The 70,723-nt window shown below is 52.4% G+C and overlaps 1 protein-coding gene across 1 annotated transcript; it reads right to left on the reverse strand.

The window, feature by feature from the left end:
• Positions 1–11,534: 11,534 nt before the first annotated feature.
• Positions 11,535–39,736, reverse strand: SMTNL2 (smoothelin like 2). Its single transcript, XM_043991297.1, has 8 exons — positions 39,275–39,736; positions 19,906–19,993; positions 18,465–18,686; positions 17,425–17,500; positions 16,401–16,568; positions 15,847–15,964; positions 15,176–15,327; positions 11,535–12,131 (listed from the first exon to the last, which is right to left on the reverse strand). Exons 1-8 carry the CDS (start codon positions 39,665–39,667, stop codon positions 12,005–12,007), a joined length of 1,344 nt encoding a protein of 447 aa, XP_043847232.1. The 5' UTR covers positions 39,668–39,736; the 3' UTR covers positions 11,535–12,004.
• Positions 39,737–70,723: the final 30,987 nt, after the last annotated feature.

Genomic DNA, 70,723 nt, shown 5'->3' on the forward strand with positions numbered 1-70,723 from the left:
AACAGGTAGAGGCTAACATTTCACACCATATGCTATGGTAAAGTTAAAATAGGTGCATGGTTTAGACGTAAAAAGCAATACCACAAGCAAATTAGGAGAGCATGGCTAAGGGAAGAATTTATGATCAAAGAAGAAACAGAGAGCACTACAAGGTTTTATAATAGATCATTGCTATGACATTAAATGAAAAAGGTTTTGCACAAACAAAATCAATGCAGCCGAGATTAGAAGGAAAGCAGAAAAACAGCCAGTGTCTCTGATAAAGGCCTCATTCCTCAAATATGTAGAGAGGTGAGTCGATCCCACAGGCCAGGCTGCTGTTTCACATGTTGTCTCTGCCAATTAGAGGGTGAACTTGAGCCCAGGGACTCCCTCTATCTCCCTGTCTGTAATGCAATCACTTAGTCAACAAACATTTATTAAGTGCTTGCACTGTGCTGATCACTAAAGATATAAAGAGGGAGAACAGTGAGCCCCTGCCCCCAAGGAGTTCACAGTCTAATGGGGAAGACAACCAGTCAGTAGCAAGAGAGCAAAAGGATGGAGATCTTAGAGGGGATGCACTAGCAACTCAGAAGGCAGATTTGACTTTAGTTCAATGCCTGGTGTGTAGTCCATCCCTCCACCTGAGCCTAGCTTGATAGACTGAAGAAAGTACTGCCCAAGGCCTTCTGAGTGGCACTTGCCTCAGTTTGTCTCTGTATGGGCATCCTGAAGTGAACCCATTTCACACTTGTTCCTCATCAGCTGGACTGTCCCTCTTTGAATTTGGTGACTGCCCCCTCTCCGAGATTGAGTGCAGGTTCTTTTTTTTTTTTTCGGTGGGGCAAGGAGGGTTAAGTGACTTCCCCAGGGTCACACAGCTAGTAAGTGTCTGAGACCAGATTTGAACTCAGGTCCTCCTGAATCCAGGGCCAGTGCTTTATCCATTGTTCCACCTAGCTGCCCTGAGTACAATTTCTTACTGAGAGATTCTGCCTCAGCCATTAGCACCAGCAGGAGCTAATCTGCCCCGCCCCCCCCCACACTACAGACTGCTAATACAGGCCACCAGAGTGTCTGAGGCTCCAGCCCTCTACCCTCTCCTGCCCCCAGGCAGTCCCTTAGAGTAGCCTAAGTGCTTGGGAAATCATGGTAGAGCTGATGAGCCCTAGGGAGGAACTTCCTGATGAGGACTTCCTTCATGCCCAGCTCCCAGAGCCTGATCAGTGAGCCTGTCTACCCCAGAAACCGATGTCTGCAGAATGGGAGCCTGGGATCTGGCCTCAGGGAGTGCCACCTGTTTAGCAACAGAGACCAGGAATAATCCTGGCGGAAAGACCGAGGCCAAAGAAGTCAATGCCTAGAAGGAAGGCTGGTGACCACGGCCAAGTTAGCATTGATGCATTTTGGTCTAAAACCAAGTGTTTTCTCAGAGCAAGCATTGGGCAAGAGAGACGTGTATTCATTCCCATGCAGCTGATCAGCCACGACTGGTCTCTGCAGGTTAGAATGTTGGAAAAAACACACACTGTCATGTCTGTGAAACCCTGGAAAACATTTTCAAATATTACACCAGGAGTTAGACTTGTGCATGTGGAGAGAAGAGAACGAAATAGCCAGCTAGCGAACTGATCCAGGCACTCTGGAGAGCAGTTTGGAACTCTACCCAAAGGGCTACAGTGCATACTGTGCATACTCTTTGACCCAGCAATACCACTACTAGGTCTTTTTCCTAGGGAGATCATGGAAAAGGGAAAAGGACCCACATGTACAAAAATATTTATAGCTGCTCTTTTTGTGGTGGCAAGAAATTGGAAATTGAGGGAATGCCCATCCATTGGGGAATGGCTGAACAAGTTGTGGTATATGAATATAATGGAATACTATTGCACTGTAAGAAATGCTGAGCAGGCAGATTTCAGAGAAACCTGGAAGGACTTGCATGAACTGATAATGAGTGAGATGAGCAGAACCAGGAGAACATCTTACACAGTATCAACGACATTATGTGTAGATCACTGTGATAGACTTGATTCTTCTCAGCAATACAATGGTACAAGGTAGTTCCAAAGGACTCATGATGGAAAATGTTCTCCAAATCCAGGAAAAAGAAGAACTGTGGAATCTTGATGCAAATCAAACCATGCTATTTCTATTGGTTTTTGTTGTTGTTTTTCTTTTTTGAGGTTTTTCCTTTTTGCTCTGATTCTTCTCACATAACATGACTAATGCAGAAATATGTTTAATGTGATTGTACATATATAACCTATATCAGATTTCTTGCTGTCTTGGGGAGGGGGAAGGGAGGGAAGAGAGGGAGAAAAATTAGAAACTAGAGATCTTATGGAAACAAATCTTGAAAACTATCTCTACATGTAACAGGAAAATAATGAAATTTTTTTTTAAAAAGGAAATAGCAAGCTAGAGGTGTACATCTGTCTTCCCACCAGGGCTTAACCCGTGTCTCTGAGACAGAGCCCAGAACAGACCAAAGGAAATGACTAAAGAACCCTGCATGAGTGGCAAATATAACAAAAAAGAAAATATTGGGCATTGCAGGGGATGTGGGGAAACTAGGACACTGTTTGTTGGTGGAGTTGTGAAGAGATCCAACCATTTTGGAGAGCAATATGGAACTCTGCCCAAAGGGCTATAGAACTGTGCATACCCTTTGATCCAGCAATACCACTGCTAGGTCTGTATCCCAAAGACATCCCCCAAAAGAGAAAAAGACCTATTTGTACAAAAATATTTATAGCAGCTCTTTTTGTGGTGGTTAAGAATGGGAAATCAAAGGAATGCCCATCAAGTGGGCAATGGCTAAACAAGCTGTGGCATATGATGATGATGGAATATTCTTGTGCTATAAGAAATGACAAGTATGGAGGCAGCTAGGTGGTGCAGTGGATAAAACACCAGCCTTGGATTCAGGAGGACCTGAGTTCAAATCCGGCCTCAGACACTTGACACTTACTAGCTGTGTAACCCTGGGCAAGTCACTTAACCCTCTGCCCCGCCAAAAAGAAAGAAAGAATGAATGAATGAATGAAAGGACAAGCAGGAGGATTTCAGAAAGGCCTGGAAAGACTTATATGAACTGATGCATAGTGAAGTGAGCAGAACCAGGAGAACGTTGACAACAGCAACAGTGTTGGATGAAGAATTGTGACTCAGTATCATCAATGTTATGTGTTGATCAGCTGTGCTAGACTAGACTCTTCTCAGCAATCCAACGGTACAAAAGAGTCCCAAAGGACTCGTGATGGAAAAGACTCTCCAAATCCAGAAAAAAAAAAAGCAGGAATATGGATGCTGATTGGACCATACTATTTCTTTTGGTTTGGGTGCTGTTGTCTTTCTTTTTTGAGGCTTTCTCTTTTTGCTATGATTCTTCTCGTATAACATGACTAATGCAGAAATATGTCCCTTGCCTTTCCTTATCAGCACAGTACCTGGCACACAGTAGGTACTTAATCTGTGCACAGACACAGGAAAGAGAGAGTCATGTCTTGGTTGGAGAAGAACTGGTGAGTCAGTTGGACTGGTATGGAGAGTATCAGGTGGGGAGTAAAGGGAAATAAAAGGGGAAGTTTTGTAGGCACCTTGTCCTCAAGGAGGGAGGGCATCGCCAGATCTGCCTCAGAAATGCCCTTTTGGAAGGAGGAACACCAGAACGGGAAGTCCATGTAGGGAGGAAGGGACATCGACTCAAATTACATCACAAAGCAGAAACCACTAAACCTAGTTACTCATTACTAATTAATTAATTAATTAATTAGAGCTCTGAGATAAGAAATAAAGATCAGTGGACTAGGTGAAATAGGCAAGATCTGTTTATTTATGTCTCCTTTTTCATTCAGCCTGGAAGGTCAGTGGAGGCTCACAAAAGCTTTCACCCCTGAGGGCTCACCATACTACACCCTAACTCATTGCCTTAGCCCTCCCTCCTGCATCTCAGAACTTCCCATCCCAAAGGAACACCCCCCCCCATTCTCAGCCTCCCTCACAACTGAGATTACAGGCATTCACCACCCATTCAGGCAGTGACCCAGTGTTCAAGAAATCCAGGAAGCCCCCTCCCTTTCCACAAGAATTACTGGGGAAACAACAGGCTTGGAACAGCATCGGAGCCCATGAATTACAGCTAATTCCTAATAGGCAAGGGGCAAAATCTAAATGTAAAAAGTCCCACCATAAAAAACAAATGGAAGAAGGGGGAAGCTAGGTGGCACAGTGTATAGAGCACCGGCCCTGGATTCAGGAGGACCTGAGTTCAAATCCGGCCTCAGACCCTTGACACTTACTAGCTATGTGATGCTGGGCAAGTCACTTAACCCCAATTGCTTCACCAAAGAAACAAAAACAAAACAAAACAAAACAAAAAAATAAAAAAATGGAAGATTATCTCTCTTTCACAGTCATGGCTAAAGGGAAAATGCTTAATTAGACTCAAGATAGGAAATATCTTTAAAAGACACAATATATTATTTTGTTTTAAAAATAAATGTTTGAGGGGGGCAGCTAGGTGGTGCAGTGGATAAAGAAAGCACTGGCCCTGGATTCAGGAGTACCTGAGTTCAAATCCGGCCTCAGACACTTGACACTTACTAGCTGTGTGATCCTGGACAAGTCACTTAACCCTCACTGCCCCGCAAAAAAAATAAATAAATAAAAATAAATGTTTGCCCAAATAAAATGCACACACCTAAAGGAAGAAAACAACATGAAGGACTAATATTTATGTAGCACCTACCAAGTGCCAGGCACTGTGCTAAGTGCTTTACAAACATTATTTCATTTGATCCTCACAACTCTGGGAGGTCAGTGTTCCCATTATCTCCATTTAGTGAAGGAGGAAACTGAGTGTGAGAAATAATTATTAATAACCAATATCTCGGGGAAGCAGCTAGGTGGTGCAGTAGATAAAACACCAGCCCTGGATTCAGGAGGACCTGAGTTCAAATGTGACCTCAGACACTTGACACTTACTAGCTGTGTGACCCTGGGCAAGTCACTTAACCCTCATTGACCCACAAAAAAAAATCTTGGGGGGATTTAGCACTCTCCCCTTTTTTCTTAGTCCTTTCTCCCCCCCCCCCAAACTCCAAGGTCCAGTTCTCCTTGAAAATAAAATTGCATTGAATCTCTTCATTTTGGTCAGGCCCAACTCAAGCTTACAAGGAATCTTGAGTGGAAACATCGATTTACCTAGATTAACAGAAAGCTGCTCAGTTAGGGGGCGAGGGGAGGAATCACTTAGGGTCCCCCATTGAAGAAGAGGACATTCTTTGAATTGATAACCCAAGGCTGGAGATAATCTTTCTGTGCTGGGGTCAATTCATGGCTCCATTAACCACCTACCATTTCAAGGGTATAAAAACCCTGTGCTCTACCACCATGAGGTCTTTGGTCAGAGAGAAACATCCACTGACCATCCTTTTATTAATAACTTGCTGGCTTTCTTGATAAAAATTATTAAATTACCCCAAAACTACATCTCTCATATTTTTAATCATCACATGAGGCAGAGAGAGGGAAAGAAACTTGCTCAGGGTGAGCAAGTCGGGCCAGATTTGAACTCAGGTCTTCCTGACTTCAAGGGGAAAATTTTTATGAAACATCCCATAAAATATTTAGAGAAGTGCTTGTATTTTTTCACTTTGAAAATTGTATATGTTATTGATGCCTTTCATCTTTCCTTCCTAATCATTTCCCACTTGAACCCACCCTAGTGACAATGAAAAACAAGTAAGCAGAAACATCCAGTGCAGACACTGTGTCTGACAATGTATGCCTTATTCTGACTGGGTAGCCTCCCACCTCTTTCTGAGAGGAAGTTCTCTTTTCCAGGTGGGACCTTCACTGGTGGTGATGTTAAGGACTGTCAAGGGGTCCCCTGAACTTGTCTTTTTGAGTTGCCATATTTTCCAGAAACATGTAAGCCTCCCGCCCCCCCCCCCCCCAGCTGACATAACTTCTTGTTTGCATTCCAAGATGGACTCCCCGTGCGTCCTTGGGAATTGACAGGGACCAGTCTGTGCCGGGCTGAGAAACTGCTTGTGCAGCTGGGACCCTCCTAGATTCATGATCTAGTGATTCCCAAGGGGAAAGAAGACGACTTTTGCCATAGCCTTGCCCCCTCCCCCCTTCGGGAGGAGTTTTGTCCTAGTCTCCCCACCTTTACGCTCCCTCACCAGGTGGGGATGAGTGTTTCCTCCTCCTTCCTTTGTCCTGCTCTCGTAGAAATGCAAACTTCCGTTGGCTAGCGCATCCGCTGGCGCCCACTCGCATGTTCCTTTCTCTTGTAATAAACCTGGTTTCCCCCTCAGTTTCTGAAGTGCTGGGGGCCTGTTGACAAACGGTGGCACTTCTCACGGCCGAATTTCGCTTTTTAGAGACCTTGTCATTGATCCCACTGTCTGTTCTCGTGCTTCGCGTTTCCACTCAGCATCATTTCGAACAGATGCGGCTTTTCTCTGAATTCCCCGCTTCGGCCAGTTCTCACCCCCACGACATTCCATCGCCTCACCCCTATCGTGGGCACCTCTTTGCTACCGTAGAAGAGACACGTGCAGATAGCCCCTGGCGCCCCCGCTACGCCCCCTGTACCCCTCCCTGCTTCCAGCTCCCAGAGAGGCGTCCTTCCCAAGAAAGAATATTTTTGGAGAAGGAAAGAGGAAGAAGAGAGAAACATTGGAAAAGCTGATCGCCTATCGCCAATCGCGCCTGTGCCTGTGCGGCCTCCCCGCTGTGGACCGGAGCACTCGGAAGAGCAGGGGGCGCTTGCTTTCTCTCCAAGGACACCATATTTGGACAGCCCCACGAGCCGCTCGGCCCGGCGCTCGCTCCTTCTTCTCTTCTGGGGACCCGAACGCTCTCCGGAGCACGACGCCTTCATTGCAGATCGTCAGGAGGCACCGTCCGAGTTAGGGCTTTGCTCTCTTCCCCCTACCCCCGTTTCAGTGAGTCAGTCCAAGCTCTTCCGGCCCCTTCTTGCTCGCGTTAAGGCGCAGAAATATTCTATTACAGTCAGGTCCACTATTGGTGGAGACATTCCCCTGCTGGCGGACAGAGACTTTGTGTCTCTGTTGCCGTTCGACAACCAAGAAGGCATAAAAGAAGCGCTCCCCCACAGAGAGACAGTGAGAGACAGAGACAGAGAGAAAGAGAGAGCAGAGAGCTCAAAGCAAGCGCTGGAAGGAAGCGTCCTGACAAGCAGGTTCCAAAGGAAGAAACACTCATTCCCAACAGGCAAGTGTGAGCCCCGAGCATGGAACGGCCACTTCACGGCCATCGCTGCTAAAGATGGGGCAGTTGATCAGGCTGTGACGGAAGTAGGGAGCGACATCCCTGCTGGTAGAGCAGTGGATGCATTGGACCACCTTAGAAAGCAAGAGGGAGGGCGCAGTGGATAAAGCACAGGCCCTGGACTCAGGAGGACCTGAGTTCAAATCCAGCCTCAGACACTTGACACTGAGTAGCTGCGTGACCCTGGGCAACTCACTTAACCCTCATTGCCCTACCCCCCAAAAAAGCAATAGGGAATTCTACCATCAGGGTTGCCAACTGTCCCCTGGCCTTTAACCCAGGGACCAAAGCTGGACAGTTCCTTGCTGGAATCCTAGCTAACCTGATCCTTTTACAGATGAGAAATCTGAGGCCTGAAGCAAAGCAGACAGGTGTCCCTGCTCACTCCCATAGTCAGTGGAGGAAGGGCGAGATTGTCCACGTCGCCCACCGCCATGGCTCTTTTGCTGATTTCCAGGGAGGCCCTGGCTTGGTGGACCTTGCTGACTTCTCCATAGCTTGGCAGTTCTGACCATCTGCCCTCGGGGACACCAGAATTGATAGGGGCTGGTTCCATCCCATTCAGCAGATGTGGCCTGTGCTGGCACAGAGCTGGCAAAAACATTTTCATGATGGTATCTGGAGCCAACAGCCACCCGCTGAGCCTAGAGTCCATACCACTGACCCCCACCCCCAACTGTGGGAGAAATCAAGCAGCAGGGTCTTGGTTTCATGAGTCCCAGGACTTTGATGATACTCACACACACGCCCTGTCCTTCCTGAACTTGGACAGCTGGCTGACTGCAAAGAGTTCAAAGGCTTGGGTTCAAATCTCAACCCTCACACTGTGGCCTCAGTTTTCTCATCTGTCAAGTAGGCTGGAGTTCCTCCTAGCGGCAGATAGTGCCTTGGAGCCCCCAGTGACCAGTTTGGGTGACCGTTCTTTCTTTCCTTCATCCACTAGAGGTCAGTGTCAGCACATGTGCAGGGCCTTGGAGGCAGAGGAGAAGGCTGCCTTGGGCTGGGCTAGCCTTTTCCCCTCTGAACTGGGCTACTTGGCCCCACCTTGAGAGCTGGAAACTTTCAGAGACACGCATGCAACGGTACCCCTACCCAGACTGGGGGAAATTGGATGAGGCAGCTGAGGCACTATTACTTGATGCCTGGGGGCACACACTAACCCCAGCAGGACAGAGAGTCAGCAGAGCCAGTCCCTGGCCCCCAGGAGCTGAGCTGCTGCTGGGAGAGAGCCTGGTCAGCCTACCGGCTCACTGTCAGCTGAGGATGTATATGTGGGGAAGATGGGGGCTGCAAATGCTGATCATTGCCCCTCTGAGACCTCATAGAGGACGTTCAAAAGTAGCTGGGACTGCCAGAGTTGTGTAGGTCTGGGGGGGTTGGGGCTGGTCTGGGAAGGCCTGGTGTAGGATGTGGCCTTTCAGCTGAACCTGTGGGTATTAGGAAAACCACTGTGGCATCTGGCTGAAAAATGGAGCGGGGTGAGGGGACAGGGAGGCAAGGAGACTAGGGAGGAGGCCACTGCAGTGACTCGGGGGAGAGGTGATGAGAGCTGATGAGTCCCAGGCAGGAGAGGGGGAGAGAGGTGTTGTAGGCAGTGGGCGCTCATTTAGTACCTACTGTGTGCCAGGCGACACACTAAGTGCCAGGGGGCTCACATTCTAATGAGGGGAGAGAGCACAGGAGGAAACTGGGGGAGGGGAAAGCAGTGTTGGAGGGCATGAGGATATAGGTTTGGCCAGCCTGGGCCCATCCCCAGGACAGGTCCTCAAAGGAACCCCCCCTACAGGAGAAGAGAACCCAGCATGATGGACAGAAGGCAGCTGGGGGTGGGGCAGAAATGAGGTCCGGCATCTCTCTAAGCACCAAGAGGGAGCAGGATGAGGGGAGGCGGGTGGAGGTACCTTGACTGGAATAGGAATATGGGGCCCCCCAGGGTACAGGCCCCCCTAACTGGCCTCCCTGTGACAGCCTCCCACCTAGCTGATTGTGTCAAGGTTCCCTGTCACCTACCTCCAGGATCAAATAGAAACTGCCTCCCAGCCAACCTTTCCAGCCCCTTTCATTTGGCCTCCTCCAGGGACCCTTCAAGGCTTAGCTGCTGCCTACAGGAAGCCTGTCCTGATTGCCCCAGTCATTTCCTGCGCTCTTCCCCCACCCCTGGTGCATTTGCTTGCACCCCCAGGAAAATGCAAGCACCAGGCAGGGCAATGTTGTCACTGCCCATCATCCAGCAGTACAGAGATAGAAACAAGCTGTCCCCCAGACGAACCCCTTCTGGCCTTTGTTGTGTCTGGAAGGAAGTGCTTGTTGATTCTCTAGTTCATAAGACAATTATATGCTGATGCCCAAGGGCAGGGACAGGTTCCTGGGGCGGGGGTGGAGGTTGCCGAGGACTGAGCAGGAGCCTTAAGGAACATTGCAGACATGGCATAAATGCTTGACTGACTCATGGACCATCGGTGCATAAACTCCAGGAGGCCTTGGACTCATGCCAGAAGTGAAACCTCTTTGTGCTCCTGAAATGTGCTCCTCCCCTGCCCCCTCCCCCTAGTCCTGGTGCAGTCAATCCGAGGACCTTCCATCAGACGGACTCCAAGAGCCCAGGAGGTCCTGGCAGAGGCATGAAGCCTCTCGAGCCACCTGGCTGATGATCCCACGGGCATGGGCCAGATGCCAGAGCTGCCCAGGGCCCACAAGCAGGTCACTCTGACCCTGTCTCATAGAGCGCCGTCCTGACCCACCTGGGCCCGTCCATCCTTGAGGAGACCCAGAAGAGAGGACTCTAATAACCAACAGAAGAAATGCATCAGCATCCATGGGGGAAGCAGGACAAGCTGGGGCCCGACCCAAACAGAGGACTGGGACATTCAGAACCCAAGGGCTTCTCCGAGAAGTCTAGGAAGGGACTGCTGAGAAAATGAACTCCAACACGTGGCCCTGGCAGAGCAGAAGTGCCCGGTCTGGGAGACCAGACCCCTGGCTCCAGCACCACTAGCTGGTCCCTGGCCCTCCCTGGCTGGCCCCTGGGCCTCCCTGGCTCTACATACTAGCTCGGGATTCACAGAGCCAATCTTCTGCCTACGTGCCCTGGGAACTGTCCTAACTGGGGGCTCAGAACAATTGTGATTGAAGTGAAAGCCTTCACTTTTCTTGTGCTTGAGGCTGACCTGGGCCCCTTCTCACAATGTTTGTAGATGCAGGAATCTGTGGGATGACACTGTATCTAATATGAATTGTTTTAAATCCACAGACTCCAAGTGAAGAACCCTTGACACAAAATAAACTCCAGACAGCTACAGAGAAGAGCCGAGGGACCATCGAACGGCACTTGGGCTTAAAGTGAGCCTACTGTGATCAAAGGGCGTGCAGCAGAGCCATGCACAGGTTGCCTCTGAGCCCCCAGCCCCAGCTCTGCTGCCCCTTATTGTGGTTAGTCAGGGTTTCCTTAATTCCCAGTGGTTTGCAATGACATCATGAACACCCCCTAACCCACAGGACAGAACCCCACAATGCTGCCTCATATTCATAAAGCTGGGCACAGGAAACCTGGCAGCCCTGCCTATGCCCGTAGGGTTTGTCCATTAAGATATTTTGTGAGTGTGCAGTGGGGTCAGAGGGCTCGGTGACTGTAGAGAGATTCAACACTTTCCTCTGAGACATGATGGGCCAGCCTCATAGTCAGGCAACTTCATGATACTGTGGATAGAATGCCAGGTTTAGGACCCGAGTTAAAATCCTGCCTCAGACACTTACTAGCTTTGTGACCCTTCACCTCTGTCTGCCTCAGTTTCCCTACCTCTAAAAGGGGATGATAAGGGCCCCTCCCTCCCAGGGTTATTGTGAGGATCAAATGAGATGTTTGTGAAGTGCTTGGCAGTGACTGGAACATAGTAGGCACAATATAAATGTTAACTATTCTTATCCCTAGCCTGGGGTGGATGGCAAGAGGACAGTCACTGGGCCCTCCCTGCTCACAAGCTCTGTTGGTTCAGGCTCCAAGAAGCTGGGTCACCTCGACAATGGGATAGGACCTCCAGCTAAGTGACCCGGTCAGTGCTCTGAGGACCAAGGACAAGGGCTTCCGGGAGGACCAGGGTGTTTGAGACGCAGGAAGGACCCACCCAGGAAGTACAATGCCTGTCTTTGTATAAAAGCCCTGCGGACAACAAGGCCTGCAGGCTTGGGGCGCCCAGGCTGCCTGGCTGGGCAGGCCCCACCACCCGTCCCAAACAAAAAGCCAAGTCCAAAGTGAGCCTGGGCTAGCGTCTTTTATGTACAAATGGCATTGACACAGATGGAGTCACATTGTCTTAGAACTAGCTGGTCAGCTGTCCCCAGAGTGTGACTGAGCCCTCCACCCGCCCGCAGGCCTGTGGCCCCTAGGGAGGGCAGCCCTGCTGCATCTGGGCCCACAGGAGCCCGTGGGGGACTGGGTGGGGTTGCCCAAAAGCCCCACCTCCTGGGGCTTGAGGGAGGGGCACGGGGAGCCCTATGCTATTCAGTCAAGGCACTTGGGACTAAATGTGTCCAGAAGCCAATGGGCCATTTGTTTTGGACCCTCCCTAGGAAGCGAGCGATCTCATAGCACCAATGTCTTCACCCCTGCTTCCCCTGCTCCAGGTCAGTAGCGCTTTATGCTCGCCGCCCACTGCCCGCTGCCATCCTCATCCTCATGCCCGAGAGGCTCCCCCTCTTCTTGGACAGCCCTGGGTCGTCATTCAAAGCGCCGCAGGTGGTTGTACAGGGACTGCACGTAGGTGAAGACGCACATGGGGTCCGGCTTGCGTCCCATCACCATCATGTCATCCACCTCGATGAGACGCTCACACTGAGCCAGCTTCCTAGAACACACAGGCAGTCCACATTTACTGCACGCCTACTGTGTGTGAGTACTGAGCTGGGTGCTGCCCACATCAGCCCCAGGGCGGCCCCCCAGGATTCAGGGATGGGCAGAGCTTGAACTCTCCTCACTGAGGCTCACCCCAACTGAGGCAGCAGATCGTGAAAGGGCAAGGGCCTGGCCTGCCCTACACCAGGATCCAAATCCATGCCTACCTCAAGCCCTGCATACTCAATCATGTCACATTGACATTCATCACCCAGTCCTTCATGAGGGGCACCCAGGGAAGGCCCACAGGACTCCAGCCATCAGGGGCATCTGCTCAGGAGTGCTGGGGAAGGCCCAAAGGCATGAGAGCCAGCCAAGTGGGTGGGGGGGTGGCCACAGACCCGCTGCAGGCGCTGCTGCAAGGTATGGCCCCCAGCCTGACTTCCATTCACCCACCCTGCAGGTCAGTCTGCATGGCCCTGAGAGAAAGACTGTAACCTGACCCCGGGTGCAGGGCTCTTCAGCCCTGGCTAGGACCCAAGGCTTCCATCAAAACCCAAAGGTCAAGGAGAAATTGAGCCATCTGTTACAGGCTGTCCCTGCTCCCATTTGAGGCACAACCCGCCCCAGGGAAAGGGACTCAAAGGGACTCTGCAAGAAAATGTCTGGATCCGGGCCAGTGGTCCCAGCCCCCTCCTCTCCCACGGGGCTCTCCAGAGGCCCCGCCAAGCTTTGCCCCCATCTCCCGAGCCCAGGCATCTCTCCCCTGGCCGGACTGCTGCTGCTGCTGCTCCCCATTTCCCACCTCCTCCAAGATCCCAATCCCCTTCAGGCCAGGGCCTTCCTCCTCCTCTCCATCTCCAATGGACGGTTAGGTTGGCCTCTGGCCTCCACCGATAGCTCTGGAGGGCACAAAGGGGCTCTGGGGCCTGGGGCTTAACAAATGCTTAATGAGTGTCTGCAGAAAGAGCTTGACTTCAGAAACTGGCAAAGCAGCCCCATCTTCCTCTCTCCCAGAGTCTCTCGCTGCCTCCTGGGGCTCACCTAGCCAGAGACAAAAGCTGCAGGCTGGCAGACTGGCATGTCGGCCCCAACACCTTCAGTTTCCTCCCCTCGACCACGGAAAGAAATGATCCCTGTCCCATCAGGAGCCCCTCCCCCAAACCCGTTGCCTGGGGGGGGGCAGTGGGGGGAAGGGCCCTGAGGGAGCAGGCAGGCAGCTTGGGCCTGAGTTTTTCTTAGGAAGAATTTTCCAAATGTGTTAGGAAATTTGACGACCTCAGTTCAGTTTTCACCAGAGACACATGGGAACCACAAATAGCCCTGCCCCAGCAGCCGCTGCCCCCTCACTTGTTCCAGCTGTAACAAGAGAAGACCAAACATTGCCGGCCTTCGCTCAGCTGCTCAGCAGCTTTCTGCATTGGAAGCCCATCGGTCCGGGCTTGACCGAGGCTCTGGCCAAGGCTGGGCTCAACCCTGGCCCCTGTGGGGGCTGCCTGTCCAGTCCGGCAACATTCATCCTCCTGAGGACCCGGGAGGGCTCCAGGCTTTGGGACTCCGGAGCAGCCACCCCTCCCCCAAGCGGCTACAAGGGTGGGGGGGGGTGGCTTCTCCCGAAGCCAGAGAAGAGAGGCCCATGACTGACTTCCTCCTCCCCCTCCCTCCTCCTGCTCTCCCATTACCCAGATACCTTTAGCTCTGTCTCCCAGCCAAGGCTACCTATTCCCCCCACCCCACCCCCACACACACTAATTAATCCTCAGTCTTTCTATCTCTGGCTGCTCTCCTGCTGCGTATAAATTTGACCACATCTCTCCCCCCTCCTGGAGGGACTGCCCACAGTGGGTGCCCCTCTTCCTCTCTCCTTCTCTTCTGAATCCTCCCCAGTCTGGCTGCCAAGCTCATCCTTCCACCAACTTCCCCCCAAAAAAAGTCATCTGCCTCTTAGTCACCCATGGCCTTTTCCCTGCAGCCTCTGAGCCCTGGGTCTCTCCTCAATGTGCTCCCCTGGCTCTCCTCCTGCCCCTCTGACTATGCCTCCTCCGTCTCCTTGGATGGATCTTCCCACAAGTCAAGCCAAACTGTGAGGGTCTCTCAGGGCTCTGCCCTGGGTCTCCTCCCTCTTAGCTGCCTTTCGTGACAATCTCATCAGCTTCCATGGATTCAGTCATGCCCACACACACAATCCTACTCCCCTCTTCAGCCTCTCCCTCTCTGCTTGCCCGCAGCTGCCGGGCCTTCTGAGATGACCTCCACTGAAGCCTTGACTGTACCTTGTACGGATAATTCAAAGATGGGCCTCCCTACCAAGATGCCACCCATCAACCCATCCACCCACTCCAGGATCTTGGGCTCTAAACTCATTGTGCCCAGAAGCAGGCCTCCAGGGCCCCTTCTGCCCACCCCCCATGCATGCACACATACACAGATACACCACACACAGATACACACATGCAGCAATACATACACATGCACTCACACACATATGCCACACATGCACATATACCACATACACATATACACACACCGCCACCCCCCCACACACACATACACAATAGTGCCCTCTGTCCAGCTACCGTGGAGGGGGGTGGGGGGGAGTTCTCTTCCATCAGAATGTAAACTCCTTGACGGCAGGACTGCCTGGCTTGGACTGCAGCCCCCGTTTCCAATCAGTTCTCTGTGTGTCTCCCCTCTGCCTGCTTTTCTCCCCCTCACCACTGGCTCTCAGGCCCAAGCAGCCACACTTCAAACAAGGGCACCCGACCAAGGGGCTGAGGGAATCAGGCCGGGCACAAAGATGGCGACTCCCCTCAGGGCTCGGTCTTCCAGCCTGCATGCCACAGGCCAGATGTACCCGGAAAGCATAAAGTGCCAAAATGGCCCAGCCTCCCCAGCCCCTGGTGACAGCACAGGACCCAGCTGGGGCATCTCCATTGTGATTTAGAAATAGGGCCCTCCACCTTGCCCTGGCCCAGCATCCCCCACAGGCTGGGAGCATGCTCAGCGGCTCTGGCCTGCTGGGGTGGGCCCTCTGTGCCCCTCCCCCCAGGCACTCACTCGGCCATGGTGAAGGCCAGCTCGAAGTTCTTCTTGGGCTCGCTGGGCTCCAGGGTGCTGTAGTCAAAGGCTTCTGGGAAGAAGGAGTGGATAAGGGCGCAGAAGGCCATGCCGTCACTCCAGCTGGAGGAGAAGTTTTGGAGGTCGACGTGCTGCAGGAACACGGGCCAGGAGGGAGAGGACAAAGTGTGAGGAGATCAGGGAAGGGACGGTCCCTCCCACCTATCTCCCACCCCAGGGCCGTGGGCTCTTCCTCTTTGCCCTGAGATCAAATCCCAGCCCAGAAATGTTGACTCTGGGCTAGGCATGTAATCGGAGCCTCAGTTTCTGCATCTGTAAAATGGGGGTGCTGATGCCATGAGGAGAAGCTGCATGGTGAGGTGACTGAGGAAGGGTCCTGTGCCCCCTCTGACTCTGCCCGCCCCTGGCACCTCCCTGGCCCATCTGCCCCAGGTGGTGCAACGAGGAGCAAAGTGGGGTTTCTTCACTAGGCTGAGGAAGTCCTAGGTCTTACCTCAAACCTGTCTCACCACATGGCTGTGGGGACCCCAACCCTAATTCCTGACAGCGATCGTCTTCTTGGCACCCATAGCTGGGCCCAGGGACCCACCCCTCCTCCCTTCCCCCCCGTCCTTGCACATGTCCACATACACTCACACTCCGGCTCTCACCCGGTACCCGATGGTCTTGGAGCGGCACCATTCCAAAAGAATCTGCTTGATGCTGCTCGCGCTGGCCACACCAAAGCTCTGTGAGCGCTTGAGCTTGGCCCGGGACTCCCCTCGGCCCCTGGAAGACAGAGCAGACACAGGAGCTGCAGGGGTGGCCTTGGGGGGGCATCTCCCCAACAATCAGGCATCCAACCTCCCTCCTTCCAAGTGGATACCAAGTGCCACTGAATCAAGGGCCAGCTGCTCCTGGGCTACTTTGCCTATATGCCTGGGCTCAGGAGCCTGGCCCACATCCCCGGGGGCTCACCTCTAGCACAGGGGAGTCAGGGGACTCTAAGGCCTCCCCTCCTACAAAGGGGAGTCTGGAAGACACTGGGGGCTCAGGGGCTTTGTTGTAATGGATGAGGAGGCAGGCAATGCACTCCCTCTAGCCTTCCCACCCACCACCTTGTCAGCCAATCACCCGCTAAGTGCCAGGTAACTGGGTACCAAGAGGCGAGAGGCAGAGTCCCTCCCTGACCCCCAGCCGAGCACTGGAGGTGAGCAGCCCTTACTTGCCAGCATCTTGTTCCCATTTCTCAAAGAGTGCCTTACGGGCCTGAGCCCCGGAGGTCCTTGGCAGTGTCTGGGATCTCACCAGCTCCCTGCGACGCTCCCCCTGCCGATGGCTGGCTGGCGGCGGTGGCGGGGATGGAGATTTGGGAGGGATCACCTGCTGGAAGCTGGAGAGGGCGCAGCTCAGACACAGGAAGGAGGGAAGCCCCGTCACCCCCACCAAGATGGCCATGGTGCCACAGTGAAGCCCAATGGGTCACAAGGCTCTTCCTCTTCCCATGAGGGAGGCCCCATAGGCAGGAGAAGGCAGGTACTTTGGCCCAAGGAAGGGGCCCTTGGCTCAGGCCAACGTCTGGCCTTGGACCAGTTCTGCCCTTGAGCTTGCTGCCCGGTGGTTCCCCTGACAGCCTAGCCAGGCTTCAAGGCCTGGGAGGAGCTGCCTATGTCCCCACCTGGGGCTGGGACCCCAGGGATAGGCCCAGGCTCTGAGGGGCAATTTAGAAGGAACAGGACCAGAGCAGAAGCAGGTTCTAAACCAGGCCCCCAGCCAGACCCCTCAGACCCGAGGGGATCAGGCCAACTCAAGGCCTTTTATTGAAGACCCAGCAAAACCAGTCGAATGCAGACCTCAATCCTCCCTCTGGGGACCTGGCCAAGCAACATCAGGCCAACCCCAGGGGTGGGCACTCCCCTGGGTCACGGGAGATGCTTCAGGCCACCGAGGTCATGACCACAGCTACAAAGGAGACACCAAAGCCCTAAACGTGGAGTTACGGGATGCTGGGCCTCAGGTTGTACCACAAGGTCAGAGGCTGTGGTGGCCACAGGCGGGTGTGAGGCTGCAGGGGGCGGCAGGGTGGCATGATAGGCATAGGGGGTTGTGGTGACTGTGGTGGCCAAGGGTGATGGTAGGGGGCCACAGGTACCTGTGGGAGGCCACGGGGCAGCAGGGGTGGGGGGAATAGGCATTTGTGATCATGGGGGCCACGGGAGACCACATGTGGCTATGGGCAGCCAGCTTACCTTTCATTGTTGACAAAGACGCCGGTCATCCCAAAGCTGGTGACTGAGGAAGATCTGGTGACCCGGAAGCTCTTCTCTGGATGGCAGGAGAGAAATTAGGGTTAGGGTTAGGGTTACAAACACAGAACCCTCTGCTGAGTGAGACCGGCTGCCTGTTGGCTGCTCTCACCCTTCCTGCTCTCAGAGATTCTTGTCACTGCTCGGCACCCCCACCAGGGGGAGAGAGGGGAAGGGGCACCACAAAGCAGGAGGGGGCAGGGAGACCGACTGAGGAAGGACTCAGCATCAGAGAGCCCAGCTGCTGCTGATGCCCAGCTTCATACTCCCATCAGGAGAGCTGAGTGAGGGCCAGCCAGGCCTTGGGGGCCTTCTGCCCCTGCCTCTAACCAGTTCTCGCCCTGTGTGGTCCTGGGCAGGGCCAGAGAAATCCCTGCGCTCAGCCACAGGGAGAGCCAAGCTCAGAGAGAGGGCAGTGACCAGCCCCAGGAGAGACTGAGGACTAGAGAGGGCTGACCAGAATAGGATTCTCCCCATTGAAGAGAAGGGAAAACTGAGGCTCAGCCTAGTGACCGGCACCCAGGGGGCAGGTCTGAACATCCAATGTTAGAGAAATCCCTTCGGTCCGGCCTCAGTGTTCCCATCTGTGAAGGGAGAAGGTTGCACTGGACATGCTCTAAGGCCCATTAGCCAAGAGAACAATGAGGATGCCAATCGCAGTTACACAAGGCTCACAGTTATTACCCCATTTTACAGATGAGGAAACTGAGGCAAGGGTCAAGTGCCTTGCCCAGGGTCACACAGCTATTAGGTGTCTGAGGCTGGATCAGAGTCCCGGTCTTCCTGACTCCAGGCCCAGCACTCTGGGCACTGTGACAGATAGCGGTCCTCTGGGGAGGAGGGTGGAGACACTGAGGGGTGAGGGCCCAAAGGAGAGGTGGTCAGTCAGTACCCTCCCCAAGAGGACAGGAGCCTTCCCTGCCTCAGGGCTCCACTCGCTTGGCCCTGGGCCCAGGATCTCAGCTCTCTCCTTCGCCCCCTACCTGGCCAGCCAGATGTCTTCACTGTGTCGCTGAGGCTCATGCTGCGCCCCTGGCTGGCTGTGGAGGCACCAGAGCAGGCCAGGCTTGGGGACGCGATTTCCCCTGAGACCTTCTCCAGGCCCCGGGTGATGGCCGTGACGGGCTGGTGGGGCATTCGAAGAGACACGCTTGGGGGGTGAGGCTCCAGGGGCTCAGGGGCCTCTGGGGAGAGATGCCCTGGACCTAGAGAAAGCAAAAAGACCAAGGGTTGGGCCTCCACGCAGGACGCAGCCTTCCCAGCAGTGGGTGAGACGGCATCCCTGGCCCAGGCTGGGACAGAAACCCCAGCCTCACCCAGGAGAGTGATTGGGCCTGCTCCCTGACCCAGACTGAGTCCCCACGGATCCAAGAAGACCCGTGCTGAGACCTGCGTGTGGCTCCTCCTGCCACTCTGCCAACACTGAGCAAAGCCCTCCCAGTGCGTACAAAAAGGAGTGAGAGGAAACTCGGTCTGCGCCTGCCTGCCGGCTCCCCCCAAAGGGCCACTTTTATCCTGTTACTCCGGTGCTCCAGAAATATCAGTGACTCCCCCTTTCCTACAGGAGAAAAGCCAACCGTCTTCTGCCTGATCATCGGCACCGCCATCCCGTCCCCTGACCACCACAGTGCCTCAGCACTCACCATTCTCTAGTCTAGGCACCCCTGGCTCCCCTCCTTGCCTCCTACTCTTCAAAGTAACTCAACCTTCAGGGCCACCTCCCCTGGGAAGCCTGCTGGACAGCTGCACGCTGACCTCTCCCTGGGGTCCCTCCTCATTTGGGGATGTTGCTGGCAGCAAACAATATATTTTCTGCCTTTGTTCTCTGAGGGTTTCCTGTGACATCCATTCCTTCCCCTTTTCCCCTCCCCTTCCTCTCCCCTCCCCCTCCCCCTTCCCTTCCCTCCTTCTCTCTCTCCCCTCCCCCCTCCTACCTTCCACTCCCCACTCCTCACTCCCCCAGGGTCAGCAGTGCAGTTGGAACCCCCATGAGGCACAGGGCCAGGCATACCTTGGGCCCACAATCAGCACCCAAGGGTGTGAGGTGAGTGGCACCCTTGCCCCTCAAGGACAAGCGGGATCCTAGACCCTGTGTCAGCAGCCCCTCCAACCTCCTACCTGACTGAGAATCCTCTCTCCAGCACACCTGGCCAGGGGGATGTGCAGCCCCCCCCCCATGAAGGAAACTCAGGGACAACCCCAGCTGCTACCACGTCTACACCGACCCCTCTGCAGCCCCCTCCCCCTTCAGTGCTGCTTCTGCCCTCTCGGACCAAGCAACAGCCCAACACCTCCTTCTGTGGCCCCTTAGGGTACCCCCCATGGCAGGGTCTCCAGACCACTCTCCAGCCCTTCCAGGTGAGCTAAAGGGAGGCTGTCTAGGGATGGAGCAGGGAGATTCTTCCCTGACAGCCACTCACTCACCTGCCATCACCTGATGCCCATTCTCCATGACTGGAGCGTTCGAGGCTCTCTTCACCTCTGCATCAGCCCATTCTTCCTGATCCAGGCTCTGCAAAGACACAAAAGCAAGTGTCTATGTGTCCATCCCGGCCTCTCTCTCCAGCCTATCCAGCTGGGTAACCCCTCTCTCTGTCAGTCCAGAGGAGAGAAATGACTGGAGCTACATAGAGGGCCAAAGGCAGAGCCAGATTCAGGAGCCAGGCTGTCTGGTTCTGGCTAGGGTTCTGCCCATCAGACTACAGCCGGCGTTCTAAGTTGGCCCATCTGTCCCAGCCATGGCCACAGTTTCTGCTACACATTCAGCACATGTCTGCTGAATAGTGGGCCAGACCAGACCACCAAGCCCATGAACAATCATAGGCTAATGACCAAGACACCTAAGAACCCAAACTCCTGGATGAAGGACTCCTTCTTCCCCAAGAAGCCAAGTGAAGAGCAGCTTGGCAGGAAATTGCTTAGATCAGCACCTCACACCACATGCCATACTGGGTTCCAAATAAATGATACACAACTGAAACATAAATAAAGGGTGGTCTCCTAAACCCATTGGAGGAGAGGGGGGGAAGGGGAAAGGTGAGGAGGAAGAAAGGGGGGAGGGGAGGAGGAGGAAGTGGGTAGGGGAGGAGGAAGAGGAAGAAGAAGAAAAAGGAAGGGGGAAGGAGGAGGGGGAAAAAGAAGAGGAAGAAGGGGGAGGAGAGGAAGAGGAGGTGGAGGAGGGAGGAGGAGAAGAGGAGAGGAGTAGAGGAGGGGAGGAGGGGAGGAGGGAAGGGGAGCAGGGGGAGGAAGAAGGGGGGAAATGGGGAGGGGGAAGAAAGAGAAGGGAAGGAGGAGAGGGGGGAGGAGAGAGAGGAGGTGGGAGGAGGGGGAAGAGGAGGGGGGGAGGAGGGAGGGAGGCGGGGAGCAGGGACCTCTTCCAACTGGGAGAGAATTCTTTTTTTTCTTTTTTTTTGTGGGGCAATGGGGGGTTAAGTGACTTGCCCAGGGTCACACAGCTAGTAAGTGTCAAGTGTCTGAGGCCGGGTTTGAACTCAGGTATTCCTGACTCCAGGGCCGGTGCTTTATCCACTGCGCCACCTAGCTGCCCCAGGGAGAGAATTCTTAAGCAAAGATGGGACAGAGGTTGTCAGAAAGGAGAAAATAGACAGCCCACATAAAGTCCAGAAGGTCTCACCCAAAGCACGGGAGTGCGGCTGGAATACTGGGAAGCCTTCCTGGTCATCCAGCTGCATGGACACAAATGGCCACTCGAAACCCAATCAGAGCGCCAGCTCCCTGAGGGCAGGGACCATTCCAAACCCCTCCTGGTGTCCCCAGCACTTCATCATAGGGAGTTCCTAAAGGCTTGTTGACTGACTAACCGATTGGAAAGCCAACTGAACCAATGACTGACTTATGACAGCCAGTCCTGGTCCCAGACAATGTGTAGTGAAGCCCCACGACCCTCCTCTCCCCACAGAGGTGGGAAACCCAGAGTCAATGAGTCGGCTGCTTTTCCTTTACTGCTTGGCAACAATCAAGTCTAAAAATAAAGACGGGCTTGCTGAATTGAGGGGAGAGGGCAGGACAGAAATGGGTGGGCCAGCAAGTCAGGAGGCCTCCTCACTTCTGAGCTGTGTCAGCTCCCCAACAGGGCTGACCTTCCCAAAGGCTTTGTAAGCCACCTACCTGGCCAGGGCATGGCCGCCTTCAGCCATCCTCCCCACATCCAGTACCCCAGCTGAGGTGGCCACCACAGACACACCCATCCCAATGCCAACAACAGGATACATACAGGGGGCAGCTAGGTGTCACGGTGAATAAAGCACTGGCCCTGGATTCAGGAGGACCTGAGTTCAAATCCAGCCTCAGACACTTGACACTTACTAGCTGTGTGACCCTGGGCAAGTCACTTAACCCCAATTGCCTTACAAAACAAACAAACAAACAAACCATGATACATACAGTTGGTGGCCCCCATCCATTCTCAAGTCCTGTCCATGCCTCCTCTGCTGGATCTCTCCCCAGGGTCATATTTCCCCAACATCATCAAAAGCTCAGAGGTGGGACACCCCCAGGTGCCCCTCACCCTACATAGTCTCACATTTCACAAAAGAGGGAGAGGGCAAGTGTAACCTCTTCTGGGCCATTTCTCCTCTGGGACCCCCACTGGAGACATGCTCCACAGATGGGGGCCCCAGGGCACCTTCCCTGGACCCTGCAAGTCCCACAAAGACCAGCCAAAAGTTCTCAGACTACATCTCAGATCAGTCTTCCACAAGCCCACCATCTCTGTTCCCTCAGTGTCAGGTCCCATCAAACGAAGCGGGCAATAATGGGTTCCCATGTGGCACCTGGTCTACGGAGGTCACCAGTGGGACCCCAGCTCTGCATAGATGCCTATTTCTTGGCTTTCATTTGGGAGTGGCTTAGCTCCTTCTTTAGCCCAGAGGCTTCTCAAGCTTGGATCACACTCTCCCATTCCCCGGAAGGTGACTATTTAAAATAATGCTATGTGGAGCCTGCTGCTCCTGCTGCTAAATCTTAGAAGGAAATCATCGATGGGTGATAAGTGGTGATCACAGCAAGCCAGCACGAGTTCACTGAGAACAAACTATCATATACCGTATCACACAAAGTGCTAGCCAGAAACTTAGATGTTTAAAAAACAGAAAATAGGAACATTCCTCAAATGGGAAGGGGCTTGTTGATGAAGGTATTAGATTCCATAGAAATGACAATTTTCTTTAGAGGAAAAGAATATCTATTCAAGATATTAAGAGAAATATGCCAAGCCCAGAATAGGTTTTAGGGCTCACAAACAACAGATGCATATTTAACCCCAACATTCCCAAGGAGCTGATAAAAATATACTCTGGGGGGACAAGACCACCCCAAGATGCACAGACTCTCCAGGCTGGAAGGCCACGGGTGGCCATCTGATCCAGCCTCACCTGCAGAGATCCCTGATGGGGGGGGCAGCCTCTGCCAGAAATGACCTGGAGGAAGAGGCGCCCCATGCCCTACTGGTGCGCTCAGAACTCTGGGCAGAGCAATCTTCTATGAATCATCCTGTCCCTAAAAAGCAACAAGAACCTTTGGTGACGAGGACTGTGGAAGTGATGGGGGCACATCCACAGAACAAGGGATGGGTGAGGGGAAGCAAGCAGAGCCCACTGAACAGCGGACATGCCCAGACTGGGGGCATTCACCTCAAATACCTGAGGAAAAGATGAACAAGATCTCCCAGGAGCCCAAGGAGGGTCTGAGAAGCTGTTGGGAAACAGTTCCCGTCAACATCCTCTGACCCAGAGGAAACAGCTTCCAAGATTGGTTAGGGAGTGTTGTTGAGCTTTAAATTTCCACTCAACCTGTGAGGGTTTTTCAATGACTTTTTCCAGATTTCACACTGCCCTGGCCCCAGGGACCAACAGAGATGCCCACTCACCCACTCCTCCTCCATCCCTAGAGAGGCTGCTCCTGGGAAATGGCTACAGGCTTTCTCTGGGTCCGCCAGCACCACAAGCCCCCTGGCAGAACCTGTCCCAGCCTGTGCCCTCTGGCCAGGCCTCAGAGAACATGGGTCATTGCTACCCCACAACAGCACAGGGAGGAGAAGTTCATCTCCAGGCAGGATCCACAATACATATGATCCCAAACCGGGCAGCCAGGCACATGGAGGGAGGGAGAGGTGACCTATAGACACCCTGGCTGCTCAACAAGTGTCCTCACATTCTCCTCACAGGGAAGGTTCCTCCCCTCCCCCCCCACCCCCGGCCCAGCCCACAGCAACTGTCTCTGTCCTCAGAGCCTCCAAAGTGCCTGGCATACAGTAGGCACATACTAAATGCTTACTGGGTGACTGAGCTTTTATATTTAAGTGAATGAGGCATGGCAGCTGTGTCTTGATGGGCAACTCTAAATGCTAATGAGCAATCCATTGGAGTTACTCCGATCCAGTCAGGCTGGAGGTGGGGTTGAGCTGGTGCTTGAACTGCCCCCAACTCCTCACAACCCCCTTAGCCCAAAAGGGACTGAGAGTGAGGAGAGCCCCTCCCCCCCTTAATTTGGAGAGAATCTTAGAGGGAGCTGGTTAGGTGTGTACTGAGGCTGATGTGAGTGTGGGGCCCTATCTATCAGCTGGGGAATCTGGGTCCCCCGGGGGCTCTCTTTGTCATGGATAGGACAGGTATTTCTGGGTCAGCCACACTGACAGGCTGAGAGGAAGGTTTCAGTGAGATTCTCAGGTATGACATCCCATTTTTCTTATGGGAAGAAAGAAACTTCATCTTGTGGGGGTGTGTCTGTGTGAATATGTGGATGGGTGTGTCTGTGGCGGGGAGGGTGAGGGAGAAAGACAGACAGAGAGAGAGAGGGGAGAGAGAGGAGAGGAGAGGAGAGAGAGAGGGAGAGAGGAAGAGACAGAGACAGAGAAGAGAGACAGAGACAGAGAGAGACAGAGAAGGGAAGGGAAAAAGAGAGACACAGAGAGAGAGAGAGAGAAGAGAGGAAGAGATGGATGGGGGGGAGAGGGGAGGAGAAGAAACCCAAGGTCTCTGTCCATGACCTTGTTATAAATACTTCGATCAAAGGAAACCTGAAAGTAAGATTGAAAATGGCCAGGCTCAGGGCAGCTAGGTGGCACAGTGGACAGAGCACAGGTCCTGGAGTCAGGAGGACCTGAGTTCAAATCCTGCTCAGACACTTAATACTTACTAGCTGTGTGACCCTGGGCAAGTCACTTAACCCCAATTGCCTCACCAAAAAAAAGAAAGAAAGAAAGAAAGAAAAGAAAAGAAAAGAAAATCCAATTGCACTTATAGGGGGCAGCTAGGTGGTGCAGTAGATAAAGCACTGGCCCTGGATTCAGGAGGACCTGAGTTCAAATCTGACCTCAGACACTTGACACTAGCTGTGTGACCCTGGGCAAGTCACTTAACCCTCATTGCCTCACCAAAAAAAAAAAGAAAAGAAAAGAAAAGAAAATGGCCAGGCTCACCAGCCCAGCTGGCTATGCTTCCTTTTTTTGAGAAGATGACTGCCCACATGTGTGGGTGATGGCTCAGTCACTGAAGTCAGGAAGCCCCTGCAGCCCCTCGTTCCACTGGGAGCATGTGAAGGGCTCGTGGTGGACCTGAGCCTAGGGCTCTAGGGAAAGAGCCCACAGAGCCATCTTCTTAAGATGTTCTCAGGGACATGGAAGCACCTGAGGCAAAGCCAGGAGAGGAAGCAGGAGGGGCCAGGGCCTCAGCTCCACTCTGAGGCTGCTCCTCTGGGCTGGCAAAGCCAGGCCTTTCAGAAGGTGGGGCGAGGATGGGGAGCCCCATAGCACCGATCGATAGGCATGTCTTAGGCAACACAGACAAAAGGGAAAGTCCTTGTCCTCAAGAAGCTTACCCTCTGAGGGGGATGCACTATGTATGGAGCAAACAGCAGCTAACATTTCTGTAACACTTCAGGGTTCACAAAGCAGCACATGTGTGTGTCTGTGTGTGCACACACAAGTCTCATTTAATCCTCACAACCACCTTGCAAGGTAAGCACTGCTAGTAGCCCTGTTTACAAAGGAGGAAACTGAGGCTGACAATGGTTAAAGTCACTTCCCTAGGGTCACATGGCCAGTATCTGAGTGACCATTTGTATTCAGGTCTTCCTGATTCCAAGCCCAGCACTCTATCTGCTCTACAACCTAGAATACAAGGTAGTTTCAGGAGGCAATACCACATCACCCATCTGGGGAGACCAGGAAAGATGTCATGGAGAAGGGAAGAGCTGCATCTTTCAGGAAACTAGGGGTTCAGTGAAGAGGAAGGAGGGACAGCAACGGCATGGAGGTGGGAGATGGGGCATCCTGTGGACACAGCAGGTGGTCACCAGTCAGTATGGCTGAAGCCCCAGGGCAGTGGGGGCAGTCAGGTAGGAGAAGAGGCTTTCTGCCCCAGAGCAGCATTTCCATTTGATCCTAGGGAAACTGTACTCCATGGACAAAGAACCAGAATGCTCTGAGGGTCTCTTGTAACAGCGGCTTTCCTGCACTCCTCCACATTCCCACCCACCTTCACTCTGGGCCAGGCTCTGAGTTTTCAAGGTCCTGCACAGCAAAGGCCAAAGGGCTGAGCAGGGTTGAATGTGTCACAAGGTAACCTCCAGCTACCTCCTTGCTAGAGGACATAGTGTGGCCAGAGGCACAGCCCAAGCAGCCCTATCTGAATGTCATCAAAGAAAAGGAGAGAGAGGAAGCCACTAGGAGAGCTGTGGAGGTGGACTCCTTCAGTAGACCAGGATGAGACAGAGACCTCCTGAGTCAGAGGTGGAGGGGGAGGAGGGGATGGAGGGATGGAGGGATTGGAGGGATAGATGGATGGAGGGAGGGAGTGAGGGAGGGAGGGAGGGAGAGATGGATGGATGCCTCCTAATCCAGAGGGGATGGATGGATGGAAGGATGGATGGCTGGAGGGAGGAAAGGATGGATGGATGGAGGGATGGATGGATGGAGGAAAGGAGAGAAGGAGGGAGGGAAGAAGGGAGAGATGGATGGATGTCTCCTAATCCAGAGGGGGTGGATGGATGAAAGGATGGATAGGTAGAGGGAGGAAAGGAGGGAAGGAGGGAGGGATGGATGGATGCCTCCAAAGCCAGAGGGGGTGGATGGATGGATGGATGGTTGGATGGATGGTTGGATGGATGGATGGAAGGAAGGGCTCATCCTCCTCATTCTCCAAGTAGGGTGTGGCCAATGTGGGAATTTGCTTTGCTTGATTTTGTACATGTTACTAGGGTTTTGTTCACTTCCTCTTGGGTGGGGGGCTGAGGGGAAGGAGAGCAAATAAATGCTTATAAATTGATATTGTAAAGTTAAAAGATAGCAGGAGTGCTTCAATGGCAAGAAAACCCAGGAGAGCAGAAAGGACTCCATAGTGATGAGAGGAGGGCAGAAAGGAAGAGTAACAGGAACTGGAGGAAGAAGGAAGAAGGGAGAGCAGAGGAGGGTGAGGGTATTGTCTGACATTAATGGGGGAGGCCGTGAAAAACAGCAGGGTGGGAATTCAAGGTCATCTTTTCATGATGGAGAAGTGCAGAAGGATGCCCAGTTACCAAACCACACCCCCTTCTGATCGTTAATTCATATGTACCCAGATGGCCCAGCGAGAAGGACTCTGGGCCACACTACACAGAACCATGGAGCCCTGGGCCAGACACAGAACCTGAAGATCGGGGTGGGAGGGAGCTCAGGCAAGTACATATTTGGGCAGTGAGCAGCTGGTTAAAGATGATAGTCTCTGAGGATGGGGTCAAGATACAAGTGATTAACTTGGGACAACGGAGGCTCTGGGCCAGGGAGGGAAAACCCCCAACAAATGCTACTAAAATGCCTTATTTCAAGTCATTCCCCAATTGATAAAAGGTCAAAGGATATGAACAGGCAGTTTTCAGACAAAGACATCAAAGCTATCTATAGTCATATGAAAAAAATGCTCTAGATCACTATCAGAGGAATACAGATTAAAACAACTCTGAGGAGGGGCAGCTAGGTGGCACAGTGGATAGAGCACTGGCCCTGGAGTCAGGAGTACCTGAGTTCAAATCCGGCCTCAAACACTTAACACTTACTAGCTGTGTGACCCTGGGCAAGTCACTTAACCCCAATTGCCTCACTAAAAAAAAAAAAAAAAAAAAAAAAAAAACAACTCTGAGGTAACATCTCACACCTATCAGAGGTGAAAATATAACCAAAAAAGGAAAATATTGGATGTTGGAGGGGATGTGGGAAAGCTGGGACACTAATCCACTGTTGGTGGAGTTGTGAACTGACCCATCCATTCTAGAGAGCATTTTGGAACTATGCCCAAAGGGCTATAGAACTGTGCATACCCTTTGATTCAGCAATACCACTGTTAGGTTAATATCCTAAAGACATCCCCCAAAAGAGAAAAAAGACCCATTTGTACAAAAATATTTGTAGCAGCTCTTTTTGTGGTAGCTAAGAACTGGAAATCAAAGGAATGCCCACCAATTGTGGAATGGCTAAACAAGCTGTGGTATATGATGGTGATGGAATATTATTGTGCTCTAAGAAATGAGAAGCAGGATGACTTCAGAAAGGACTGGAAACACTTGTATGAACTGATGTAGAGTGAAGTGAGCAAGAGAACATTGTGCACAGAGACAGCCATATCCTTTGATGAAGAACTGTGAATGACTGAACCATTTTCAGCAATACAATAATCCAAGACAATCCCAAAGGACTAATGAAGCATAAAATCTACCTTCACAGAAAGAACTGCTGTTGATGGAACAGAGTGAAGTGTGGTAGTTTTCACTTTCTTTCATTTTTCCTTTTAGTCAAGTTTTCTTGTACAAAATGACCAAATGGTAATGTTTTATATCATTGCACGGATATAACCTATATCTGATTGCTTACCCCCTCAGGGAAGGGAGGGAGGAGAGGAGGGATAGAATTTGGAATTCAAAACTATAAATAAAAATGTTTATTACTTTAAAAAAAACCAATCAAGCCAACCATTTCCTACCCTCAAGGAGCTTTTAATAGGGACAAAGAACATGAAATAGGGGAGCAAGAACCCCCTGGAACTGCCAATGGAGAAGATGAGAGCTCTGCTGGGGGCAGGGGGTTGTGGAGGGACCTAGGTGAGATCCTGGGAGGAAGGTGATCTGGGCATTGATGACACTGGCATCATTGCTAGAGTTGGCAGAGACCTCAGGTCATCTATCTCAACTCCCTCAGTCCAGAAAGGTCAAAGGACTTGCCCAGGGTCCCACAGCTGACCTCAGAGCCAGGACTAGAAGCCAGCTCTCCTGATGTCTGGAGGTAGGGGCTTTTTCCAGACATTGAGAATGGGCAGTTTCCTCACAGTCCCCCTTGGACTCCGCCCATCCCAGCTACTTTTTACCCTCATTGGCACACCTCCCTCCCAGGCCTTCTCCACACTGCTTTCTGTTTTTCACCAGATCTCCCCCTTCTACAGTTTTGGGGGGCCTGAAGCCTGGCCTTCCCCAACCTGGCACTGCCTGCCCAAGTCCCCATGATTTCAGTCTTGTTGGACCTCAGAGTAACAAAGCCCCCTTGTCTACACCAAACACCAGAGATGGGGCAAGACCACAGCCCCAGGAGAATCACATCGTTGTCCTTCAACCCAGAGCCTCCTAGGCCCTGCTCTCTGGGAACCTTCCTCCCACTGGGGACAGCTTACCTGGGCTCAGAAGCTCCAGTACCCACAGCCCCCCCCCCCCCGCCCCAGGGCTGCTGCCTCTGTTCCCACTCCTTTGAGACCACTAAGCCTCCTTCCCCATCCCTCAACTGGTCAGTGACAGCCCAGTTCCCGGGTTGACTTAGGAAGAGAATAAGGATGTACAAATTTCCCTGAGACCTGAAAGATTAAAGTCCTTAGAGTTTAAAAAATAAAAATTTGCTGTCAGTCTCTGGGCTAGGGCTCTCCTAGGGTAGCCAACCCTAACTATTGGGCCACTTCAATTGGATTGGACATCAGACAGAGGACAGATAAGCTCTCAGGATTGGAGGGCAGAGACCAGCCAGTCCAGGCTCCTCCCCACAAAGGGATTCCCACTGCCAAGGGGACCTCTAGCATCCACGCTAACACTGCCAGCAATGGCAAAAGACCCTGGGACAAAGACTGGGAAAAACAAGTCAGAAGCACGTGCTTGTGTGAGTCATGGGGATGGTTATCCGGCTTCAATAGAAGAAGGGTCTGATCACAGTGGAGCACTCGCAATCAAAGCCAATCCCATTCTAGAACGCTGCATCCGTGTGTCCATCCCCAAGTGCTGAGAGCCTATGAGGAGCCCAGACTTCAAGGGACCCCAAGGGTAATGCCCCCCAGCTCACTGCTGTGATGAGGTCCTGGTAGGGGGGCAGGGAAGAGCCCAGGATTCCAAGCAAAGGGGACAAGGGTGGGTCAGGGCCAGGAGAGGGACAGACCCTGTTACTAGACTGGCAAGGAGCCAGGACCCCAGCCTTGATCCCAGGAGAGAGGCTGGGATGGGCAGCAGGAATTCTGCATCACTCAGGGCTTCCTCCAACCTCATGTCTTCTGAGTCCCACAACAGCCCATCTACAGATGAGTGGGCAGCCATAGCTAGTGGGTCTCAGGGACCTCTCTTCATCAAGGCCCCAGCTACCACCATCAGAGGCCCCCAGGATTCACCCCCGAGTTGCTCCCAATAAGATCCCTAATGGAAACTGGCCAGCAGAGAAGTCACAAAGATGGCAAGACCCCTGAGGGCAGCACTGCTCATTTGGACATGAGATTGGAAGCCATCACACCCTGGGCTGTGTGGTAAGATTGGAATTTGCCAGACTGATTGGGATGGGCCACACCTGGCCTGACCTGAGTGATGTAGATTGCTGATGTCAGCAGGAGAAATCACTCTCCACAGGCAGTTTGAAAGACCTCTCCTTTTGGGGGAGGGAGAGTAAATGCTCACTGAGGGGAACTCAGTCTTTTCTGGAGTCACATTTTTTCTGGTGGTTTGAGCTGCAGGAGCAGATGAGAAAGAGGTTCTTTCTTAGCAGTTTTTGTCCTGTGGGCCCTGGCCATTTTCCATCAAAGCTACAGACCCCAGGTGGTGAGTTAACATACAAGCCCTGCTCTTTTGAATTATCTGAACTGGAAGTGAGTTTGGGGATTGTATAGACTTAGGTTTCTTAAGGGCTAAAATTCTAGCTAAACTGTTTAAAATATCTAATGAGTGGTCACCAATAAATTATAAGCTTCAGTAAGAGTTAAACTTTTAAGCATTTATTAAGGAGAATAAGAATTTGGTAAAGAGAAAAGAAAAGGCCTAGATTCCTATCATTAGATAGCATAGGATATTATTTTTGGCTGTTTCATTGAGCAAACTTATTCGTTTTTCAAATGAAAACAAAGGGGGTAATGTGGTAAAAAATGGAAGTTTTACCTGAAATTTAAGAGTTGAATGCATACTACTGAAACAGTTTTTGAAGGACCGCCAGTTTTTGAAGGACCACCCTTTCGGGGAGGAGACCGTGACGAACAGCCATGCGCCTGCTGCTGCCCGGGAGAGCGTGGCCAAGCACGCGAGACTTCTGGGGCACCAGCTTAAAAAACTGGGTAGAAAACGGAAGTGCTTGCTCGGCCCTGCACACTCTGGCTCGGGTTTGATGGCGCATTCTGGTGATCCGCTCTGGTTCTCAGTGGCAGCATACGTTTGACTCTGGTTCTCAGCCTGAGAGGCAGTTTTGGGATTTGGTGAGTTTTATAAAAGAATGTAGACTAAGCTTAGATTAAGACTATTCATTTGTATTTCTACTTTCCTATTTCCCTAATCAGTATCACCTGTCTGTTGGCTAATTAATTCCCAAACAATAAAAGCTAATCCCTCTCTGATTAAAGCTCAGAGGCTTCTTTTCTTACTGGTCTAGGAGATATATAAGGGAAAAGGTTAAAGGGGAAGTTTAATGATCTTATATCCAATTTTAAATCTCACAGTTTAGAGTTAGGGGGATTATCCATATTTCTTTTTCCCTATTCCCTTGTCTTTGATTTTATTAATTTCACCTTTGCTGTTTATTTTATTCCCATTAATAAAACCTGATTCATTTGTGGAAAAGAGGCTGTTAGGCTCCTTTCTTATTGGCCTGGGAGAAATATCTAAAAAGGCAGTTCAGAGGGGAGGGAGCTTTAAACCTAGAGGTCCCTCATTATTTCCGGAACCCCAATATTACGGTGAGCCACTCAATTAACTCTCCCTATATTAAATTTGGCCCTCATGGCTGCTTGTGAGCTCACACACGCTAAGGAAGGGATAAGGACTCAGCTGAAGGATGGGGGCCTGAAGGAGAGGAGACTCAAAGGGGACAGCACAGCTGCCTCTGGCTTTGGAGGGCAGAGCCCAGACAGAGGGAGGGGAGCTGAGGCACAGACTGAGACCAGATGTTGAGACGAACAGCCCCAGACAAGGAGCTAGCCTAATGGCTCAGGAGTGAGGGAGGAAGGGTCACTGACTTGGGAGATCTTCTGGGCATGGTTTGTTGACCACCTGCAGGGGACACTGCTCAGACCAAAGGCAGGAGAGGGAGGGCTCAGTTGAGTATTGGGGTCAGAAGCTACACTAAAAGAAAGAGTTCATGGGGTCGCCAGGTAGTGCAGTGGATAGAACACCAGCCCTGTATTCAGGAGGACCTGAGTTCAAAGTTCTTGCCTGAGACACTTGACACTTACTAGCTGTGTGACCCTATGCGAGTCACTTAACCCCAATTGCCTCCCCCCCAAAAAGAAAAGTACTTCCCAACAACCAGAGCAGCACAGAAGTCCCCCCTGGGCTGGGTGGGAAGGTTGCAAGTCCTCTTCTTGTAAGATGCCTGGGCTATGAGGCTTCCTCACGTAAGGAGACCTCAGGCTCTGGAGCCCTGGGCTGGAAGTCAGGAGGTACAGGTTAGAAATCTCCCCCTCCACCTGCTGCCTGATCAGCAAAGTCATCAAAGGTCATATCACAAAGCACACCAACCACTCTGATGGTGCAGCTGCAGGGCAGCCCAGCCTTCTGTGGTGGTGCGTGAAAAGCCCCTTGGCCACCCAGAGTCTCCCAATGGTGTATAACCCCAGGAGGTCAGTGACAAGGACCCCAGGTACCCCCAAACATTCATGGTATCCCATAATGCCTGCCCACCCCTGGGCAATGGCCAAGCAAACAGAGGGTCACAAAAGTAACAAAAACTTGCTATATCATAGGGAGTGACAATGGAAAATGTAGCAAATTCAGAGAAGCTCAGGAAGACTTTCATGAACTGATGCAGAGCTAGGAGAACAAGAAGGCAATGATGGAAAGAGGAAGAGTCAAACAGGACAGTCCCAACGAAGAGCGATGAAGACCAAGCCAGACTGGGCAGAGAAGTTACACCTGCCTGCCTGCCTCCTGCCCTTCCTCTCCAGCAGAGGTGTGGGATGGGAGGGACATTCTCAGACCCAAGAGCTGACTTTGGGGAGCTCCCCCTGACGGAGAAGGGCAGGGATTTGTCTGGAAACGGATATGACAGAAACCCAAAAGGCATCCACTTGGGAGTGGGGTTGTGGTTGCAAAGGCCGGAAGTGCCACGTGCCCCTTCCCACTCCTGTCCTCAGTTTCTCCATCTGTAAAATGAAGAGAATAATCCCTGTCTGCCTCCCTCAGAGAGTCACTGTCATGATCACAATAATTACCTAATTATTACTATCAATAATAATCATTGATGACCATACTAATGGAAATGAAGGAGTCTAGGGAAAGTAAAAGCCAGAGATCACTGAAGGCTGGCTCCTGGGAGCCTGGGACATCTCTGGGAGAGGAAGGGGAGGCAGGAGAGGGGAGGGGGGGCCACTTGGGAAATATCTGTCAAGAGTCTGCAAAGACTCTGCCTTCCCTGGGCTCTCAAGTCTTTGTCTCTTCCTCCCCCCTTCTCCCCACAGAAAGTGATCCTCATTATCTAGGACTGGCCTGGAGACAGTTGTTGGGCCTGTGGAGTCTGACCTTCCCTGCTCCCACACTCAGTACATAGCCCTGAGTGACTTCAGGAAGGAGGGGAGCCCTTCCCAGAGGCTCCAGGAAGACAGAATCTGGCCTCCAGGATCCTGTGCATCCACCCATCCTCCATCTGTCCAAAAAAGAGAGAAAGCAGAGGCAGGAGAGGAAGCAAGAGGCCCAAGCGCCAGCTAAAACAAGGGTTGTTGTTTGTTTTAAGCCAGGGCAGACTTTTCTCCTCCCCATCCAACACCGCCCCCCTCCCTGCCAAGTCAGCCTGGGGCATGTCTTTCCCTTCTACACACCTTTGATGTGTCCCTGCACACAGGAAGCAGCCAATGTTTGATAATAATGCCCTGGTTTGCCTGAGCTTCTGCCCGGCTGTCCTTGGAGAAGTGCTGGCCAGCCCTGCAGGCACACAAAGCCCTCTAAGTGGAGCTCCACCCATACCCCCCAACTCAGCCATCTTGGTTCATTGGGGTTACAGGAAGCCATAGACACCAAACGGCTGTCACTAGACCAGCCAACTTAGGGCTGGGCCCTCCAGAGAGACCCCACCTCCCTCCTAGAGAGGCCATGGGGATAGAAAAAGACTTGGGGTCCTTGGAAAACCAGTAATGGGGGGGGCAAATTCTGGTAGTTGTGAGCAATGGAATATTTTGGGGCTGTGAGTCACAACAAAGGGACAGTTTCAGAAGACACCAGGAAGACCCTTATGGGCTGATTCAGAGAAAGAAGTGGGAAAGACAAGATCAATGGAACCGTAACAGCAGCTGAAAGACAAGATGCTTGGAAAGACTGCAGAACTTGGAGCACTGAGCAGCCCCCATCCTAGAGGACCAAAGGGCTTCTGAAGCAGGCCGCCCCACCCAACCCCCCTGGCCAGGGGCTGATGGGCTCAGGCCACCCCCCCCCAGTGGCTGATGGGCTCAGTCTGGCCCCCCACCAGGGGCTGATGGGCTCAGGCCCCCCCCACCGTGAGACACACAGTAGTGGACACCACTAATGTGGGCATCTCTCTGCCCTCACTATGAATGCATGTTACACAGGCTTTGTTTTTTATTTTTCTCCATGGAGAGGAGGTAAGAGGGAGAAAGGGGCTGAGGACAGAGCTGCCCTCCCTTGACCAATGGAACAGTTTGGAGCAGGAACTGTTAAATGCCTTCTCCCAGAGGAAAGCTAGTTCTGCACAGGGCAGTGGGCACTGCCCTTTCTCTCCTCCTGTGTCCTGGGTGTCCTCACTTAAGCTGGCATTTGTTAACATAAGAATTAGGGAAAAAGGAAACTCCACCAAGGTCAGCAGTGCAGAGCTCAGGGGTCTCAGAGGTCAGGGGGCACCAAAGTGTGGGGGGGGCGTAGCAACAGTGCTGTTTGTTGGATGCAAGTATTCTGGGCCCCCCACCCCGATCACCCAGGTTTTTAAATCTTGGGGGCTTGCTCCTCCATCCACTGGAATACACAAGCCCCAAGGGCAGACGCTCCAGTGACCCTGTATGCTCCCAGAGCACACTGCCTTCCCCAGGACAGAGAAGGGTCTTAACACCTCTGACAGGGCCCCTTTTCCTCAGGCTGCGGCTTTAAAGAACTTGATTTCAACCTCCCCACTAGTGGTTCACTTTGTTATAAAAATAAGGCAACGCTGGCGGCCCAGGAGAGATAAGGCTGAGCCTGGCTCCTCTCCCACAAAGGCCTCTGCACTCCCTAGCATTCCAGAGGGCCTGGGGCCCCGAATGTCCCCCCCATAGCCACTGGAGTTTGCAGGGGGGCTCAGGTAACTCCTCTGGAGAGCAGCCCAGCCTCCCAGGCCCATACCCAGGCCGGGAAAGCCCCCTCAGAGCCCCACCCCATCCAGCAGAGGCAAGCATAGGGCTTTTCTCAGGCTTCCCCTGGCTCTCTGCCAATCTTCTTCTGAAGTTCTACCAGAGCAGAGGAGCTAGGAGTGGCAGGGACCCAAAAGGCCAGCAAGGTCAACCACCTCATTTTACAGATGAGTAAGTTGAGGCTCAGGAAAGGTGACTCACCTGAGGTCACCCAGGCAGTAAATGACAGACAGAATTTGAACCCAGGTTCTGACTTCAGAGCCAGGAGTCTCTCCAAGTGGAGCCCAGGCCCTGTGGCAAGCCATGGGGGTGTGTATGGGGGGTGGGGGTCCTGGCCCTGGTCACAAAGCTGCTTATTCTTAACCCCATGAGGTCCAGACCAATTAAAGCAGTGACTTCAGAGATGTCCCCACCAGCAGGACTTCAGTCGCTGCTCCGGGAAGGGACCCTCCACCCCACTGTGGCTCGTGACCCCAAGAGGGCCCAGGGTGGCAGCAATTGAGCCTGCAGCCTGGGGCAGCACAGGAAGAGCTACCAAGAAGGAGCAGGGCAGGGGAGGGAGGGCAGCCCAGACAACCAGGTGGGTGAGCCACCCCCATATTGGCCCCGCCCCCCACTGCTCTACCTCCTGTGGCCTTTTCTAGGACCCACCCCCCCATTGGCAGAAGAGTTGAAGGGCCCTGTGTGCCTGCAGCATGGTGCTGACTTTCCTTGAAGCCCCCGTAGTGGGCAGCCAGCAAAGCCCTCCAGAGGGAGTTCTTTAAAGCCTAAGTCTCCCTCGTGGTGACCTCCATGGTTCTCCTAGTTCTTCCAAACCAGGCCGCCCCTCTCCCACAAATGGGCCACCTTCCAGACACACAAGGACCACAGTAGTGCCCTCTCTGCCTCCTCTTACCCCAGAGCTTCACCTGCTCGGCCCGTGTCCAGGACTGCTCCCTCCTCACCTTGCCAGAGCTTGTCCTCTGGCTAGTGTGATAAAAGCAGAGCCACAGGAGGAGCCCCACTTAGGACAGAAGGTCACCCATTAGCAATGCGGGGAGGCGGATAGGAATCAGGGAAGGCTTTCTCAAGGGGATCAGTTTGTGTGCGGTTGCAAGGAAGCCAAGGGATTGAACAGGGAGGGATGGGGGGAGGTATCTGTAGCCCAGTAAGATGAGGGAAAGTGAGGGGCAGCTGGGTGGTGCAGTGGATAGAGCACTGGCCCTGGATTCAGGAGGACCTGAGTTCAAATTCCACCTCAGAGACATGACACTTACTAGCTGTGTGACCCTGGGCAAGTCACTTAACCCCAATTGCCTCACCAAAAAAAAAAACATTAGGGAAAGTGAGTAAACCCATGAGGTTGCTAGGGGAGAGGGCATGGGAGAGAAGAAGGAGATTGAGTCTGAAGTCAAGGAAGAGGAAAGAGAATGAGAAGAGGCCCCAGCAGAGAGTGTTGAGATGCATTCACCTAATGAGGCCAGGAAGTGAATGATGGGCCAAGGAGGAGAAGTGGGAGGATAAGGAGACTTTAAATGTCTCTGGGGCCAAAGGAAGGGAGATTCTAGGAGTGAGGAGTGAGCCTGAGGCTGGGCAGATGGGCACTTTGGAGAATAAGGCCGAGCAGTCTCCAGACTCCCAGGCCTCCAACCAAGGCACTTCCTGCTAACTCAAAGGAAATCCCCATTTCCAGCCTTTCCCTCCTTCTTCACCCTGGTAACACTGCAGCCAGACTGGACTTCCTTCCATCACAGCCCATACCTAGAGGATGCTCCCTCCCCACCTCCCTCAGGGATCTGGAACTTCCCTGGGGCTCCCACACAGTCAGTCAGCCCTACTAGAATCACAGTTAACAGAATGACTTCTGTTTTTTGGGGGGGAGTGGGGGAGGCAATTGGGGTTAAGTGACTTGCCCATGGTCACACAGCTGGTAAGTGTCAAGTGTGCAAGGTCGGATTTGAACTCAGGTCCTCCTGACTCCAGGGCTGATGCTCTATCCACTACACCACCTAGTTGTCCAACAGATTGACTTATAAGGGCAAGAAGAGTGTCCCCCACCTAGAGAAGCTCCCTGAAGCCAGGGATTGCTTCCTTGACTTCCTCCAAGCCTCCAGGGACCCAGCAGACAGTCAGCAGAAGTGGAATTAAACCAGGCAGCCTGGTTTAGTCTTGGGAAGCCAGATCCACCCCACCCTAGCCCCAGCAAAGCTAACCCCTTCAGCAGACAGAGCTCCCAGGCTCCAGCAGCAGGAGGGGCCCTGGGGAAGAGACAGAGGCTCCGTAAAGAGCCTTTCCCTATTCCCCCCCATGGGAAGAGTCAGAGACAGAAGGCCCTTCCACACTCAGCCACTATGTCTCCATGCCCTGCTTACACCATCTTCAGGCCTGGGAAGATGGGCCACTTGGCTCCTTCCTAGACGAGGTCACACCCTGGTTCTTGCCCTCATTCTCCACTTCTGGACATGCCCTCCCCCTCATCCACTGGAGCAGAAGCCCCAGGCAGGCAGGGCCTGCATGGTGCCCATTTTTGTTCAGAGAACTGGGGAGGAGGTAGGTGCCAGCAGGAATAAATGGCTAAAGCAGGAGGGAGATAAGACATGATCCCCATTGGAAGCTCCAGTTTCAGGTATAGACAGGACTGCTGCTTCTAGGATCCATCCCATTGGTGGTGCCCCCCCCCCCAGGTGCCAAGACAGACTAGACAGGGAGGATGATGGGAAGAAGAGTCGGTCCCAAGCAGCCCCCCACTCTTCCAATGGCTTGGGGCCCAGGGTGCTCTCATGAAGAATTCAAGCAACACTGATTTGACAGGTCCCCAGATAGTGAACAAGGTCAGAGGAGAGGTGTGACTTAGCCAAGGCCACGGACACCCCCCAGGCTGGCCCAGGGTCCTGCTTCCCACACACACACTCACACACCCAGGCCAGCCCTCTCCTCAAAGGGTTCATCTCCCTCCTCAAATTCACTGGTGGCCCAAGGTTGCCATCTTCCTTGGGCTGGCCACCTTCTCAAACACTAGTCCCTGACCTGGACCCACCTACACAAGGAGCATCGCTCCCCGGTCTGCCTCCAGCCCCGGAGTGTCAGGATTAATCAGTGACGGTCAAGCTCCGTTCTCCTCATCGTGCCCCAAGGAGTGACCACTCTTTAAACCCCTAGAAGGGGGTAGGCCTTCTCCATTGGGAGGCCCCACAGGGGCCCAAAGTCGCCCTCCCCCTTGAGGAAGAGGAGCCTCCCTACCACAGTCAATCCCTTGAAGCTGAGAGACAGGTGGACCCAGAGCTGGCCTGTCCCAGAGCGGGCTCTGCTCCCAGCCCCCTCCCCCACTGCTCTGATCACCTTCTCCGGCTGCTGGCTAGGCTCGCTTCTCCACGCCGTGCAGCCTGGCTTACTAAGTACCTTCTTCATCCCGCTCTCAAACCGAGTGATCAGTCACCCCGCACGCGTAGCAGAGCCTGGCCTCCAACAGATAGTCCACTGCTCGTCCTTGTCATTTAGCCCTCGGCAAGCAAGTAGCTAGGTCTTGCGAAGCCTGCTGAAGAGCCCAAGGTTCCCCAGACCCCCGACCCTGGCCCAACACCGCGGCTCTGGGAGAGAATCCCAAAGCCCCGCCCAGCTTCTGGCCCGACCCAAGACCTTGGCCAGAGAAGGGCGTGCTAAGACACCGGGATCCCGAACCACATCCCGAAGGCTCTGATCTAGAACCTGAAAGGCGAACTTCCCCTACCTCTCACCCCTTCCATGGAAAAAGCTAGGGAAACTGAGGCAAGCTAGTGCGGAAGGAGTTGCATCTAGCCCCAGAGGGAGGAAGCAGGAGCAACAGATGGAGGTTATAGAAGGATAAATTGAGCCTGGAGGTCAGTAGGAAACTCTCAAACTAACCCCTTAGAGCAAACCCCAAAGGAGGAGGGATCCGACCTTGCAGGCCGGGAAGGGTAGACCCTTCTTTTCCCTGCCTGCCGGCTGCACCCCATTGAGACCGGGCCCTCACCGCTCGCTCCTGTCCCTTCCCCACCCATCCAATCCGGTTCCGTCCAATCCAGGAGGCGCTCACTCACCTGGCCACGGTCCGACAGCGAGAACACGGAGTGGCTGGCGAAGCGCGGGGGCCCACGGGGGCCGGGGGACGCCGGCTCGGCCCGGTGCTCCGGTCCGCTGTCCAGGGTCAGACCGGTGGCGAGCGCCAGCGCCTCCACGTGGCGCGTCAGTTGCCCCAGGTGGGCCCGCAGTCGTTCGTGTTCGCTCTGCAGCTCGGCCACGGTGCGCGCCAGGGGCCCCGCCAGCCCCAGCGCCTCGGCCACTCGCCGCTCCACTCCGCGCTGGAAACGAGCCGCGTCCGCGCGCATGGAGCGTACTGCCTCGCGCAACCCCGCCGGCACCTCGGCAGATTCGACCCCTAGCTCCTCCTCAGCGGCCCCTGCCCCAGGCTTCTCCCCTGACGGGCTCTCCATGGCTAGGTGGCTCTGCGTTGGGCTTCTCGTAAGGCGCTGTCTGGCGTCCAGGCTCTGCGGCCTTAATTTCAGGAGGGGGCCGGGGAGGGAGGGGGGCGGAGGAGGGGAGGAGCCGCCCCGGGGGAAAGAGGGAGGGGGGAGAGGCAAGGGGGAGGGGGGAGCTGACCCGGCCAGGGGGGTGGGGACCAGACCAGCCTGGGGCGGGCGTTGAGAAACTCGCCGCGGCCCCCTCCGGTTGGGCAGGAAAGCGGAGAGGAAAAAGAGCCGCGGGCGGGGGGCCAGGGTGCGGGGGCCGGGTGGGCTCTCTTACCCAGCGCACTGGGACCGGTCCAGCCAAAGTCAACAGACCTTATCGCTACCCAGGGGGAAGAAGGGAGGGAGAAGCGGGCTGGCCGGGGGAGGGGGATGGAAAAGAAAGGGGGAGGTCCTTCCTGCTCCCCTTCAGCTCCCTCACCCCCTACCAGCTGAGGGAGGAAAACACACAGCTCCCCTCCTGGAAGCGCCCTCCTGGGAAGGAAGTGAGGGGAGAGACCAGGCCCCCTTCCCACCCCAGCCGGACTCCCCCTGCTCAGACCCCAACCCCCCACCCTGGTAACCGAGGAGGGCAGGTGCAGGGGGCGGAGCAGGGAGGAGGGACCGAGGATTGAGGTCCCTGGTGGGCGGGGGCCTGGAGTCTGATCTCCACAGAAGCAGCTTCTGATGGTCAGGCCCCCCACCTCCCAACTCCACCATGGCTTTTTACCTCGGAGACACTTTTTATACAGAAATTCACACCACTCATTGCAGACCCTTATATCACACATACTCACACACACACACACACACACACACACACACACACACACACACACGGAGTGCCAATGGAAATGCAAGTCGGTGGGGATTTGGAAAGTAACACCACCATCCCTCAGAACTCCCTCCCCACCCCCTTCCCTTCTTTCCGTAGGGAGAGAGAGCCTGGACATGGGAAACATGGAGGTGGTAATTGAATCCATGGACATTGATGAGCTTACCAAGTGAGAGAGCAGGGAAAGAAGAAGAAAGGGCCCAGGATGCAGCCTCAGGGCCAGGCATAGGTAGGGGATGAACACAAGGAGGATAAAGGACCCTGTGGAGAAAAGGTGAATGGAAAGACCACTGGCAACCTTGGAGAGGGAGGGTTCAGTTGAGTGTTGGGGTCAGAAGCTACATTAAAAGAAAGAGTTCATGGGGATTCAGGAGGACCTGAGTTCAAATCTGCCCTCAGACACTTGACACTAGCTGTCTGACTGACCCTGGGCAAGTCACTTAACCCTCATTGCCCCACAAAAAAAAGAAAGAAAAAAGAAAAAGAAAAGAAAAGAAAGAATTCCGTGAATGAGAGAGGAGAAAGTAGAGACCAAAAGGAGATACATTTTCTAGAAATGGGACAGAAAAAAGGGAAAATAAATCGAGTAACTGCAACAAGCATTAAGGGCTCACTCTGGGGCAAGCTCCTGGTTGCATTACATTGTCACCCAGTTATTGTCTGTGTTAGAGCTAACATGTATATGGCTTCCTGCAAATATTGTCTTATAACCACCCTGGGAGGTAGGTGCTGTCACTGTCCCCATTTTACAGATAGCTAAACTAAAGCAAACAACTGTCATTGGCCCAGGCTCATACAGCTAATAAGTGTCCCAGGCTGAATTTGAGATGAGCTCTGTCCTTTCTCTAAGCCACTCAGCTGCCCCACCCCAGTTCTGGCCCTTGTTACACTGTATGTGTCACCTGGCCTCTGCCCTCTGCTAAATGATATCTTATCTCCCAGCTCCTGTGCTACACCATGGTTTCCTAGCTCTGTTACATTGTATGGCCCAGTTCCTATTGGGTGTTACACTGTATCACTTCTCTCTGTTACACTGACCCCTTCCTCTTGTTCTAGGTTATATTGTATCACCCAGCACTTCCTCCTCATGCCACACTGAGTAGCCTAGCTCTGTTACATTATTACTCAGTGCCTTTCTTTCCCCTTGTTATACTGTAACACTTATTTCTGTTATATTGTATCATCTACCTCCTTTTTTTTTTAAGGTCCCATGTTACCCTTTCTTTCCTCTTCGACGTTACATCATATCATCCAGTTCCTTCTCTTTGTAACACTGTCACACCCCTTCCCCAAAAGCTCTTCCCAGACTCTAATAAGGAGGAAATGCAATACAAATAAAAGTCCATTCCTGTGCTTGATTCATCAAATAAAGACTAGGAGTATGGGACAGACCACACGTGTATGTGGGGAGAAGACTTGGAGGTTTCCAACTCAGTCTTGGACACTGCCATTGACTTGGAGAACAGAGACAGTGATGAATTGGCTGATTCAGAGGGTAGGCCCTCACTAACTTAAAAAGCAGCATTTGTGTTCCTGAATAGCTCTTTAGTGATATAGTTTGTCCTTTCATGGAGCTAGAATCTGCTTCCCCCTAGCTTCGTCTCTATTTCTGCCTTCCAAGGCCAAGCGGAACAGGCTCACCCTGATCTCTTGCCTCTTCCATGTGAACCCCTTGAATGGAACAGCTATCCTCCCTGCCACACCCTCCCATCTCCCATTAGAGTGCTCCATGCTTCCAATGGATCCTCAGGCAGCATGATTTAACATCCCTTTTTCTGTCCAGGGCATGCCCTGGCTTTTGAACCTACCTCCCCAAATGTGCCATCCACAGTTCTCCAGATGAGGCCTGACAAGGGCAAATTAAACAGGTGTCCCTTATTCTGGGTCACATATTTCAATTAAGAAAGCCTATGGTCCAGTTAAGTTGGGGAGGGCATGCCACATCCTCATGGGCATCATTCCTGCTCTGCCTTATTGAGGCTGTGATGGGGGGGGGGGTGTCCATAGTACTACTGGAAACCTTCTTGGCTAGTCAGGAGACCGCGAGCATGGGGATGTCTTCACCAGGAAGTTCCTGTCCAGGTAGAGGATAGAACCCTCATGCCATGTAAACAGGCAGACAAGTGAAGCAAAGTAGGAAAGTGGGTCCTGGAACAGAACCAGAAACCAGACCAAAACCAGAAGTGGACCCAGACCTGGTCGGGATTCAGGAGGCTTTTCTCAGGAGGGTCAAAAGAGGTTGTGGGGGATAGGTAGGCAGGGACTCCTGCTTTGGGCCCAGGCCCAGACTTCTTCCAGCACGGATTCTCTAATTCAGCGGGCTGCCCCTGGAAGGAGATGGAGCCAATACTGGATTCAGAGGAGGTCCAAAGGAGACTCCCAGCACTGCTGTCTCAAGGCCTTGAAGGGACCAAAGTAAGTGCAAAGCCAGGAAGAAAATCCTTCTCTTCTCCGCATCTGTTGTTCCTCCACTGTCTCCAGCTATTTACTGACTCCTCGGCATGACCACTGGGGTTGGGCTGCCCAGCAACTTGACAGAAGCCTCTGTCACGAAGCTATGGCAAGGACAAACTGATGTGAAGCAGGGTGGGCTGTGGGTCACCACTGTCCAACATGCCCCCCAGGCACAGGTGGGTAATCAGCCAATCAACATTAAGTGCCTCCTATGTGCCAGGCTCCATCTAAGAGCCGAGGTCCCAAAGGAAGGTAAGAGACAACCCCTGTCCTGAAGAAGCTCACAGACTAATGAGGGAGATAACATGCAAATAATTCTGTACAAAGAAGCCACATCCAGGGTAAACTGGAGATAAGCAATGGCAGGGGGAGAGGGGGTGCTGCTGCCATTAAGGGAGGTTGGGGAAGGCTTCCTGTAGAAGGGGGAATTTTTATATCTGTTTACTGCCTGGGGAGGGGGGAGGGGAAGGAGGGAAGGAGAGATAACATTGGAAACTCAACACTTTTGGGGGAGGGCATGGCGATGAGAGTTAAGTGACTTGCCCAGGGTCACACAGCTAGTAAATGTCAAGTATCTGAGGTCCTATTTGAACTCAGGTCCTCTTGAATCCAGGGCCAGTGCTCTATCCACTGTGCCACCTAGCTGCCCCGGAAACTCAAAACTTTCAATAAAAATGTAAAAAGAAAGCAAAAAGAAAATGAAGGAAAACCAAAATTCATTTCTTTGCTCCTCCTCCACTCCCCCCCCCCAAAAGGTGGGATTTTATCTGGAAACTGAAGGAAGGGGCAGGGGAGACAAGGAGAGAGTTTTACAGACTGGGGGGGGGGGAGACAGTTGGCAAAAATTGCCAAAGTTGGAATATGGAATGTCTTTGCTTGAGAATGGCAAGGAGGCCAGTCATTGAGTCAGAGCATGTGGAAGAAAGTAAGGTCCTCAGAGACTAGGATGATTGGTGGGGGTTAAGATGTGAGTGTTAAAAGTGAACTGAGGGGGGGCAGCTAGGTGGCACAGTAGATAAAGCTCTGGCCCTGGATTCAGGAGGACCTGAGTTCAAATCCGACCTCAGGCACTTGACACTTACTAGCTGTGTGACCCTAGGCAAGTCACATAACCCCAATTGCCTCACCAAAAAAAAAAAAAAGTGAACTGAGGGGGCAACTAGGTGGCGAAGTGGATAGAGCACCGGCCCTGGATTCAGGAGGACCTGAGTTCAAATCCAACCTCAGATGCTTAACACTAGCTGTGTGACCCTGGGCAAATCACTAAACTCTCATTCCTCTGACCCCCCAAAAAAGTGAACAGAAGGCCTTTCTGTTTGATTCTGGAGGGGATGGGGAGTGGGGAGAGGGTGACATAGGCAACCTTTCTCTTGACCAATGAGTGGGGGGAGGGGCAGGAGAGAGAAAGACTCAGGGTGTGGGGAGCACCTATTTTATAGTCTGGTTATGGGGGCATGAGGACCTGCCCCAGGATGATGTCAGCGTCCCAGGAGAGAAGGGGACATGTTATAAGGGAGCAACAAAAGGACTCAGCAGGAGGTTCTATCTGGGGGGTAAGAGTGTATGGGGAGGGGCAGCTGGGTGGCACAGTGGATAAAGCACCAGCTCTGGATTCAGAAGGACTTGAGTTCAAATCTGGCTTCAGACACGTGACACTAGCTGTGTGACCCTGGGCAAGTCACTTAATCCTCATTGCCCTGAAAAAAAATTTTTTTTTAATTAAAAAAAGTGTATGGGGAGTCAAGGTTAATGGTGAGGCTGTGAGCCTGAGCCCAAGGGAGGATGTTGTGTCCTACACAGTGAGGAAACATAAGATATGAGGGTTGTCTACTGGACTGCTAGTTCAAGCTGACAATAGGTAGTTGGAGAAGCTGGATGGGAGATCAGGAGAGAGGTTAGGGCTGGATAAGTAGATTTGACTGTGAATCATTTGTATAGAAATGATCATTGATAATGCGATCAAGGGAAATAGAGAACAAAGAGGGACCAGAATAGAACCTGGGAGACACCCACCTGTAAAGGCCAGGAACTGGTTAAAGACCCTGAAAAGGAGATGAAGAAGGAGCCGTCAGAAGGTGAGCCAGGAGAGACCAGCTTCATAAAACTCCTGAGTACATCAGGGCCACCAGGGGGTGCCATAATGCATAGAGTGCCAGGCCTTGAGTCAGGAAGACCTGAATTCAAGTCCAGATTCAAACACTATCAAGGCATTAGAGAAATGCAAATGAAAACTGACACCTATCAGATTGGCTAATATGACAAAAACGGAAAATGTTGGAGAAGCTGCGGAAAAATTGGAACGCTAATGCATTGTTGGTGGAGTTGTGAACTGATCCAAACTTTCTGGAGAGCAATTTGGAATTATGCCCAAAGGGCTATGGGACTGTGCATACCCTTTGACCCAGCAATACCACTACTAGGTATGTATCCCAATGTGGGGACCAATTTTTAGTTGGGGAATGCTAGCTAAGCGGCTCGCCGCAATATTGGGGCAAGGAAGGAGACTAGCAGCCTCCCTCAAAACAGAACAAGATTTATTTTAACAAGAACGAACTTTAAAAAAAAAAAGCCACAAACAGGATCAGTAGGATCAAGGGAAAGGAAATAAAATGGGGAAAGGGAAATTATACAACCTGAAAAAATACCACCACCCAGGAATCAGCTGAAAGTATGCAGCAGAATGCCTGTCGCTTTCCAGCTTCCACCTAGAATGCCCAATTCTCCTCCCCCAAACCTAGAAACACTCCACACAGCCCCAGCCAATGGGATGGCCACTCTGACAGTCACATGACTGCCCTCACTAGGCTTCCAATCATTATAATTTTGCCAGGCCCATGTAGGTGTCGGCGAGTGGTGATGACGTGAGGTGCCAGAGCCCTGGCAATGGCTACTACCAGTGGGTGGAGCACCCTGTGGTTTTCGGAGCCCCAGGCCAGTGCACTCCAAGGCATAAAAACCTCAAATAACAATTCTTTACACCAAAGAGATAATAGAAAAGGGAAAAGGACCCACATGTACAAAAATATTTATAGCAGCTCTCTTTATGGTAGCAAAGAATTGGAAATCAAGGGAATGCCCATCAATTGGGAAATGGCTGAACAAGTTGTGTTTTGTGAATGTAATGGAATACTATTGTGCAATAAGAAATGATGAGCAGGTAGATTTCAGAAAAAGCTGGAAAGACTTAAGTGGACTCATGTCGAGTGAAGTGAGCAGAACCAGGAGAACATTGTACACAGTAACAGCAACATTGTGTGATGATCAACTGTGATAGACAGCTCTTCTCAGCAATACAATGATCCAAGACAATTCAAAGGACTCATGATGGAAAATGTTCTCCACATCCAGAAAAAAAGAACTGTGGAATCTAAATTCAGATTGAACCATACTGTTCTACTTTTTTTTGTTTGTTTTTTTCTTTTTTGAGGTTTTTCCCTTTTCTGATTCTTTCACAACATGACTAATACAGAAATATGTTTAATGTGATTGTACATATATAACCTATATCAGATTGTTTTCTGTCTTGGGAGGGGGACGGAAGAGGGGGGGAAATTGGAACTCAAAATCTTAATTTAAAACAAATGTTGAAAACTATCTTTACATATAACTGGAAAATAATAAAATAATTTTATAATTACAAATAAACACTATATCAGGACAACTAGATAGAGCACTGGGCTTGAACTCAAGAAGCCTCATCTTCCTGAGTTCAAATCTGACCTCAAACCCATAATAGCTATGTGACCCTGGGCAAATTACTTCGCCTAGTTTTATTTCAATTTCTTGAGCTGGAGAAGAAAATTGCAAACTCCTCCAGGATCTTGGCCAAGAAAACCCCAAATGAGGTTATGAAGAGTCAGACACTGCTGGACAATAACAGTATATCAAAGAAGAGAGAGAGAGAGCTCGTCGGTGTCAAAGGTTTCAAAGAGATCAAGAAGAGTAAGGAAAGGAGGAAAGACCATTAGCTATGTTGACTGAGTGATTGATAGAGCATGGTGGCAAGTGCCTGTAATCCCTGTAACCAGAGCAAGTTGGAGCAGTGCAGACAAGTAGATCATGGGAACTCAGGGCTCTGAGACTTGCTAGGCTGAGCCAATGAGGTGTCCACTCTGAGTCCAGCATCAATATGGTGAGACTAAGAAAATAAATGAAAAGTAAAGATCATCGGTTACTTAGGAGGAAGCAATGGCCATTGAACAATGTCAAAAATGAGACTGCCAAGAATTAGGAGGGAAAAGAGCGCAAAGGAAATGGAGGGTCCCATTGTGGGCAGTCCCTCTAAGAGTTTAGGCACAAAAAAGGAGAGACATAGGACAGTGGCTGGCAGGAGGGATGATCCAAGAGAAGTTTCTCTGAGGCTAGAGGAGACATGAGGGTGTGTGTAGGCAGAAGGGAAGCAGCAAGGAGACAGAGAGATGGTGGGGAATGACAGAGGGTGCAGTCCTCTGGAGAACACAGATGGATCCTTCCATCACCTGGATCTGCATAGAGCAGCGCCCCCCCCCCAGCCCTGGTCCATCTACAGGGGGCCATCTGCAGGGGGAGGGGTCCTTTGGGTTCTGTCCAGCTCTGCAAGTTCATCACACAGCCCTACAGAACTGAGCCCAGCCCAAAGCCTACAACTAATGTCCTTGCAACAGCTGATGGCAAGAACATCCCAGTGGTCCTGAAATCAAGGGCAGGTGAGTCCATGGGAACCTTTATGCATCACAATCTGCACGTGGCTGCCCTCTGATGGGCCAGTCCCCACCTGCTCAGCAGCCACAGGGACTGAGGACCCAGCAAAGAAACTTATTCACACCAAAGCCTTTGGTCTTGTCCGATGGTTCAGCATGGAGCATAGACCTAATTTCACTGATGGAAATGACACTTCTCCAGAGGAGACGCAATCCTGCCTGCCCTGTGAGTACCCAGAGGAGCACAGGTCTCCCGGCCGCTGACCTGGGAGCTCTTTGAGGGCACAGCCTGTCTGGCTTTTCTCTTTGTCTGTCCCACACGGAATAGGGAGCTTGGCACACAGGAAGTGCTTAATCAGTGCTTTCCTCACTTATCCTCAATGACCTGTGGCCCAAGCAAACCATGGGAGCTTCTCCCAAGCCCTGGGAAAAGGGTGGGAGGCTGTGAGTCCAAGCTCTCCCCATCTTCCAAGACCTTGCTTCTCCAAGGATGACCATTACGCACCCTTCCATTGGAGAGGGAGGAAACCTTCATGGTCATTCATGGTCACCACCAAGTGCCAGGCTGGGCTGCAATCAGCAGCTCTCTCTAGGAAGCCTCTTCCCCTGGACCCGACAAGAGCTGCTCCTTACTGGATCGGTCCCCACTGCCTTACCGGGGGAAGGGGCTCCCTTCCAGCTCCACCTCAGGACGAGAGAAGGGGACTGCATTCACTTACTCTCTGCCCATGTGGCCTTTGTCTCTCTATGTCCCCTCTTCGAGTTCCTCAAATTCTTACCTTGGGTCCCATCTGCAAGTCCACCTCTCTCAGCTGGGTTCACATAAGAGCATATCTGTAAAGCACCCAACACAGTGCTTGGCACATAGTAGATGCTCTCCCCCCCCCACCCCGCCAAGGGTCCTGGCACCTGAAGCATTGTCTTCCAGCATGTTCTGCCCCTTCCTTTGGGGCAGCCTAAAGAAGACGTCTTTAGCATCAATGCCATCAGTTCCAATCAAGCGTGCCTGGTAACCTTGGCAGACTCCACTGGCGTCTGTCTCCACTCACTGGAACCCTGGGAAAGAGAGCAGGATTAGGTCTTCTGGGCTCTCCAATGGAAGGATGCATAAGTGTGTGTGTGTGAACGTCAGTGTGTCCAAGTGTGTGTAAATCGAAGTGTGTGTGTATGTGTAAGTGTGTGTGAGTGTGTGCAGGTGTGTTTCTGTTTGTAAGTCTAAGTCTGTGTGTTATGAGTGTGTTTCTGTGTGTATATAAGTCTAAGTGTATTGTGTGCATGTGTCTATGTGTGGGTATGTATGTGTATGTGTGAGTGTGTGCAGGTGTGTTTCTGTTTGTAAGTCTAAGTCTGTGTGTGCTGTTAAGTGTGTATACAAATATGTTTCTATGTGTGTATAAATCTGTGTTGTGTGCATGTGTCTGGTGTAAGTATGTGTATATGTCTATGTGGGATAGTGCGTGTGTAAGTATGAGGTTGTGGGTCTGACCAGTGGGCCCAGACTTATCTTCTGTGAGGAAGCCAGCAATTGGCTGAGCAAGGCAGCAGCTGCCTTTGGCTGCCCTCATTGCCTTTGCTGTGATGACTGGGAAATCTTTGGCCCCCGGAGTCTCAGCCGAGAATCTGGCCCAGTGCCAAAGCCCCAGGCCCCTTCCCCAGCCCTAATCCCACCAGGGAGGTCTTGCTTCTCTGTGGGTGTAGAAGAAGGGGGGCAGGGCAGGCTCAGGGCTGGGGAGAGAGCCAGTTGGCAGGCAGGGTTTCTCAGCCCCCTACAAGCCAAGGAAAGGGGAAGCTGAGAAGGAGGGTGGTAGATGGGAAGACCAGGGCCAAACAGCCTGGGTCCTCGCCAAACCTGAGTGTGCCGTGATTCAGACCTTCCGGCTCCCATCTCAGCTGCTTTGCAGAATGGGCAGAGCAGAGGAGATGGGAAAGAAAACGGACTGTTTCTGAGATCTGTGCCCCTCTGTGTGGTGGGCACAGCACCTTCCCACTGGGCATGGGGCTTTGAGGGCTGCTGGCCATAGGCTAGGGGGCCATGGGGCTAACCCCACGGTGCGCTGAATTTCCACCCCTTGGCAGATAGAGGATTGTGCCCCCCGCCCCCACCCAGCCAGGTTCTGGGGCTTAGTGATCAGAAAGAAAGGAAAGGTGGGCTTCAGGCTCTAAGCAATGGCATAGGAACTACTCATTGGGCACCATTCATTCAATTCAACAGGCTTTGATTGAGCATTGGCTGTGTGCCAGGCTTTGTGCTGGCAGCACTAGGAAAAGAATGGCAGTTCAGGACCAGCTGTGCCCAAAGCAGCTGGGTAGGCACACTCTCTCTCAGGTGCCCTTCCCCCTCTTCTCCCTGAAGTCATGTTTCGGGGGCACTTTCAAAGCAGCCCTTCCCTGGTGGGAGCAAAAGCCTTATGAATTGTCAGCCTCTCGAATAGACAGTCAAGGCAAGCACAGTATGGGCCCAGGCCCAGTAGGATTCTTGCCTGTGGCTTCCTCTAACCCTCTGGCCCCCAGGGAGCCTTGTTGGGCAGTCGGTCCCTTTTCATTGCAAGGGCATGTGCAACATGCAGGCTAGTGCCCTCTCCACTGTGGACCCTTCCCTCTCTTACTGTTGCCTGCCCCCTCTCCTCTTTCAGGTGCTCACAGAGCTCTCTGGTGATTTCTTTGATTCTGCTTCTCCCATTCCGTTCCTCACAACTGTGGGGTAGCCAGCCCACACCTGCCACACATCCCCACTGCCCCCAGTGTAGCTGGGATTCTTCAGACAGTGCTGTTCCACAGCCTCTGGTGTTCAGCATCACTGGGACAATACTGATGTTGCAAATAGGGGAGGCGTGTTGCTGCCCACCGGACAAAAACGGCTAGGCCTGGGCTGCCCGAGGTAGGGGCAATGCCACCTGGGGTTTATGTGCTTGCCTTTCCCCAGAGCGGGAGACCTACTCAGCCTTTGTAGAGTTTCTTGGTAGAGTCCTCCTTGCTGTGGTTTTGAGGAGATGAGATCCTGATTGGGAAGTTCTCTGGTAGAAAAAGAAATAAATACCTTCTACCTCTAAAAGAGAGAGGTCTGGGACAAAGAAGCAGATTCTCCTAGCTGGAGGAAATAGATTCAAAGGAAGGTGAAATAACTGCCTACAGAGCCCTTCACTTACTGGCTTTTGGTGTTTGGAAAGTGCTTGGGCTCTCGATTTGGAGACTGTCCTTCTGGAGAGGAAAGCTAAACTCTGGGAACTGGCAGGTGCCCCTCTCCCTCCCCAGTGGAGAAACTCAGCTGAAGGGTTTTCTCTGCCCCAAGACTGGAGCAGGAAAAGGCAGAAGGACCTGCCTCCTAAGATAAAAAGGAGATGGCAAAACCCATCCTTCCTCTTATGTGGTAGAGCCCTACGCACCTCTGCCAGAGACTCCAGCTGAATCCAGAAACTGGCAGCAGAGGAGGAGTTCACAATGATGGGCCCACAGACACTGCAAAACCAGCGAGCTGGTGACTGCCCGAAAGACACCACATGTTACACAAGGCCAGTGGGGAGCAGGCCCAGAAAGAGCAGCGTGAGGCCGTCGCCAGAAGCACTGGAAATGGGACCCACATTCCCCAGCCACGTGTGTGCACAGAGAAGAAGCTCGGGGGCACAGCAGACAGACATCGGAATCCTCAGGCAGCGACCAGCTGTGTGGCCCTGGCCAAGTCACTGACCCTCTGTCTGCCTTAGTTCCTCATCTGTAAAGTGGGGATAAATGATACCTCTTCCTAGGGTTGCTGTGAAGACCAACTGAGTTATTAACCCTTCAAGTACCACATACTTTTTATTTCTCATCATCATTTTTATTGATGGTTGTTATGATGATGATGTTTGCCCCTTCACCCCTACACCCTGATGCCAAGTGTTCCTTAGGTGGGGGTCTAGCACAAATATTCCCTAAGCCTGCACGCTCTCTGCACAGGCGCTGTTTATTTGTGGGAGGGTGGGGGGACCAGGTTAATGGAGATATGTTCTATTATACATTTTTTGTCTTGCTACATTATTTTGCTAAATAACTTTCTTATGAACTAAATGATTCCTTCAAGCAACTAAAGAAAACATTAGCTGCATCAGTGAGGCTCCTGAGCTCTGGGTTTTGGAGAGGACGTGAGTCAACAGAACCTGGCTGACCCTGGGCTAGCTTTCCAGTGGAGTTCCATGTAGGAGAGGGATCCCCCCCAGGCAGTTCACAAGTAAAAGCTCTGGTCACTGAAGGAATCACAACATTTCTAAGAGCTTATGCTTTGTTACTGGTCTCCTCCTGTTCAATCCTGGGTCCAGCCCAGTGTTTGTATGAAGTGTCTCTCCAAGATATATGTACTGATGGGCCAGCTCCATATCATACTCTGAACAATAGCCAGTCTTCATCCACTTTGGTTTTCCTATGTGAATGGTTAGGCCAAACTCTTTAGACTGATCACAACTCTCAGGGGTTTCTGCAGTGCTCCTGGGTTTGGTGCAATCAGTGCTCTGTTATCTGCAAATGAGAGCGTCTGGGGAACCTCAGCATGTCCAGAACATGCCTCTGCAACCTAGTGTTCCTGCTGTCCCCATACAGGCAGGTAGGTGGTACTGGGCCTGGAGTCAGGAAGACCTAAGTTCAAATCCAGCCACAGAGACATGTGTGGAAATATTTTTGATGACTGGAGCTAATTTGGGGGCTAAAGCTGACTGGGAGACTAATCTGGGGACTTTTGACTAGCTGGCTGACTGCTATTAATTTTTTTTTTTTTTTAGTGAGGCAATTGGGGTTAAGTGACTTGCCCAGGGTCACACAGCTAGTAAGTGTTATGTGTCTGAGGCCGGATTTGAACTCAGGTACTCCTGACTCCAGGGCCGGTGCTCTATCCACTGCGCCACCTAGCTGCCCCCTGCTATTAATTTAATGTGGGCCGTTTATCAAGTTCCACCACACTGCTCCACTCCCAAATTGATAAGCAAAATATTAAGAAGCCTCTTAAGTAAATAATCAAAGCAGAGTTTATTTATGAGAGACTATTTAAAATTAAGAATACAGAGAAATAAAATGCACAACCAGACTGCATTGCGGTGTGTCTCTTTCCACTGCGTCTCTTTCCCACCTGCTGCGCCTCAAACTTTTTTAATACAATAAGGGCCTTAGCCACCTCCGGCCTCAGGGCACGTTACACTTTCCCTGCTCAGCTCCTTTCTTCTAAGTCCGCTTGTACCCTTTCACTTTGTAAATCCGCTGCTTCTAACTTTCCTCTCCTCCTTGCCAACACCACTGACCCCCTGTGTTTCTCTCTCACCGACCTTCTGTCTGTCTGCTCCGTCAGTCTGCCCTTCGGCCTTCTCTTCTCCCTGCTCCTGGTCCTTCTCATCTTCTCCTGCATCCTTGTAGCCCTGTCTCTAGTCCGATCCCCTGAGTCTAACTCCCAGCTCTATATACCTTTTCTTCTCTCCACTCAAATCTCGGGGCTTCCTGCGCCCCCACAGACCAAGCTAATCCTCCAGCCAGGGCTGCGGCTGATGGGGGGTGGGGGTTGCGCTTCAGCCTCACGGGCCTCATCACAGGCTATCCGGGATCTTTCAGATAGCTCCGCTCAGGTCGGAGGGAGCTGGGGGCTTTTTTTCCCCCCAGTTGTCTGAGCTGGTGTCTTGTACAATCCACAGGGCTTTTTGGCTCAGCTGAAGCTGAGGAGGAGGGGCACCAGCCCCTCCCACACAGAAGAGACCCTGAGGGCCTAAGGCTTTCCAATCTCAGCCCAAAGGTAGGATCCCCAAATCAAAATAAATTTCCACACATGCTAGATGTGTGACCCTGAGCAAGTCACTTAACCGCTGCCTGCCTCAATTTCTTCAACTGTAAAAAAAAGGAGGGAATAATAGTAGCTACCTCCAAGAATTGTTCTGAGACTAAAATGAGATCATATCAGTAAAGCACTTAGCCCAGTTCCTGGCACATGATAGGTGCCTTCCCTTCCCCCTACCCCAGCACCCCACTGGCTCTGTGATCTCATCCACATGGAGCCTTCCCCCAAAGCTACAGAATAACTCCCCTCTATGCCTGCTCATCCTGAGTGACTCTCACCTGTACTTGCCCACAGGCTGAGGTCCTTCCTACATATAAGAGGCCAAAATGAAAAGGATTCCTAGTTTGCCCAGATAAAAAAGAATAATTTTATAGAATACATTTTAACCAAATAAGAGCAAAGTTTAACAGGTTTGCTCGGAGTCTGGGAGCAAACCACCTGTGGGCTTACAAAGTGTGTTCTGCTCTGCCTGCAGCCCCCATGTGCCTTCTTGTTCTTACCTGTAACTGCCCATGGCTTCAAGACAGCCTGAGGGCTGGGGCTCCCCTGCTCAGTCTGTGGCTGAGGTTAGCTGCCAGTCTGGGTGAGTGCTAAGGGTCGGGAAGCTCAGGGCCAGCAGTCCTCTGGGATCAGCACACAGTTCTCTCCTCCCCTCTGGGAAAAACCAATTTGCCTTCCTGGGTATGGAATCCACAATGGATCTCACACGAGGCTCTACCCACTGAGCAAAAACTCAAGGTGGAGCTGACAGAGGGAGGGTGACCAGAGGGCCAAGGAGACCCCAGAAAACCTGGTTTGGGTGGTTTGGTCCCAAGAAGTGGCATCAAGGGCACTGAACTTGGAGTCGGAGGCCTGGCCACATTTGTGCCCTGGAGATAGCACACCCCATCTCTGGGCCTCAGTTTCCTGATCCCCTCTAGTTCTAAATTCCAGGATCGTGTCAGATCCAGTGATTTCATCATGTTGTTGCTCTCTACTGTGCCCTCACCCCCCCATCAACCCCCCCCTTCAGAGAGGTCACCTGCTGTGGGCTCACCACCCTGCCCAGGGTAGCCCTGATCTTCCCTGGAGGGGGCCACTTCAGCTCAGCTCCCCTCTCTGTTCTGATCCCCTGTTCAGAGTAGGAGGCCTCTCCTTCTGGGACCCCTGGAGCTTCACCACTTCCTCTCCCATCCTCTTCCTCTGTTTCCCTTCCCTTTCCCATCACTGATCCTGCTTTTTATACTTCAGCCTGAAAATCTGTCTGTCCTTCCAACTGTCTGCTTATCTCCTTCTCTGTGTCAGTGTCTGTCCCTTTCCATCTCTGCTTTTCTTTGTGTTTCTCCTATCTGTTCATTAGCCTTTGTCTCTCTGTGTGTATGTCTTTCTATCCTTCTGTTATGTCTCTCTCTCTGCATGTCTGTTTTTGTCTCTCCCTCCATCTGTCAGCCTGTCTGTGCCTATCTGTCTCTCTGTGTTTGTCTCTCTATCCATCTGTCTGCCTGTCTCTAACTTGCTCTGTCTATCCATCCATACCTTTGTGTCTGCCTGTCTGTCTCTATCTCTCTGTGTCTATCCATTTTTTCATCTCTCTGTCTCTGTCTCTGTCTATCTGTCTCTTTGTCCTCTGTGTCTCTCTTTCTCTGTGTCTCTGTCTCTTAGCTCCATGTTGATGAGGTTAGACTGAGGACTTGATTCTGTATGGGATCATTAACTTCATATGGAGAATATTCTCCTCACAGTGACTTCTCATGCCAGCCACAAGCTACATCTGAGCCTGTACTGCTATCTATCTTGAAAAGATTTGCTGCAGTCACAGAGGAAAGTAGGTTCATGCAGCCCACCTGCACTGCTGAGACCCATGAAGGCTGATAGCAAGGTGCAATGGGGAGGGTGCTTGATCCTTATACAAAAGGTGGGGCATACTCCAACCTTTTAAGTCCTCCCCCCACCTCCGCCAGACTTCCGGTTCATCCAAGTGCAGATATTCAGGCAATAATGAAAAATGGTGGTCTGGAGTTCAAGGAAGAGGGATAGAGGTGGGAGTCACTAACATGGGAGAAGAGCTGTCAGTCAGTGAGCACATCTGCAGAAAGGTTCTGAAGGGCCAGAAGAGGCCATTGGTCCTGGAGGTGGGGGAGAAGGCACCAGTAATCTCAGAGAGGGCACTTCAGGGAGATGGTGGCAGTAGAAACCATACTGAAAGAGGCTGAAGCAAGAATGAATGGTGAATTGTGGTGGGTAAGAACTGGAAATCAAAGGCATGCCCATCATTGAGGAATGGCTAGACAAGCTGTGGCATATGATGGTGATGGAATATTATTGTGCTTTAAGAAGTAACCAGCAGAGGGCAGCTAGGTGGTGCAGTAGATAGAGCACCGGCCCTGGAGTCAGGAGTACCTGAGTTCAAATCCAGATTCAGACACTTAACACTTACTAGCTGTGTGACCCTGGGCAAGTCACTTAACCCCAATTGACTCAGTAAAAAAAAAAAAAAAGAAGAAGAAGAAGAAGAAGAAGTAACCAGCAGGAGGATTTCAGAAAGGCCTGGAAAGACTTGTACGAACTGATGTAGAGTGAAGTGAGCAGAACCAGGAGAATGTTGTGCACAGAGATCGCCATATTGTTTGATGAAGAACTATGAATAACTTGACTATTCTCAACAATACAATGATCCAAGACAATCCCAAAGAACTAATGAAGCAGACTATCCATCTCCAAAAAAAGAACTGATATTGATGGAACACAGACTGAAGTATGCTATTTTTTACTTTCTTTCATTTTTTTTCTTTTATTCAAGTTTTTTTGTACAAAATAACTAATGTGGTCATGTTTTACGTAATTGTACATGTATAACCCATATCTGATTGCTTACCACCTCAGGGAGGAAAGGAAGGAGGGATAAAAATTGGAACCTAAAACTATAAATAAAAATGTTTATTTTTTTTTAATTATTTTTATTTGGGGGGGGGCAATGAGGGTTAAGTGACTTGCCCGGGGTCACACAGTTAGTAAGTGTCAAGTGTCTGAGGCCAAATTTGAACTCAGGTCCTCTTGAATACAAGGCCAGTGCTTTATCCACTGTGCCACCTAGCTGCCCCTAAAAATGTTTATTAAAAAAAAAGAATGAATGAATGGTGAAGAAATGGAGAAGGTGGACCAGAGGCTGGGTATGGAAGAAAGGAAGGAAGGAAGGGAGAGAGGGAGGGAGGGAGGAAGGGAAGGAAGAACAGCTCTGTGGAATTGGGACACAAGTTACTAGCCCCTTTCAATGGGACCTTCAGCCTATGACAGTAGAAGAGACACTTCAAATCCCTTGGGCTCTGGGAGAGTGAGCCAAGACAGACCCACTACAAATCCTTGCTGAATGAATGAATGAATGAATGAATGAATGAATGAATGAATGAATGAATGAATGAATGAGCAAGTCAGTGAATGAAAGCTGATTTGATGAAGGAACAGAATCCTTTTTAGGATGGAGAGATTTGAGTCTGTAGGTAGGAGGAAAGAGAGCCTAGGCACCTGAGGGGGAGAGACTCTGAGGGATGGACCAGAGGCAGGAAGAGGGAGGGCTTCACTTGGAAGTACCTTACACACACACACACACACACGCACGCACGCACGCACGCACGCACGCACGCACACACACACGCACACACACACGCACACGGTTAGCATCTCCTGCTGTGGCCAGGGCTCCTCCTCCCTCCCCCTGGGAGGCAGACTCAGGCCTGTCACAGGCTCCGGAGTCTGCCTCCCACCTCCCACTTGCTCCTCCAGGAGCCACCACCAACACCCCCATCCTCCCATGCTCTGTCCTCCACACTGAGCCATGATTGGATGCTGGTTCTTCCTGGGACAGCTCTGGAGCTCAAAACCCCTAAGTCTGACTGATTGCTGAAGGAAGACACGAGGCAGGAAGACATCTCCTATGTCTCCTCTGTGTCTTAAAGAGGGACCCCCAACCCAGACCCTGGGCAGCTGCCCCAGCCTGGAAACATCTGCCCTTGGAGGCCTCAGTCTCCTCCCCAGTGCTGGGGGAGGAAACCTCCCCTTGCTTATCTTTCGTGACAAGATCCAGGCTGGGCTCTTGATAAGGGGGGAGCTGGAAGCCTGGAACAAGGGGGTCCAGTGGGAACTCCTGGGACAAGGCAAGCCTAAGATAGGGGATGAACCAGGCGTGGGAAGGCCCCCAAGTCGGCCAGGGTCAGTGAGGCCAGGCATGGGGAGAAGATGGGGAGCAGATCTCAAGTCTCACTGGCCTCCTCCCAGACCACATCTGCCCAGGCACAGCAGAACAGGGAGATGACCAGCTTCTCCCTCCTTCAGCCCTGCAGGGCCTCCCGCTTTCGGCCAGAGGACACCCTTGGTGGGACATCTCCACTGCTCAGGTCTTGCTCATGTATGGGCAGGTGTGTAAGTATGAGCACATGGCCTTGTTTCTGTGCATTCTGGTATCTGTGCACACCTCTAAGAGCCAGGTGTATGTGCTTGGGCAATGTGGGCATTCCTGCTCCTCTTCTCTCTGCACCCCCTCCCTCCCCATCCCCTGCATCATAGCCCAGGCCCAAGAGGGGACACACAGTCACACTGGGGCCCAAAGCTGGCTTGGACGAGTCTCTGGCCTCACCCTGAGAGCTGGGGATCCTCTCTGAGTGACTCTGGGCAGGTGGGCTCTAGCTGGACCTTGGCTTCCCACCCATGAGAGGGATACACAGAAGTGCACCTTGACTCCCGCTCTGAGGTTCTCCCCCACAGCCAATGAGCATGAAACGAGTGCCATGGGCTCCAAAGGCCGAGGCCGCAGCCCAGGCCAGGCGGGACCCACCCAACAGAAGAGACGCTGAGTGCAGGCCCAGTCTCCCTCAGGTCCAGGGGTCTCCTCCCCAGGATGGGGTCCTTTGGCCACAGCAGTGTTCAAAGACCAGCTGTGAGGTGACAGAGGGGCTGCCCAACCACACAGGGGAGGGTGCACAGCCCCTTGAAGGCCATGGGAAGAGGAGCTACCTTTGAAGAATGCAAATCGTCCTTCTTGGGGCCCAAGGCTGCCCCATTGGTTCTGGATCTAAGGTCCCCTGGGTCAGGCAGGGTTCACAGGCTCCCCTTGGGGCACAGTACAGGAAGGGCTGCTTCCACTGCGGAAGGATGGACTGAGCACAGCTTCCAGTTTCCATTCCCAGAATTTTCCCTCCTCCATCAACGCATTAGTGGTCCCATGGGGCAGGACTATATCTATGGCTGCTCAGCCCCCACCCACAGGACTTCCTTTTCCTTCTCCCTATCCCTCCTCCCAGTCCCTGCTGTTCCCTGGCCTGGAGAGGGGAGGAGGTGAAATTCTCCAAGCTCCTGTGTGCACACACACACCTCACTCACATAGAGATACCCACTCACACACAGACACACTCACTTCACACACATAGATACCCTTATACTCATACACACTCACCACACACTCACATACAGATGCACACTCATACTCATGCTCTTAGACATATACCAGATACCCACATACCCACTCACACCCACACATCACACCTACCCCCTACCTCACACACAGATGTACAGATACACTCAGACCCAGACTCAGACTCACCATGCACACTCACACAGATGCACACTCACACTCATGCATACTCTGACACACACTCATGCTCACACACACAGTCATGCTCACACACACACACACACACACACACACACACACCCTGGATCCCACTTCTCCCCCTGAAAAGAAAGGTTTACTTCTAACAGGAGCTGACAGCTGGGCAGGGGGGAGGGGGAGGGAGGGGGCAGGGACTATAGGATCCAAAGTAAATGACTATGAAAGGAGATGGGGTTGGGGTTGGGGAGGAAACCCGGCTGACAGGGAACAAAAGCCAGGACAGCCAAATGGGAACTCAGGGCTCAGCCTCTGAGGGAAGGGTCTGCATGGAGCCATCCCCACCTTCCCACCTCCCCAAGGGGCTGGGCTCCTCTGGGCCCCAGGAGCTGCCCATGGAGGTGGGAGGAGAAGGGGTTGGGGAGGCAGGAAGGAAAAAAGGAAGAGGAGGAAAGGAGGCAGCCCCACTGAGACATCAGGAAAGGGGGAGAAGAGAGGAGGAGGAGGAGGAGGAGGGTGGAAGGGAGCAGCAGATAAGAGGCTATGGGCTTGTTTTGTTCCCAAAAGGCAGCAGTTTCCATGGGGGACCTGTCTGGACCCTCCTCCCTGGTTCCAGATCCGGGATGGATCACTCCATTCTGGGGCCAGGGGCAGGATAAATGGGGGGCATCAGGAACTGGGAGTCGGCCTTCTCCTGGCAAAATCATCCCAGGGCCAAAGGAAATATCTCTGATGACGGCTCCCAGGGCCAGGGGAGCCCAGCCCCTGTAGGTCCCTCCCTCCCCTCCCCAATCAAAGCTAACTCTATTCACTACCCCCACCGGCCCACAGGAGCGGGTGGGGGTGGGGGTGGGGACTATTTATAGGCAGTGACCCGCCAGGCCTAGAAGTGCTTCTCAAGGCCTATCTGCACTCAGTGTCTTCTTTCAACCAGCAAAAGTCAGTGTCAGTCAGAATCTGGGCTGCAGGAAGGGGAGCAGAGGGGAGGGGAGGGGAGGGGAGGAGGAGGAGCCAGGCCCTAGATTGGGGGCCCCAGGCCCAGGGAAGAGATGGGGCTAATCATTCAGTGCCCCAGGAAGGAAGAAAAGGTTAGCCTGAGCCCTGCCCCTCCCCCACAAAACCACAGTGGGTCACTCATCCCTTCCCTGCCTCCCCACTCCTCCAACCCCTCCCCCACAAAACCTCCCTGCCCCCCCAGCCCCTCCCCAACCACACTGAGCCAAGGAAGGGGAGAAGGGAGGCTAGCTGACCTCAGGGAGGGGGCCCTCAGGGAGGGGCATCAGGACGCCTTCCTGGAGGAGAGAGCTCGAAGCCTCTGTCCAACACAACTTTAGAGTAGGGTCAGCTGGGGTCTTGGGTAGCCATAAGCTGAGTCATCTTGCTCTGGCTCTGCTGTGGCCCTCCTGCTGTGTGCCCAGGGCACTCAGCTGGGGGCTGGATCCAGGACTTCTCTGTGCAGCTTCCCAGCCCCCCGGGGTGCCTGAGCAGCCAGGGCCCATGACCTGTGTGGGGCCTGGGTCTTACAGGTCTGTAGCTCTGTCCATTAGACGGTTTATGTGTTTGTATCTGTCGTAACAATTAGGCGCATATTGAGACTACACAGTCCAGTTGTTGCTGCCAGAAACCACGTAGGGTTTGGGGGGGTTGTTGTGGCTACTTATAATTCTTTGCTTATGTGCTTTAGGTGTGCATGTCACGGGAGTATATCATGGGAGTGCTTGTCACGAGTGTGTCATGAGTGTGCATGCCATGGGTGTGCGGGTCATCAGCGTGTGTCATGGAAGTATTGCCATGAGTGTGTCATAGGCATGCGTGGCCAGGGGTCGGACCAAAGATGTGCTGGTCACAAGTGTCCCAGGAATGTGTGTGTCGTGGGTGTGTCACGAGTGTGCATGCCATGGTATGCGTGTCTTAGGAGGTGTGTCATGGGTATGCATTATGGGTGTGTGTTAAGGCTTAAAATTCTAGCTATTCTGTCTAAAATATCTAATGAGTGGTCGCCAATAAATTATAAGCTTTAGCAAGAGTTAGGCTTTTAAGCATTTATTAAGGAGAATAAGAATTTGGTAAAGAGAGAAAGGCCTAGATTCATCTATCTATTAAAGGGAGAGCGCATTTCTAGCTCCGCTCTCCGCCAGAGTCCTCAGGAAAGAGAGCGAGTCAGAGCGCCAGGCTCCCCCTTCTTCCTCCCACCAGCAAACGTCACTTCCTGACGCCAAAGAAAAGACTCATGGTCCTGCCCTCAGAGAGTTCACCTCATGATGGAGCTTTTCTACAGTAAGTCTCTAGCCGGTGGCATCATTTCAATCGTTACATGTGCCTGTTGTGGGTGTGTGGCAGATGGGCATGTTATACTACTGGAATCTATTCCTGTGATGTGGATGCAGTTGAGTCATTCACAGTCCCTGAAGCTGCCTCTCACTACTCACTCACTAGGGACTCTCCTGTCATTCTCTACCATGCAGAATATTAAAGTGGATTTGATATAACTCTAGGGCTTTTTGTAGGGATTGTAAATGTTGAGGGAGGGAAGTAGCTGTTAGGTTTCTGAGACCTGGAAGATTCAGGAAGACTTCCCTGGAGTCACAGAGACTTGGGAAGGTCTGGGCACCGTTGTCACATCTGTCCATATCTGCACCCACCTCTTCCTCCTCCATGGCTGTATCCAGCAGGTGGAATTCCCAGGTTAGCCTGACCTGCAGAGGGCCATCCCTTTAGGCCCTTGTCTTTCCCAGTAGAATTGTTGGTCCGGTTTCCTTTTCTCACCAGGTTTCCCATGGGCTCCTGCCTGCACACCTGTGGCCCCTCCCTAGGGCAGGAGGTGTTCTTTCCAACTGATATCACGGCTCTGAAGTTCAGAGACTGCACGTCCTCCTTTCTATTCACGTCTCCCAAGTCTGGCAGCTTCTGCTGAAACTCCAGACCACTGAGTAGTGGATCATAACACTGCACACTCCTTCCAGTCCCTTCCAGAACCCTATCTGCTTTCTATCAGTCTCTGTGACCAGTTGTTCACCTGAATTGCACAGCTGGGAGCTTCGTGATGTACCCTATTTGCTGTGGGACCTGCCACCCCCAAACTGCCTCTCTGGGGAGGGGGAGACAGAATCAGCATTTATTCAGCACTCACTGTGTGCCAGGGATTGTGCCAAGCATGTTTTAAAAAACAACTATTGTGGCAGCTAGGTGGTGCAGTGGATAGAGCACCAGCCCTGGATTCAGGAGGACCTGAGTTAAAATCTAGCCTCAGACACTTAACACTAGCTGTGTGACCCTGGGCAAGTCACTTAACCCCAATTGCCTCACCCAAAAAAAAAACTATTGGGGGCAGTTAGGTGGCACAGTGGATAAAGCACTGCTCACCTTCCAAAGTAGACTGGCCCCTCCCTGGGAGCCCCCCCTGAGTTCCCCCTCCTTCAGCTTCCTCTGAGCTTCAGCTGGGGGCACTGCCCCATAATTAGCCCTCTGTGGGGCACGAACTCCCAGTGTCCAAATTATTCCTGTAAGTCCCTTGGTTTGCTTTGGGAGGAGCTTTCGGCTCCCCAGTGTGACTGTGAGCTCTGAGGGCAGGCTAGGGGTCTCATAGACCTTACAGGAGACCTCAGAGGTTATCTGCTCCCTAAAATACAGAGTACCTAGCTTCCAACACAAACCCTCACTCTACCGAGAGACAAAGGAGAGGCCCTCTTACTTTTTCTCAGTCCCTCAGCAGGGAAGCAGCAGAGACAGAATTAGAACCCAGCTCTTCCTGACTCCAAGTTCAGCCTTATCTCCAGGAGGCTGGACTGCCTCTCAAACTTGACCCTTAAAGTGCCTGCCCATCGGAAACCCAGGCTCCCACAGGAGAGCAAAAGTAGAATGGGGTGGGGTAGATGCTTCTCCTCACCTACATGTAGCCTTAGCCCAGCCAGGCCCAACCAGGCCCAACCAGACCAGACTAGACCAAGCCAGGCCAGACCAGACCAGGCCAGACCAGACCAGACTAGTCTAAACTAGGCCAGGCCAGACCAGACCAGACTAGACTAAACTAGGCCAGGCCAGACCAGACCAAGCCAGACCAGGCCAGGTCATGCCAGACCAGACCAGACCAAGCCAGGCCAGACTAGACTAAACTAGGCCAGGCCAGACCAGACCAGACCAAGCCAGACCAGACCAAACCAGACCAGGCCAGGCCAGACCAGACCAAGCCAGACCAAGCCAGACCAGACCAAGCCAGACCAGGCCAGACCAGACCAAGCCAGACCAGGCCAGACCAGACCAAGCCAGACCAGACCAGACCAGGTCATGCCAGACCAGACCAGACCAGACCAAGCCAGGCCAGACTAGACTAAACTAGGCCAGGCCAGACCAGACCAGGCCAGACCAGACACTTTCTTCTGCTTTAGGCCAGCCCTCTAAGAGGGGCAGGCAGTGCTAGAGGGCTGGGGAAGATAGTATCATGGCTACAGCCAGTGACAGCAGCCTCAGGGTCGCTTGATCTCCACACACACACACACACACACACACACACACACGCACGCACGCACGCACGCACGCACACGCATGCACACACACGCACATACACGTACACACGCACACATGCACGCGCACACACACGCACGAATACCCCCAGAGAGCTGGTCACAGTTCTGGGCCACTCTCATTCTTTCCAGATCAAAGTTCCTTTGGGCACAGCCGGGCAATAGGACACTGGCAGTCTTGGCCAGTCGGCCACAGTGGGCTCCAGGCGAGGGCCTAGATTGTGTCAGCACCTGTCTCTGAGCTCCCTTGGACAGCTGGGGGGAGGAGGCACGGGTAGGCAAGGCCTGGCCGGCCGCCCATTTCTGCCTCCCTCTCTATCCTCTCCAGCCACTTCACCTTCAGAATCTGGTTCAAAGCCCAGCTGAACACCCCACCCCCCCAGGGTGCCCACAGTCCCCACCACCCACTTCAGTTCCACAGCCCTGACGTGGGATTAAGCTGGAAACCTCCTGGCCAGGAGGCTGCAGGTTCTTGTCAGGGAATGGCTGGAAAACTCTCTTCCCTTTTCCCCGCTTTGTCTCCTGTCCCAAGACTCAAGGATTCCACTCTTCCCCTGCTGCATCCTGGATCATGTCAAGCCAGCAGAGCGGGGAAGCAGCCCAAGGATTGGACCTTGGAGACGGGGGCTCCCTGGCTGAGTCTATTCTGACCTTTCTGGGCATCGGTGCCCTCCCATCACCTAGATGGTCTGGACTCAGGACTTTCCAAGGGCCCTCCCAGGGTGAGAGCTGGGATCCCAGATTTAGGATTCTGTGGGGTCCCCTTCACCTTCCATTGCAGACACGGGCAGGAAGGTGAGAAGGGGTCAGCCAAAGTCACCTCTTCAGTCTGGGAAGCCCAGAGACATTTCCCCAGGACCCCCTAGACTCCAGCAGCGCCTGCGCAGTCTGATGCCTCTGGAAAGGGCTGCCTGGTGGGGGTGAGCCTGGCAGACCCAGAGCAAACCTCCTGCCCCCAACTCTGGGCCCTATAAGCCTGAGAAGCCCCTCCAGATCCTGGGAAATATCACAGCCCAGAGCCTGGAGTCTAATGACCAAGTGGATTGCTTTGTCCCCTCTTTCTCTCTGTCTCACCATCTCCATTTCCCCTCTCCGCCAGCTGTAGTCTCACTCACCTTCCTCACAGACTCACTTATACTTCTTCATTTATAGTTTGTACATCACCTCCATCTCCATGTCTGGATCTCCTTCCTCCCTGGCCCAGAGAACAGCTCCTTGGAGCAAAGAATAAAGGAGGCTTTCAGCTGCCAAGCAGAGGGCTAAGCAGTCCACAGTGTATTCAGTGCTCCACATAAGTTTGGGAAGCCGGTGATCTCTGACCACCAGAGGGTTCCATGGAGGGTGAGGATCGCCCGGCTGTGTCCCCCAGCCCTCACTGGAAATGTCCTGTGCTCTGGCTCACACCTTGACATCCTGAGTAAACCAGATGGGAGCTGGCCTGACCCAGATGGCGCTGCTCTTGAGCGGGCTGCAAAATGGACTGTGGGAAGTGACGCCTGTGGCTTAACCCTGAAGAAAGGTGGAGGTGAGATGGAGCACGAGCTTAGGACAACCCAGCAAAGACAAGAAAGCCAGAGATGGGTGAGCAGGAGCCAGAACACACGAAGAGGGCGGAACCAGAGCTGAGCCAGGCACAGCCAACTTTTCATGCAGAAGGAGTTGATGCTGTGTTTTAGAACTTGTGGAGAGACGTGGGGAAGTGACTGATCAGGCAGCTGCTCAGAGACATGGCTTGTGGGGGGTGGCTCAGAGAAAGGAGAGCCAGAGACAGGGAGACCAGTGGGGCTAAGGGGATGGAGCAGCTTCAGGGGCAGGGCAGTCTTCTCCGACCCCCAGACCCATGGCAGACTTCTGCAAGAGGCCAGGTCGGCCTTCCCTCTCTCCCCAAGTGCCTTCTTGCTGACTGATCCCTGTGTTCCGTCTGATCAGCGTGGGCCTGGTTCTCTCCAGCCCACAGGGCCTATGTGCAATGAGGAGTGAGTGCCCAATCCTAGCTGAATGGGGTAGTTCCCACAGGCAGGAGGTCGCTGGGGAGGCTGGGGGGCTTCCTATGGCCCCTCCCACCATGCCTTGCCAACAGGGGGCAGTCCAGGAGTAGGACCAGCTTGTCTCCCACACAATCAATATGTAAGTTCCTACTGGGAGCCAGGTTCTGTGCCAAGCACTAGGGATACAGAAAAGGCAAGAGTCAGGCTCTGCCTTCAAGGAGCTTACAACCTAATAGAGGAGGTAACACTCAAACAAATAGATTCAAAGTAACCTCTATACAGATGAATAGGAGATAAAGAACAGAGGCAAGGCACCCAAATGAAAAGAAGGGATTCATGGAGAAGGCACCATTTTAGCTGGACTTAAGGGAAGCCAGGGAGGGCCATGGGCAGAGTTGAGGAGGGAGAGTGCTACAGGCTTGGGGGAGGGCCAGAGAGAATGCCCAGAGCTGAGGGGGGGGGGTCTGGTTCTTGGCACAGCCAGGAGGCCAGGGTCACTGGATCAAAGAGGAGGTGTCAGGGACCATAAGAAGATCGAAGAGTCTCATAGCTGGACTCCAGAAGCTTCAAGTCTACCCAAGAACAAGTGGCCCTCTGCTTCAGCAGGACTTCCAGCGAGGGGCGCTCATCCTTCCTCTAGAACACATCGTTCTGCCTGCTTTGCCCCTGTTTCTATCTCCTGAGGTCAAGCAGAATGATCCCTCCCCCTCCCCCTCCCCCTGCCCTCTCCCTCCTCCTCCTTCCCCTCCCCCAACCTCCTCTTCTATGGGCCCCACCCATGTTGGGGGTAAGGGGCTTGCCCAGGGTCACACAGCTACTGTCATGTGTCTGAGGCTGGATTTAAACTCAGGTTCCCCTGACTCCAGGGTCACCACAGAACCACCTCGCTACCTCACTTTTTTGAGGGGATTTGAGAACAGTTTCTTCTTTTCGCACACCAAACCTTTAGGACTGCTTCCTGAAGGGGTGTCAAGGGTTCCCACCCACACCCTGTGGCCTCAGTGTTGAAGGAGCTGCTTCTGGCTTGAGTGGATGAGGGCTCAAACAAGATGACCTGGTGAGCCTAGAAATGGCCCCCTGGGTGCCTAGGGTGGGGCCGAGGGGAGAGGGCTCCACCCCCACCCCCACCTTACAGCTGGGCCCTGACAGAGGCTTCTTGGACAAAAAGGAGCGTGTCAGCACACAGCTCACAAGCTGCAGGACTGGTCAATGAGGAGCCAGGGAAGGCATGTTTGCTGTCTGAAGTGAGCCAGCTGTTGGGGGAAGCTGCCGCCCCCCTCCCCCTTCCCACCCCCTTCCCAGAACCTCACTGGGCTTCTGCCCCAGTCCCTATTGCCCTTTGCCCTTCCAAGGCTGTCTCCGCTGGGCTGGAGTCTTTAAGACAAGATGGGCCATGGGAAGGCCAGAGAACAGGCCTCAACTCATCTGGAATCCCCGGGCTGCCTCCTTCCACAGGACTTTGGGGGAAGTTCAGGGGGAGGGAGAAACCCCTGAGGCTAAGGAGGAGAGCAGGGGTAGAGATGGTCCCAAGGATAGACAAGCCTCCCTCATCCAGCTCTCCCCAGAGCTCTCCTTCATTCCTTGGCTTCCTGCTTCTAAAGAGACCCACCATCCCCCAATTCATTGACTAATTTAATTTAAAGAGAGCTGCCTACATTTTGGCCATAAGATGGTGGCACAAAACTCAGAAGAAGTCCGTAAAGTCCATGCCTCTGCAGTCCTGGTACTGACCACTAGGTGGCGGTCTGATCACAAACGCAAACTACAGCGATACTCTCCCCAACTGTCCAGGGGCTGCAGCTGCCTCGCTTTGGCACTAGGGGGCACAGTAGAGAGGAGAGCCGGATGACTGAGTCAAAAAAGACTTGAGTTTGAATCCTGCCTCAAACATTTAGCCATTTAGCACCTGCATTTTCCTGGGCAAGTCACTGAACTCTGCCTCTGTTTCCTCATTTCTCAATTGGAGATAATAAGAAGAGTACAGACCTCCCAGGATTGCTGAGAGGATCAAATGGGATAATAATTTGTAGAGTCTAAATTCTAGCTATTATGAGATAACATTATGAGAAGTCTCAAGTTTTTGCCCTACCAGAATTAACCATGCACCACACACCCCTCCTCTGGACCAGTGGCACAGAGGGAAAAGAAGAATGAAAAATGGCGGCAGAAAAGTTTAGACCTGCCCTCCTCAGGAGCAAGCATCTCCCCCTCCAAAAAAACAACAAAAACCCTGGTGTGTGTGTGTGTGGGGGGGGGGTTGCAACGTGGTGCAGTGGATAAACAACGACCCTGGATTCAGGAGGATCTGAGTTCAAATCCGGCCTCAGACACTTGACACTTACTAGCTGTGTAACCCTGGGCAAGCCCCTTAACCCTCATTGCCCCACAAACCAAACAAACAAGCAAAAAAAAAAAAAAACCTCTGGGGGTCCTGATCCCTTTTCAGAGATGGAGGCCAGAGGCAGGAGCACAGCAGGAGCACGGCAGGAGGTGTGGGAGGCCAGACCTATCTCAGGTTGGTCTGGAAGTTCAAACTCAGGTTTGGGATAAAATGAGATACCTATAGAGCATCAGGCTGGTAACCAAAGGAGGTCCACTCAGCCAAGGCAGTGGACATTCAGCAAGGAGATAGCCTGCATTCCTTGGGGAAGCCTGAGGAAGGAGCTCAACACTCACTGCTCAGTGATTCATGACTTCCCCCAGATTCTGAACCCCCCCCCTGCCATTATTCAGACCCCACTCTCCCTTATTCCCATCTACCTCAAGCCCCCAGCCTCCCTCTCCAAGCTGCCTGTCTCTTCTCCGTGCTCTCTGGAATGTCTGCTCCATGGGCAACAAACAGGATTTCATCTCGGGTCTCACTCATTCTTGCTCCCTCCATCTTGGCTCTTACTGAGATTTGATGACTCAGTCTCTCTGCCCTTCCTTGCCAGCACAGGCTGCACTTTCCCTGATTCCCCCCAACTCACTTGCTGCTTTCAGGCACCGTCTCCTCCTTTGAGGTTCATGGGACTGAAGCTGGTTGTTGGCACATGTCCAGATCATCTAAGCTGAAAGCACCCATGGGGGAGGTTCGATGGACCTGCCTCCCAGACAACAGTCTGCCCCCACCCGCACCCCGTGCCACATGGGGAGGAACATGCTCTTTCCATTGCCTAGATAGGCAGGAATAGCTACATCTCTAAAATTACCAGACTGAGCTGGGGAAGTCTCTCTGTCTCTGTCTCTCCTCTTTTTTTTTCTGCTGTCCTCTGTTACTAGAGCCTTCCTCTTTCAGATGGCCTTCATTCACTTGGACCTTGTATGTAATTGTTTGCAAGTTGTCTCCCCTGTTAAGGGGAGAGATGAGATGCTTTTTGCTTTTATATCCCTAACACACAGCATAGTTCATGACACAGGGTAGGCACTTAAATCAGTCTTCCACCTCAGGCAGATAGACAACAGTAAGAAGGAGAAAAGAGGAAGTATTGGGATAGAGAGAAAGGAAGACATTGATAAATAGAACAAGAGTCATTGTTCATGGTCAGACTGTGTCAATATAATAAAAATGAGATACAGTCTAAATTGATGCATCGATTGGATGCTGTACCAATTAAACAGCTAAAGGTTTATTTTCTAGAACTTGACAAAATAATAACAAAATGTATTAGGAGGAACAAAATAATGGGGGGAATGGTAGGAATAGAGTATAGCATTACCAAATCTCAAGCTATATTATTGAGCAGTAATCAACTTTTTAGTACTGATTAAAACATGAAAAGTAGGTTCGTGGAACAGGCTAAAATAAGGAAAACCCGGAAGCAGCTGAATACATCAACTCAATGTTTAATAAATGCAGTGTAAGGTGGGGTTAGTCAGGCAGTCAGTCAACAAACATTTAAGTGCCTACTATGTGTCAGACATTGAGCTAAGCACTTTACAATTATTACCTCATTTGATCCTCACAACAATCCTTTGAGGTAGGATTTTTTTTTATACCTATTGTATAGATGAAGAAAGCAAGGCAAACAGGGTAAAGTGACTTGCCCAGGGTCACACAGCTAGGAAGTGTCTGAGGCCGAATTTGAACACGGGTTTTCCTGACCCCAGTCCCAGTGTACCCCCCAGCTATCCTCAATAGAGAAGATCTCTGCTCTCAAGGAGCTCACTGCTTGGTCAGAGTGACCAATCAATTGGAGGGAAACTGCAATCTGAAAGATTGTTGGATTTAGGGCCAGAAGACCTTGGGAAAGTCATTCGGTGCTTCGGTTTCCTCAGCTGTAAAATGAGGGGTTTGAACCAGATGCCCCCTAAGATCCATCCCAGCCCAGGATCCTAGGGATCAGCCTGATTAGATCAGAGGCAGAGGAAGACCTGCACTTCAGGAAAATCACTTTGGCAGCTGAGTGGAGGCTGGACTAGAGTGGGGGGAGATGCGGGGCAGGCTAACCCACCTCCAGGCTCCTACAATAGTCCAGGTATGAGGAAAGGAGGGTCAGAGGAGAAAAGGGGGCCTATCTGAGAGGTGCTGCAGAGGTGAAACTTACAGGCCTTGGCACCATATTGGACAGGATCCAGGGACTGGGAGAATGGGGGTGCTCCCTGTAGTCATTGGTAAGGTAGGAGGAGGGCAGGGTTTGGGGGAAAGAGAACTTGTTTCACATGTCTACTGGATGTCTCGTCTGAGATGGCAGCTGGAGATGTGAGATTGGAAATCAGCAGAGAGGTTAGGGCAGGAAAGGTAGATCTAATATAGTCATTAAATCCATGAGGGCTGATGAGGTCTCCAACAGAGATAGTACAAAGGGGGCCCAGGACAGACCCTCAAGGATCCCCCGTGGTTGGAGAGCATGACCTGGATGAGAATCCAGCCAAGGAGATGGAGAAGGAGCAGTCAGATGGGAGGAGGAGAACCAGGAGGGGTGGGGTGCCCTGAAAGCAGAGAAAGGAGGATCCAAGAGGAGAGAGTGATCCACAGTGCCCATGGCTCCCGAGAGAACAGAGAGAAGGCCAAGGATTCATGGTGAAAAAATGCCCTCCACCTCCAGAGAGAGAACTGATGACTGAGTGCAGAGGGAGGGAGAATTTTCTCTCTTTATTCTTCTTGCTTCTCCCCCCTCCCCCCATACAGCTAATGTGGACATAGGGTTTGAATGACTTCCCATGGATAACAGATCATATTGCTTCCCTTCTCAATGGGTGGGGGAGGAGGGGTGGGGAGAGGGA

Source organism: Dromiciops gliroides, chromosome 3, assembly GCF_019393635.1.
Source record: "Dromiciops gliroides isolate mDroGli1 chromosome 3, mDroGli1.pri, whole genome shotgun sequence".
Taxonomy (NCBI): Eukaryota; Metazoa; Chordata; class Mammalia; order Microbiotheria; family Microbiotheriidae; genus Dromiciops; species Dromiciops gliroides.

Excerpts from the sequence above, each read along its gene's own strand:
- SMTNL2 (XM_043991297.1), bottom strand. The coding sequence starts at position 39,667 with ATGGAGAGCCCGTCAGGGGAGAAGCCTGGGGCAGGGGCCGCTGAGGAG. Across the intron at positions 15,965-16,400 it reads TGGGAACAAGATGCTGGCAA|GGGCCGAGGGGAGTCCCGGG; the intron begins GTAAGGGCTGCT and ends TCTGTCTTCCAG. Across the intron at positions 15,328-15,846 it reads CCAAGACCATCGGGTACCGG|CACGTCGACCTCCAAAACTT; the intron begins GTGAGAGCCGGA and ends GTGTTCCTGCAG.